This window comes from Dipteris shenzhenensis, chromosome 7 (assembly GCF_047967505.1).
Source record: "Dipteris shenzhenensis isolate YYH24624 ecotype China chromosome 7, Dip_SZ_1.0, whole genome shotgun sequence".
Taxonomy (NCBI): Eukaryota; Viridiplantae; Streptophyta; class Polypodiopsida; order Gleicheniales; family Dipteridaceae; genus Dipteris; species Dipteris shenzhenensis.
This window is the reverse complement of record NC_141602.1, coordinates 59,332,653-59,404,741: the sequence shown is the minus strand read 5'-3', so window position 1 is coordinate 59,404,741 and position 72,089 is coordinate 59,332,653. Positions and strand designations below refer to the sequence as shown.

The 72,089-nt window shown below is 40.9% G+C and overlaps 1 protein-coding gene across 2 annotated transcripts; it reads right to left on the bottom strand.

The window, feature by feature from the left end:
• Positions 1 to 14,202: 14,202 nt before the first annotated feature.
• On the bottom strand, positions 14,203 to 33,724 carry LOC147900587 (beta-glucosidase 6-like). Of its 2 annotated transcripts, XM_087376758.1 has the most exons (15): positions 33,415 to 33,724; positions 33,162 to 33,228; positions 32,994 to 33,052; positions 32,833 to 32,908; positions 32,674 to 32,745; positions 32,505 to 32,592; positions 32,147 to 32,393; positions 31,957 to 32,072; positions 31,523 to 31,743; positions 31,337 to 31,368; positions 30,964 to 31,066; positions 17,323 to 17,422; positions 17,007 to 17,084; positions 14,577 to 14,635; positions 14,203 to 14,369 (listed from the first exon to the last, which is right to left on the bottom strand). In XM_087376758.1, the coding sequence occupies exons 1-15, from the start codon at positions 33,505 to 33,507 to the stop codon at positions 14,218 to 14,220; spliced, it is 1,563 nt and encodes a 520-aa protein (XP_087232884.1). In that variant the 5' UTR covers positions 33,508 to 33,724; the 3' UTR covers positions 14,203 to 14,217. The 2 variants fall into 2 exon arrangements, with proteins under 2 accessions (XP_087232884.1, XP_087232885.1); XM_087376759.1 differs by lacking the exons at positions 14,203 to 14,369; positions 14,577 to 14,635 and having other exon boundaries at positions 16,842 to 17,084; positions 33,415 to 33,713.
• Positions 33,725 to 72,089: the final 38,365 nt, after the last annotated feature.

Below are 72,089 nucleotides of genomic sequence, written 5' to 3'. Positions count from 1 at the left end.
AAAGCAGCAATATTCATGCAGTCATACCCCACAGCAAAATGGAATTGCAGAAAGGAAAAACAGGCATATTGGAGAGGTATCTCGGGCCATGCTAAATGAAAAAGATCTACCAGATTATTATTGGGCTGAAGCAGTTGCTACAGCAGTTTATATAATGAACAGGACTCCCACTGTAGCAATACATGGCATGACGCCAAAGGAGATGTATACTGGTAGGAAACAAGACATTTCTCATTTGAAAATTTTTGGTTGCATTGCCTATGTTCATGTGCCAGATGAGTTGAGGTCCAAGTTGGATCCAAAAGCTGAGAAGTGCGTCTTTATTGGTTATTCTCTACAGCAGAAAGGGTATAGATGCTATAACCCTTCTACACGTAAGTTCACAGTGAGCAGAGATGTTGTTTTTGATGAGATGAGCAGCTAGTATAAACCAATAAATGTAATGATTGATGTAGATGCACAAAATGGTAATGCTGCACAGAATTCACAGCAACAATCACAAAATATTAGTGGACCTGGAGTGTCCTCTAGCAGTGGTTCACATACTTCGCCATGGACAAGCAGATTGACATTAGGAGAATCTCCTCAAAGCAATGTAGAGAGTGGTATGTAGGTATCACGAAAAGGAAAAGAGAAGGTAGATCAGCCCATGTTTGATGTGAATGCAGGTCACTCTTATATGGATGGTGAATCCAGTGGCTCAGAACAAAGCATTGATGATGAGTTGGGTATTCCTTCTGTTGTTACACCTTGAGTAAGGAAGACCAGGGATGTTTTCAGAGCACCTGGAAGTGAGCCTATTTTGCACAGGTCTACCAGGGTTAGGTATCCTATGGATAGGTTGAAATATGATGGATTTACAGCCATTCACTATGCCTATATGGTCAAAGTGATACAGGAACTAGAACCCACTTCTTTTGAGCAAGCCATGGGAAATGAAAAATGGGAGAAAGCCATGGATGAAGAAATGGATGCCTTGGAAGCAAATGCTACATGGGAATTGGTGCCTTTGCCTAAAGACAAGAATGCAATTAGCTGTAAGTGGGTTTATAAGATCAAGCACAATGCAGATGGTTCTGTGAATAGATACAAGGCAAGATTAGTTGTCAAGGGGTATGGACAGACATATGGCATTGATTATGAAGAAACTTTCAGTCTAGTTGCAAGGATGGCAACCGTAAGAGCAACCATTGCTATGGCTGCATCAAAGGGATGGTCTTTACATTAGATGGATGTAAAGAATGCCTTTTTGCACGGTGATTTGAAAGAAGAGGTTTTTATGGAGCAGCCAGCAGGTTATGTTCATGCTATTCATCCTGAGTTTGTTTGCAGGTTGAAGAAAGCCTTGTATGGCTTGAAGCAAGCACCTAGAGCATGGTCTGACAAGATAGGATAGTATCTTGTCACTATTGGCTTTTAGATTTCCAAGGCAGATTTCTCACTCTATGAGAGAAAAATAGAGAAAGGGATTATGCTGCTTGTCATTTATGTTGATGATTTGATCATCACAGGTGATAGTGATGAAGATATCCTTCATGTGAAAATGCTATTGAGGCAGAAGTTTGAGATGAGGGATTTGGGAGAGCTGCATTATTTCTTAGGCATTGAGGTGATTAGATCACCAAGTGGGATATAGCTCTTGCAGAGGCAGTATGGATTGGACATGCTGTCCAAATATGGGATGACAAGCTGTAAGCCTACTTCAGTTCCTTTGGAGCAGAATGTGAAGCTGAGCACAGATGTAGGTGAGCTTTTGGAAGACCCTACTATGTACAGACACATAGTAGGAAGTTTGATTTATATGACTATTACCAAGCCAGATCTAAGCTATGCTATTGGATTGGTAAGTCAGTTTATAAAGGCTCCAAGGAAACCGCATTTGGATGCGGCTAGACGCATACTAAGGTATGTGAAGTCCACATTGTAGTATGGACTATTTTATGAGGCTGGGGTTCAGATACAGTTGCATGGATACATTGATGCTGATTGGACTGGTAGTATTTCTGATAGACGATCTACCAGTGGATATGTGTTCTCTTTTGGGAGTGCTGCAGTCACTTGGAGCAGCAAGAAACAGCCTACAGTTGCCTTGTCAAGCACAGAGGCTGAGTATAGGGGTGCAACAATGGTTGCATGTGAGGTAGCTTGGTTGCATAAGCTACTCTATGATATGCATCAGTCTGTAGATGGGCCAGTTGTCTAGTATTTATGTTATAAATCTTAAAACAAAGGATTGGACTAGTGAAAAAATAAGGAGGAGGCACATGAACTGCATGAGATTGGCACAAGTGCCATTCTGTACAAACTCACATGGAGAATTATCTACAATCTAACTTCACTAGGCACTGATCTGATTCTCTTTATGACTAACACAAATGAGATTGGCACTAGTGCCATTCTGATAGAGAGTGACATTCTAATCTATGAGAGTTTGTGGATAGTGGCACTATGCCAATCTTCCCCAATAGCATGGCACTATTGCCAATCTCCTTAACACCGACATAGACATAGAATGAGAGTGGCACCAGTGCCACTTTGGTAGAGAATGACACCAATGCCATTCTGATAAAGAGTGCCATCCTGATAGAGAGTGCTAATTCTCATAGAGAGTGCCGATGTCTCAAAAATTTTATGCATATATGTTCCACATCTGTTTCCATCTTCCTTGTTAGCGTGGCATTGATCTACTTATCTACTTGACCTGACATAGACATAGAATGAGAGTGGCACTAGTGCCATTCTAATAGAGAAGATTGGAAGGCAAGATCCAGAGTCTATGCAATGATGGTAATGGACTATTCTTATTGGTTGCATGTTTGAAGTAACACCACACTAGCCCAATCACTAGTGGAATAAAGAAACTTGCATAATCATTTTGGGAGGCCGAGATGTGTGTTTCCCCCCAATCACTGCATGTTGGAAGTAACACTGCATTAGCCTAATCACTGATGAAACAAAGGATCTTGAAGAATTACACCGGTCACAGCCATCTCCATATCATGTTGGTCGTGGCCAAAATGGTATCCCACTGACCGCCATCATCTCCATAGTCCACCGACCATTACCATCGGCATATCACACCAACCGTCGCCATCTGAAGATCCCGCCAGCTGTGGGGATACAAAATCTATATAAACAAGCCCTATCCCACCGGGTCGTCACTGTAGCAGTTTCCCCCAGACTCTTGCAAAATTTTCTCAGGATTCTCACAGCCCACTGCCCTCTTCCATAACCATCCAGCACATTCTGTTTATGTCCTCCCACTCTTCCTCTTCCACCGATTCCCTCGTCAGTCAATTACCCTCACTCTTCCCTATGGGTCTCGAAAATGAATTCTTCAAATTCAAAACAAAACTAGGACCTCGTCGCCCCTGCCGTATTCCACATACCACTGGCCCCTTTGATTATCAAAGCATGCCTTTGGCAACAATTTGCATGCCCTCTGAATTCCCCATCAAAGATTTGCAAGGGGAGGAGGAACTATCCAAGAGACAGACCGCTTAGGAGGGTGCAACAATGGCAGACATGCCCCCCTCAAGATCAAGAAAGCACACCCCAACCCCCACAGAAGGTGAATACAAGATCATGTGCTCCCAATCATACTCACCACTCAGGGAAGCCTGGCTCCAAGAATTAGATGCATGTGCCATTCACTCGCGCTTCGCCTCGACTACACCCTCCATTACCATACCATGGCAGCCTATGCGGCCTTAAGGAGCCAGAGGTGCAAGATGCACTAAGAGTTGCAGGCTTGAGCAGAGTGGCAAAACACCCTCCGTGCTACCTGGACATGAAACTCTTAGGAGAGTTTCTCCAGGCGTACAACAGTAACACCAATGTGGGCATTCTGCGAGATGCAACAGGCACTCCCCACACCTACCACCTCAATGAGGACATGGTACGTGCCACCTTTGTTCTGCTGGTCATCGGTAAAAAGTATGCAACAAAGAAGAAGCTGGAGGCCCTCAGCAAGGTCTGCCACTATGACCAATAGAAGAGCAAAGCCCAAATCCACTTCACCACAATCCTTAGGCCAGAGGTGGAAAGACCAGCAAGAGCCCTGCAATGGCTAATGCAAGTAAGGCACATGGACCACCATTAGTCCATCGTGCGCAACATCTTTTTTCACTAGGTGGATCCCTAGGTTACAAATTGGATAGAATATTTCTACAGCCAGATGAGGGATGACCTCAAAATGCAAGGGGAAGATATCAACAACCCAATGCTCTATATGCCGAGTCTATACTACCTACTATAGTAGCATCCACTTGTCGGTTACGGGTTGTTGGCTGAAAAGTTCACCACCGGATTGGCTTAGATAGAGCCAAAGGAAGTAGAGGTCAGCCCAAGCGAGCAAGGTCAAAGCCCAGCACACTCTAGTCGGCCGTCTTGTGCATTCAGACCTAAGCCAGTTGTAATAGGAGGACTGCCAGGTACAAGAATTCTTGAGCCGACAACTACAATTCCAGAAAGAGGATCCTTAGCACAAGGGCAAAAGGGTTTAGTAGGAGCCCATATTAATCGAGGACCTCCTAGGTGACGAAATGGTCACCATTGGCCTCCACCCAGTGGTCAAAGCCACGTCAGCACCTCCCGCTACACCCTATGTCTCAACCTCAGCAACGGCCCAAGAGACCACATCCTTCATCATTGAAACCTCCTCCTCCCATGGGCAAGCCTAGTACAGGCTTTAAAATTTTGTAGCATGCCCCAGTATCGAGCACCAGGTGGCTTTACAGACACATGTTAGTCAAGCAGCTCTCATGTGCAAACCTAATGGAACAAAACCTATTCGACACCATGGCGTAGCTTCCATAGTTGGCACAAACAATTTTGCAGAGGAGGCAAGAAGAAGCCTCACAACTCTCAGCAAATCTCCTTCAAGCACAGCTCTCTGCACATGACATCCACACAATCATGGTTGTCACCCAAGCTATAGGGCAAGCGGCCATAAGTAGAGCAGAGGAGTACCGTGCAAAGGTTGAAGATCTCGAGTTGGCAATGACAAAGCTCAAGGATGAGCTCACCACTAGTGAATCCCTAGTGCAAACTCTCATGTACCAGGCTGACAAAGCGGAGTCTAGCCTCCGAACAGCATTGGATTAAAAGACACAAGTAGAGGCACATCACGCCAAGACACAGGAGAACTAGGAGCACGAGATCCAAACACTACAGGATCTCTTGGCACAAGGATGGGCAATGACAGTGTACCTTCAAGAAGAGAACGAACGACAGCTTGGCCTCGGTCAATCAGAAGACTCAGGCTTGGAAGACTGAGAGCAACAAGAATTTAGGATGTATAGGGAGGTCTGTGCATAGCTCGCCACTTACACACTCACACCACACACCATCCCCCAAACACTACAAATGCACTTCGAAGTAGTATATGCACAAAACCTCATCTTCCACGTAGACCTCATAGCTCCATTCCCTCTTGATGCCCTCCAAACAATCCTCTACTGTAACCCTGATGATTGTCACCCCATCCTAACCATGTCATATTTTTCTTTAGATCCCCAACCCACTAGTATCTCTCTCCTCTTTCCCTTAGACCTCTAGACTCTAGCTGCCCATCCCATCCTACTGAATTGTCAAGCCTAGTGCTGCATCATCATGGAGTCCACTAATTGTCCAATGGATGATGATGTGATGCAAATCACAAAGCCAGAGGAACTCATCGCGTGGGTCTGCACCGTCGAAAGTTTGCAAGCAGACATTGACTAGATGCATACTATGGCCAAGCCTCTACAATTCAATCTCAAGGGCATCTTGTGGTATTCCAATCCACTACTTACAACCCCCTTGGCATAATAATCCTCTTTAACTGGGTGCTACAAGCTCTCCAAGATTCACTCAAGTCCTTAGTGAGCAATTTTGAAACAATACATGTAGCATACCACGAGGAATTCACCAAGGAAGAAGGTCAAGAAGCCATCACCATATTTAATTCTACCGTCCCACCTATCGAAATTCCAACCCCACCTCCTCTGGATCCTGCCCAACCCACCCAATAAGCTAACCAACCTCCCCTCCCTCAGAAAACACTGCCTGAGTATACTTCCAATGCCTCCAACACCACCACTGCATAGAACATGACCTCCCCATCCATCTCCTCTATAACTCTGATCGACCTCCCTGATGAAGCTTTCAACACGCTGCTCAAAGCAGCCAATTTTGTTCAAGCGGTCAAAGAGATAATGCCAATAGGCATAGTAGAGCCGGAACCCATGCCCATTGTAGATGATCAGGTGGCGATACCACCATAGTGCCCACATCGATCGCCAGATCCACCCCTTTTATATGCCAATGGAATGATGATGGACTTGGGCAGAATTTAGAGATCTCCAGCAAAAAGACCCTAATATGTTGTACAATTTTCCAAAGTACAACTTCCCCAAGGAGATGACTCAAGAGGGATTTTTCTTTGTCTCTAGTCATTCAATGACACGTACGGCTTGGTAAGAGATCCTACTGTCGTGGTAGCGGTCCACTTCAATCGTCTCCTCCTCTTACTCCTTCACAACCTCCCCACCCACAGTTGCCCCATCGATGACCGCCTCCACAATCTGATCCAATAGATTGTCTTCAATCCCAACATCGGCCCAATGCAATTTTAGGATCTCTGCCTCTACCTTCGCATTTGCAATCTCCATGGACACCACATCCACACGTATGAGGATATGCATGCCACCCTTTTCTGGAAGTATTGCTCATACCTCACTCGGCTCACTCCACAACAACTAGACCGCTATGAGGTCCTATAGACACTCCTCACCACACACCTCCTCTAGTGTGGCTGACCTGAGGGTGGATGAGCAATAGGAAGGGGGGCATGTTAACATCCATAGAGTATAGTTGCCGAATGCAGGGCAATCAATGATTAGAAGTGATTAGGCTTCATGATTTACTTCAATGGTTACAGACATGGAAGGAGTACAATACAAGCTAGAGGAGTTTGAGCCCCAAACACCCCAAGGCCAAAGATTGCAGGTGATGTGCATAGATTATACATTCCAATTGCCAAGTTATAGGTTCCAAACTACTGCCAAGTTGTATGCTCCAGCTGCAAGTTGTGGGGTTAAGTGTCTCACGAGAGTTAAGCCTCGCCACTCCAGGTTTTGAGCCTCATACATGGGGTTTGACCACAAATGGCTTAAGGCTTGGAGGCACTCAGGGAGTTTGATCCCCAAATAGCCTAAGCCTTGGAGGTGCAAGGCTAACACAAGCGCTATTTGAGAGCTGGTTAGGAACACCTCCTAATTGCAGGTTTGTCCCAAGCACTCTAATATAATTGGTTAACACAAGTGCAATTCTGCTAGTAGGGAGAGATGGAAAGAATAGCAATATGCCTTGGCACCCTGTGGGCCCAAGAGCCTTTTGAAGAAGAGTGGTAAAAGGAAAAGGGTTGGCCCTCCCTCAAAAGGTGACTTGTATAAAAGGCCAAATGGTTGACTTTGGTCTTCATTGTTATTTGCACAAGTTTGAATACAAGATCCCTCTTCTCTTCCAAGAGTGTTTTGGGTGTTCCCTTATTTGTAAAGAGAGGGAGAGTGCTAAAAGGAAAAGGGTTTGGACTCCCTTCAAAAGGTGACTTTCATAAAAGTCCAAATGGTTGACTTTGGTCTTCATTGTTGTTTGCATAGGTTTGAATATAAGCTCCCTCTTCTCTTCCAAGAGTGTTTTGGGTGTTCCCTTGTTTCCATTGTAGTGCCCTTGTGTTTGCCACTCCATCCCCCTTCACTCTCCTCTTCCCTTCTCCTTCTCCCTCCCCTCTCTTCTCCCCTTTCTCCCTCCCCTCTTCTCTCCTGGAAACACATTGCAATAATCAGGAGTCTGCTTGAGTGACACTTGCGGTGGACTCGTGACTTGCATTGCTCTCACAAGCAATAGCTTGGAGTGGAGGCTCCATCAGCATCTCTTCAATATCCCCACGACATGTGAGTCACCATTGAGACCAGAAGGAGTAAGGTTGTAACTTTTGAGATCAGCCATAAAACTATTGAACCTATAATCCACACAAGGTGCGAGGAGGAGGAGATCTGAAGGAGACAGAGAATGTATCTAAGTAAAGGTGCTCTAAAAGTTAATAAAATTTGAATTACTATCTTATCATGTCTATTTGCTTGTTGGGTATCTCTGATGATCTTTCCCTAAGTCTTTTAGTCCAAAATGAGAGAGAGAGAGAGAGAGAGAGAGAGAGAGAGAGAGAGAGAGAGAGAGTTTCTTCTTGAATATGGGTAAAGCATATTTTAGAGTAAGGTGGGAGATCCACATGGAAACCCATTCAATCGAAACAAATATGTAGAGTACTCAACGCTGTTGACACCCCACCAATAGCAACAACTCCCTTGCACCAACTCCCTAGGCATGTAACAACACTACTATTTCCTCCTCATGGAAGGTTTCACTGCATCTAAGGCAATCATGAACTAGACAAGTCTAGAGGAAAAAGGGCCATGAATGGGCTTCACTGGCCAAGCCGGTTGCTCTCGTAGCCCCTTATCAGCACCTCAACAAGATGAATTGCCAAGGTCTCACACAAAAGAAAGGAAAAGAGCCTATCATGTAGAACCCCAATGTCAACACAAATTCTAGTGGATTCCAAAGACATTACTACAAGCTTAGGGATACTATGAGGGCAATTGACACCTATGGCTACCAAATCCCCACACTTGCACCCCCGTTTTGTGAATGTCACTTCTATAAGGGTAGACTCTGTGGAGACTCTCTATTGACCCATTTATGGCAACGAATATGGTAGCCCAAGAAAAAATGGCCAACTATTACTTGGGTACCAAAGGCATCTATAGTAGTACCACAAGTCCTTGCCTCTAAAAAAGGGCTAGTGCCACAAGAACCTACTCCAAGGAAGCCTATGCCTCTACATTGATACCCCTTCGGTGCTTTAATTTTATCAATATTCATCAATAGATTCCAAGGAGAGAACACATCAACAACCTCTCATTTTGTGAATGTCACTTCTATAAGGGCAGACTCTATGAAGACTCTCTACTGACCCATTTATAGCAACTACTATGGCAGCCCAAGAAAAAATGGCCGACTATTACTTGGGTACCAAAGGCACCTATAGTAGTTGGCACAAGTCCTTGCCTCTAAAAAAGGGCTAGTGACACAAGAACCTACTCCAAGGAAGCCTATGCCTCTACATTGATACCCCTTCAGCACTTTAATTGTATCAATCTTCATCAATAGATTCCAAGGAGAGAACAAATTAACAAGCTCTCACATCCTTCTAACCCACCAGCTCCACAAGGACCTCTCCCTAATAAAGAGATAGCATCACAAGAACATATTGGTGTCTTTGACATGCCATGTTTGAACATCTAGAGTTGTGCATCACATTTTGTCTTACTTCTCTGCATTGTAGTTCTTCCAAAATCCATTTTATGGATTATATTTCATTGAAAGCTTTTCTTGGAAGTTTCATTGAGCCAAATAAAGTTGTGGCATGATTTGTAGCTCTATTTTTTTGAGCCGTCAAATCCTAAGAAGTCTAATAATACACCATAGAAACTCCTAAAATGAGGACTATGGTTGAAGAAGTTTATAGAATCTTGGAATCTAGGAAAGTCCTCTAAGTTAAAATGGATATTATACTGGGAAGCCAATACTAGTGTTATGTAGCAAATAGGAAAAAGAAAAGAGTAAGACAAGAACAAAAATAAAAGAGGATGGAGATTTGGAGTTAATTAATGAATAGTTAGTAAATGAAAGTTAAAAAAGCTTTGAGGATCACAAGAAACTCATCTAGATCCCATTAGATCTCAAAAAATTCACCCTGCAATCAAACTCATCCCTTGGAGTATGACTAGTTATTGTTCCATATGCGGAGGAGTGCTTTGGGACATCGGGGGTTGATGTATCTTTGACTAGCCCTAGACCTTGATGAAATTATTAGGGTTCTGTACCCTTTCTTGGTGAAGATTTCATTTCACTATAGCAACATTTTGTTAAGATCTCTAGTATCTTTGCTGCAATAGGTCCTTGTGTATCTACTCCATTTTTAGGAGTAGGTGGGTGGATTGCTCTGGAGTTGGACTGAATGCTGCACTGAAGGAGTAGTTTTGTATTTCCTTATGGGAAAACTCACCGAGGCCTTGAACTATCACTGCCTTGCCCTCTGTGGACCTTGTAGTAGGTTCTTGTGTTACTACTTGCTTTTTAAGAGCAGCTTCTTGTGTAGCTACTGCCAGTGTATTCTTTGATGTTGGTGTTGTAGACTCAAACCATTAGGGTCTCTCCTTTGACTATTGTGATTACAGAGGGATGAAGTTGTCATTGAGGAAAGCAATAAACGATGGACCGTTGTGTTTATGATACTCACGAATCCACATGTGAGTGCTGCCATTGTAATGTCTTCTTGATCCCAACATTTGTTGGAGTAGTAAGAAGGATTCAACAAGTAAAGCAAAAGAGAGAAAGATTATTCATGAGAGATATGACCAATATATAGGCACCGGTTACATCCCATAGTGACATCATATGTGAGCTCAGTAGAGCATCTAGATCCACAAATCTCTCAATCAGGTCCATGATTCTCTCAATCACACACCACACAACTAGATTCACTCAATCACACCTACTGACGCCTAATCAGGCACACCATGTGTTCAAAACCTTAGACTTTAGGAGCCTAGGTATGATCCCATTACAACAATTTGTCATTCATTCCCCCCCACAAATTGATGACCTCAACCCTAGTAGTAGTCCATGGGAAACTTCATGGATTGCCCACCTCTAGTGGCAACACACATGATCCACAACCTGGTACTCACTCTAGTTGCATCAGTAGTAGTCTCATTTGAGCATCCTCATCCCAACATGATCTCACTCTGACTTCTCGGTCTTTTGGTTTACAATTGGGAGATAGACAATGACTATGCATGGGAATACCCTTAGATCCAATGAACATAAGACTAACAATCATTTGAGGGGGACATCCCAAGGTAGAGAATCCTTATTGACCACACACACAAAAATCTATTTTGAAGATGTGGGGAAATACCCCCCTTTGATGGCATATCTTGTCCTTTTCCTCCTTTTCTTCCAAGCTACCATAGTGTGAGGTACATTCTCATTGGAGAGTTTCTTGGTGTAGCTCTTTTTGTAACTCTTTTTCTCTTTATCCTTCTCCACACTCTTAAATGTATCTTGTCCATAGTTTGCAATACAAGATCCTTGTAGTCCTTTACCTTCTTTGAGTGTCCAAGCCTTAAAAACATTTTGTGAATCATATGGACTGAAGAGGGTCTTACCACTGCAAGGGAAGTGTCTACTCTTGTACAAGAGGTGGCCATGATTGTATGGCAAAGTATAGTCAATCAAATACAAGTTCATTTCATACATCATGAAAGATGTTGAAACCATAACTATGGCATCTTCAAAGTACAATAACTCCAATCCTCAATATAAAGGATAAAAAATGCATTCGACCTTCCAATGAGTGATCTTGGAGGCCAAAATTGAGATGATGGAGAGCAGCTCTTTGAGGTCATTTGGTGCACAATAAAAGGTCTACTGATAGAGAAGACCTAGAACCAAGCTTGGGCAAAGAAATGCTCAGGTCGCCATAGCCAAGAGCTTCAATTCTGATTATTCTTTTCGTCATTAGTACGACTCAATTAGTGGAAAATTGTCCTTCAAAATTCATCAGCAGTTGCCTAATAAGGTCACCCAATGGCAGCTCAAAGAAATTGATGAATGGTGGCTCCAGCAGGTGGCATTACGCGAAATGGCACTGATTGTGGATAGAGTTGGTACATGCTGTGGAAGCTTCTATCTTCTAATTCCTCCTACCCAGGGGTTTGCCTCATCATGAAGATGCTTGAGCTCAAAGGGCATGGGGAATGATTCAAAGATGGAGGAGAATAAGCTCAAGGAAATTTTGTGGGAAGAAAGGGGAGAAAAGCTTCAAAATCCTTAATTGAAGAAGATGATGACATGGAACTCAAGGAGGTCTCAAGGAGGGTGAACCAAGCTCTAATACCACATGTTGGAGTAGCAATAAGGATTCATCAAGTGAAGCAAAAGGGAGAGAGATTATTCATGAGAGATATGCCCAATATATAGGCACCAATTACATCTAGTAGTGACATCATATGTGAGCTCAGTAGAGCATCTAGATCCACAAATATCTCAATCACGTCCATGATTCTCTCAATCACACACCACACCTAGATTCACTCAATCACACCTACTGACACCTAACCAGGCACACCATATGTTCATAACCTTAGACCTTAGGACCCTAGGTATGATCCCATTACATCAATTTGTCCTTCAACATTCTTTTGCCTTGGTTGGTTACAGCCTCTTGCATGTTCAAACTTCATTGTACAACCATAATAAAGTGATATATGTTCTATGCAACAAATGTGAGTAGGACATCAATGTCTCAGAGATCTTTTTTGGTGATCCCAAGCTACTTTTGAGAAAGGTGTCAGTGAGGCTAATTTCTCACTCACATTGAAAGATTCTTGTGTGACTTCCACTGTGTTTGGCATGGTAGGTGTGATAGATTCTTGTGTAGCCTACCATGAAGCTTGATGCCATATTTCTCACTAAGGAAGGTTCTTGTGTAGCTCCCAAGGTAGATTCTTTTCTTGTCTTGGTAGGTTCTCTTGTTACTATCACTTTTTTGGACCATTTTCCTTGAAGATGTTGCAATAAGTTCAATGTCATTTTGATAGATTGGTGGTGGTCAAGTAGCTTCTTGTGTTACTGTCTCTCTTTTTGAGATAGGTTCATGTGTAACTACTCGATAGGAGGTAGAGGATGTTCTTTGTGTGTGTGATCCTATTGTATTGGTGCCTTTGCCTTATTCTTGTGAGAAAGTTCTTGTGTTTCTACCTTTTTCAAGGTAGGTTCTTGTGGTTTTGCTTTGCAATCTTTGCCTTGATTCTTCATAATTGGTAGGCTTGAATTTGATGGTTGCCTATTCTACAATTTAATTATTGTAGAGCATGTCAAAAGATGTAGTTGAGTTGGAAGGAGCCTGTGGGGTTAAAGGCCACTCTGCCTTAGCCCCGGTTATGTACAATACTCAAACACATATTTATATGGATGACATAGTTCTAACATTAGGGTATTTTGCACCCACCAAAACTTATGTGGCTCTCTTCTCTCAGTCTCAGTCTCTCTCTATCTCACACACACACACACACACACACACACACACACACACACACACACACACACACACACACACACACACACACACACACACACACACACATGCACGCACGCACGCATGCACGCACGCACGCACGCATGCACACATGCACGCACACATGCACACACACACACACACACACTTCCATTCCACTTTCGTTGAGATCACTCTTAACTGGTATTAGAGTCACATGCATAGTTATTTTCAAGATGCACACAACCTGTCTTTCCACTGTCATAAGTGGAGAACCATTCCCTATGGGAAGTAACATCGAATGAAGCACCAAAATACAAATCCAATCCTGAGAATATGCATCATCTGAAGTGGTAAGAAACTCTATAGGTAGACTAAACAGGAAGAGAATGTCATTGTCACTATCATCAGTGTGACCACATTGATCTCCTCGATCTTCACTTTTCCTTTGTCCTCTCTTGGACTCTCTTACTTCCTATTTTCACCCCAATTTGCATTATGTTTCTTATCATTTTTCTCTCTTTTCAGCTTGTAGCAATCCTTTTTCATGTGGCCCTTCTTGCCACAATGGTTACACTCAATGTTTTGTGCCTTGGATTTGCTACGAGACTTCCCTCTTTCTTGGGACTTCCCCCTGAGCTCTGATTTGCCTCTTTGAACATTTAACACTGCATCCTAGTTTTTGCCATCTAGAGACTTTTGTCTAATCTCCTCAACCAAAAAGGTACCCACAAAATCATCAAACTTTAGTACTCCACCAGGTGCAAAGTTATGGACAACTGTATGGAAGGTATCCCATGAGGATGGCAATGAAACCAAGAGAAATATTGCCTTAGTATCCACATTAAAATTCAGCTTTTAAGCCTGAAGCTATTTGAAAATAATATTGAATTCATTTAAGTGAGAGGAAATAGAGACCCCTTCCTTCATCTACAGCTCAAACAATCTCTTCATGAGGTAGACTTTATTAGAGGCATTTTTTTTCTCATAAGTGGCACATGATTTCTTCCATAGATCTTCCATAGTATGCTCATTTACTCTATGAAATACATTTACTTTGCAAGATGAAGTCTAATAGTAGACTTTGCTAATGCATCCAACTCATTCCAATCATTCTCAGACATAGCTGTAGGCTTAGTTACAATCCCTTCCAAGGGTTTAATCTTCTTCTTTTGAATAAGCACATCGCTTATCTCTCGCTTATCTGTTCTTTCCACAGAGAAAGTTTGTCCCATCAACTTTTTAATGTTGAAAAACTTCATGATGCCATGGTGCAAATAAGAAAAATCCAAAATGCTAGTGCCTACAAGAAAGAATCACACCAAATACCAAGTGCACCCAAATATGTCTACCACAATGGAAGGTAATATCACTAAAAACTCAAAGCTCAAAGCATCAAAATGCATCTGACCTTGTGTGGATATACTATGCATCCATATGAGCAAATCTAGCCCAAAATAAAATGCCAACGTACAATGACAAAACAATGGCAAACCCAATGAGCCGAATGCCTCAAGCATAAACACCATCCATGGGCATAAGCATTAATAATTCATCCAAGAGAGCATAGCACTATCAGTGCATCAACTGCAATAGCTGCTAAGATTCCACCGGCCTTGCAGTTAATTAGTAGCCATCACAGTGACCTATAATTACTCACCTACCAATTACCACCACCCTCGGGGGGTGCATCACTAAGAAATCATAGGTATCATGTGCGTTCAAGGGGTATTTAAAAGACCCCTCCACTAAAATTTTTTCCCCAATAACACGACCTCTCTTTACTTATAAACTAATGGATTTTTTTCTAAAGTTGAATTAAAAACCCCCTCCTATTATTGTAAACTTGTTAAATTTTTTCTAAAAGTAGAATTAAAATACCCCTCCTTTTAAATGCACGTGGTACACTAAAATTTTGGGAGGTATACCCCCCGAGCCACCACCAGGCTTGCATGCATGATTTCTATGAGTGCAGTAAATTACCAATCATTGGGCTTACATGCTCAGTTGGCCAAGGGTGCCAAGTGTGGGACTCTATATCCCTTACATGTATCAGGGGTGTCTGATCATGCTATTGCAATAACCGAGTAGAAAGTACTTTTTTGTGGTATTGCTAATTGGGCCATATGAGCCAAAATGGAATGAAACTCTTATTCCATTTGGGTTAAGTACAACATTTGGGTTTTTTTGACTTTGAATTTTGTGAGCATTTGTCTCTATGGGAAGTAGACTAAATCAACCCATAAAAGAAGGGGAACGAAGCTCGTTTGAAAGTAATGAAACTCTTATGCCATTTGGGTTATTTTTCTAACTTTGAACTTTGTGAGCATTGCCTCTATGTGAAAAGTTAGAGAGCATCATCTCTTGGGCATGCATCTCTTATGGTGTTGGTAGGATTGTCACTCTATGAATTTTAGAGTGAAAGCTAAAGGTTGTGAAGAATCAAGAATGGTATTCACTTGAATGGTTGCCTTGAACTCTCCCACCAATTGTGAGACCATAGCTTGTGTTCTTCACTTTGAGAACAATGATCAAATGTGTGCATTGGAAATTGCTTCCTACTGGTGCTCTACAAGGAGTCTTCTTTCTTCTTCTTGTTTCTCGCTCCACAAACATTGCAAAAGTAGCTTTTGTTGCCATTTTGATACTGTGCCATTTCTTTCCTTGTCTTGCAATTTGTTTCTTGTGCCTTGACCAAGTTTTTTAGCTTTCATATCTCGTAGCCTTTGTTTGCTTCTTTTGCAAGCCTTAAAGAGCTACATCTTACCATTGATGCCATGATGACGATCAATGAACCACCATAATAGACCAATCAAAACAAGCCAGCTAGCTTGAAGGTGAGCAAAAAATAGATGACAACTTACCTGAATAAAGAAGATAATTCTAAACCAAAAGAATGAGGTCACATCAAGCTAACTCTACATAGTGTAGGTTGCGAGGTGGTAGGAGGAGGATGCACTTTAACATTCAAATATTTGTAGGGCGAGAGGTGTAAACATTTGAAAATGCATGGGGGTAGCAAAATTTTTAGCCGCTGTGATTTCCCAACCACATCTTATGTTCTCAATTAGGTGTGTCATGTAGTGTACTCTTGAAAGATTACTTGGTTGCAAGTATATGCAAAACAAAAATGTTGACATTTTGAATAAATTATTTTCTCTTATACTCTTCAACTTTGCCAAATTCCATTGAGCAATGCATACTTTATGGGTTAGGCAAGATACCTATATATAAAAAATGCCCCCAACCTCACAAAAAATGGTTACACTCAAGCAAGCATTGACCAGTGCACGTGCACACGTGTGTGTGTGTATGTCTATTTGTGTGCATTCCTACATGCATGCATGCATGCATGTGTGTGTGTGTGTGTGTGTGTGTGTGTGTGCATGCTAGACCAAAAAGTTTTAAGGAAGAAGCATTTGTATGGTTTGAAATGGCAGAAATTTCCATCAACCATGATTCATTGTTCAAGTATGATTTTAAATGGCATTGTTTTAAACTAGTAGAAACTTGAGGTGTGAAAACCTATCCTAGCATGTTGTCTTGAATATATATCCCACCTTTGTGTCTAATTGTAAAGCTATTAAAATCCAACAATAAGACTCCTAGGAAATGTTTCTTCCATTTCTTATCTGCCATTCCACTCATTGGAGAAGCTAATATAGATAATAATCTCTACAATAATATCAATTTATAAATGAAAATAACATATCAATAAGATGACATATCACTTTTTCATTCAAGGTCCTAATTCCTTTGTAAGAAATCCTTGAACCATTTGGCAGAATCCTTAGGATATCTCTTAAGGTTATCCTTGTGATCCACAAAGTAAAGACCATACCTATTTGAGTAACCAAAGTTCCATTCCCAACTATCAAGAAAAGACCAAACAAAGTAGCCTTTGATGTTGGAACCATCTCTGCAATTAATTTTACAAAAATATCAATGATCATGTCTTCAGTAAAGCAACAAATTCTTTAAAATAATACTAATTTTTTGTAGCCATAGGAATTGAAGAATATAAAAGAAAATTAAGAAATATAAATATTGTCCCTTTTGTTTTTAATGGATATATCTTGTCAAGCATATATCTCTTAGTAAAAAGAAAAATCTTTAAGGAAAATGTAGATGAAAAAGGCAATAGGATAGAAACACACTTGATTGCATCCAGCAAGTTTGAAAGGTAGTCTTGATGATAGCTTATGCGTTTTTCATCTTCAAGTTTCTTTTGGAAGAGGTTGTTTCCATCAGCATAACCTACATTATATGAGCACTATGCATAAGTAAAAGATTACAACCATAAAACAATAGACTTTGAGAGAGGCGGCCTTACAAAGAAGTAATTACATACTATACAAACTATATCTGTACATGAGATTATTCCATTACTTCTTCCTTCTATTATTAAGATCTTAGTAGTAATGAGAGAGGAAGATGAAAATATTTTATGCTTCTTGTTTGCAATTTTTGTCTTTGGAGTCCTCTACGAACTCTTGTCTCTTATGTGATTTTCTAATACATGAAAGATTTTATGATGACATGTCTTATGTAACAATGATATCTACTTTCTCTCTTACAAGATACCCACTTAATTTCTTACATTTTCTAAGGAAATTATGAAAGATAAGATATTGCAAAAAATATTTCTATACTTGGACCTCGCACCTGGCACTCCATGACTATATGACTATGAACAATGATATTAGTGAAAGGGATACTAGTTTGAAATCATGGGAAAAGATCATACTAAGTTAACCTTTAAAAAGGTTGGGAGAAATGTCTTTAGAGACTAGAGCCACCTTATAGTGTCGAAATAAATCATACAAAACAATAGAAAATGTTATAGTATGCTACATGTACATGGATATACCATGAAGTTTGGTATGCCATGGGTTTGTTTCCTTGATTGACATTTGATAAACTGTATTAGCTATGCCCAAATGTGAATCCAACACTAAGACAAAAATGGATTTTGCAAGTGTGATATCAACTTTATGTGTGCTAATTCAATGCAAAATACATGCCCCAATTACCAACTTCCAGGAAAATTTAGGATGAAAGGATAGTGAGGATGGGATGCCCCCATTCTACCTTAGTTGATCTAAGAATCTACTATAGAAAGTTTACCTAGATACAACACAAGGGAAGAGGGATGGATATCAATGATCCCTTCTCCATGTATATTTTATTACTAATAAAATAGTATTTATCCCTCCATCTTATGCAAGGGGAAAATGGAGGACATGAGTAACCCTAGAGAAAAATCCTCGAAAAATCTAGAGTAGCAAGTACAAATCCACTAGAGGCATCTTCTTGAGCAATCTCACAAGGTTCATTATGTTAAAAAAGGCCAATTCAATTGGGTTTGTAGAGAACAAAACAAAATTTAGATTATTAGCATAGTGGTACTAGCTTTGGATGCTAGGATATGCAAGAAACCTAGTAGTTTTGATTAGACTCGATGCTAAAGAACTTTCCTTCATAGCATTCTCATGGAATTTTAAAGGGGTGCCATTAAATAAAAAATGAGCCCTTGGGAGTATTGCATGACTCAAAATATTAAAGAGATACTAGGGGAATGAGTAGTTGACAGATAGATAACCATACAACCAATCATAATATAAGTCTTTTCATGGACTTGCACCGTCTGCAAGTTGATTGATGAAGTTACTATATTGGAAATTGGAGTAGATTAGTAAAGACTTGAAAACGTTTCCTCTTGAAATTAATCTCCTTTATTATAAATGGGCTTGGTGGCATCTATGATAGATCTACAATTAAAGGCTATGCACAAGGGAAGAGAAAAATTAGGGAGGGATCCCTCTTTTGATGAATCCTTGTGATTTTGATATATTGTTGCCAAGGGGTGGCTAGAGGGTGGGGGAAGGAAAAGGAGAGGGGGAGGGGCCCAAGGGGGCAGAGTGGGGAGGGTGGAAGAGGCAGTGTAGTAACGCTCCATGTCTTTAGGGGTCCCACAATAAGTAAACATAGGTGTGAGTAAATGAGGAGTAAATAAGGAACATAGTAAGAGATTCTACTCATGCCATGCTTCAATCATGGCGTAAGTGAAGGGACCTTATCAAACTAATGTCTATGATTGTCCATAAATCCCAAAGGTAGATAAAATCTATTTCAAAGAACTTGCAAACAACTAATGTGGTATAAAAAAGGCTAGAGAGCTAGCTAATCTCCACCAGTCCATTCAAGCCATCTATAGACTCGCATCTACACTAAGCAAAACCACATGCTCCCTGTACCATTGGCCCTTAGTTGTGAGGCTACCATGGTAGAGTAACATAATTTTGAGGACAACATAGATACATTGAAGTTTAATATCACCATGGCTATAAAATATGGATGATATGGATGGCAAAATCCAAATTGAGCTAAAGGCATGCTTGAGGAAGAGTCTAGAAGAAGAGATCTAATGGGACTACTTTAGAATGTAAGTTCCAAAAATGATTTTATATGTGTGTTATAGAAGCTCAAAAGGAAATAAGATGGGGATAATATGGTCTAAGAAAAAGTCTTGATGGGCTACTCACTAGCACATAATATTGTTGTCATCTTTACTATTGGAATGCATTTGGTGTTGAGATATCGAGATCCACTCATGATATGCTAGGGTGACCATTGTGCATTTATGTCACCGACTTGTTAGCTGTAGATGTGGCTGGCACACTGCCCATGAATAATCACTTGATGACAGCTATCTTTATGTACTCTACTTAGTGGCTCAGTTAGAATGCCACCTTAGTTAGCTGAGTTTGGTTTGAGACCCACATATAGGGTTCACCTATTCTTTTGTACTTAGAGTTCTGTTGGCTTTTACAACTAAGAAGAGGAAAACTGTTTTCAGCCTCCACCTTTGTGTGTATTCCCCCATTGTGTATGTGAGAAAGCCGCAAGTGAGACTCCTTCCTTCTCTCCCACTCTCTTCACGTGGTATCAGAGCCCAGTTCGTGATAAGGAGCTCAAGAAAGCAAACCAAGTTCGCGGTGTCTTGGTAAGAGGATCAGTGTTGCTTTCCTTTTTCAAGTTTGGGAGCAAATCTCTGCAGGTAGCATAGCCGAAAAGTGGCAGAGTGCATTGCTGTCTCAGATTGGGATGCCCTTCATGGTGTGGTGAGAGGGCAATATATGCTGTGGGACAGGGTGAAGCCCTAGGTGACATTATTTTTTTTAATTTGAGGCCACTTCAGGGCCCGTTTTGGTGGTAGAAGTTTTCCATAGGCACTCAGAAAAGTGCCGCGTTTTTGCTATGCGACCACTGTTCTATAGGTCAGTGAAAAGTTGCCACAAAAATTGCATCGTATGCCTGTGTGCAGAGATATTGGGAGTGACAGAATCATTCTTATTGCCTATTGATGCAAAATCATCACTAGGAAGTGATTGTGTGGTCAAATACCACTTTCGTCAGTTTTGCAGATTTGCCCTTGTGAGGCAGAAGTTGTGTTTTTTATAGTGACAGAATATTTTTGTAGTGTTTTGTAATGGCATCTGATGCTCTTTCACAGATAGTCACTGAAAAGCTTGACAAGACCAACTTCCAAGCATGGAAGTTTAGAATGATGAATTTCCTTAAGGGAGTTCATTACTGGAGCTGAACAAGAACCAGTTATTCCTAATGTTCCTAATCAACAAGAGTTGCAGGCATTTAAAGGCTGGCATGAGAGAGCCAGAGAAGATATGTACTGGCTATCTATTAGTATTTCAGATTCTATGATTGTGCATATTCAGGATGCAAGCATGCCGAAGGAGGCATGGGATACTTTGACAAAAATGTATAGCACAAATACGCAAGCCAGGAAAATGCAGCTCAGGCAAGAGTTCCATAAATTGCAGAGAGAAAATATGAGCATCAATGACTACCACATGAAGGTGAAGAAGATTGCAGATGCACTTGCTTCCATTGGGTCAGTGGAAGATGATGATTTAGTTTTTGTGACCTTGAAAGGATTATGCACAAGTCTGAACATCCATTGCCATCCATGAGAATTTTCTTGATTTTGGGGAGTTGATTGCTCTTCTAATTTCTGAAGAGCAGAGAAATGGTGGTGCATCTTTTTTAGGAGGAACTTCAAAAGAAACTGTCTTCTACTCAAATGTTGGAAGAGGTAGAGGCAAAGGTAGAGCAGGCCGATCTGGAGGCCATGGTAGAAATCAGAATATGTAGCAAATTTAGGAAAACCAGTCCTATGGAGGAGGACGTGGTAACCTTAGAGGAAGGGGGAGCCAAAGAGGTCGTGGTGGATAGCAGAGAGGCCGAAATGCAAATAGCAATGTTGAATGCTACTACTATGGTAAAATGGGTCATATGGTTAAAGACTACTATAAAAAGCAGAATGACATCATGACTGGAAAATTGCAGCAAGGCAATTATGCATCCTCTAGTAGACAGGGTGATGACAAAAATGAGATCTGTTTGTGGTGCAGCACATGACCAATTCTATGACAAGTGCAGAAGAAGGCAATGATGTGTGGTATGTTGACTCACGTGCATCAACGCACATGATAGGTCATGTAGAATGGATGCAGGATGCAAGGAAAATGGAAAAAACAGGATTTGTGGAGACTGGTGATGATACTGCACATCCTATTATGCAGATTGGTAAAATTCCTTTGTCTATGCAAGATGGGAAAAAGAAATACATGTTTGATGTATTTCATGTCTCGAATATCACCAAGAACATGGTTTCTATTAGTCAAATGGTTGAGCAGGGCTTGCAAGTTAGATTCAATCCTCATGGGTGCTTTGTTGAGATATGAAAAATTAAAGTCACTTAATAGCAAAAGGGAAGAAGAAGGGTAGGATGTTTACATTGGATGTGGACATAGCTAAATTGAGTGCAGCAATGTTTGCACATGGGACCGATGTAGTTGCAAATATTGATATCTAACATAAATGCATTGGTCATGTTAATGTACGATGACTTAAATTAATATAGGGCCAAAATATTGTTGTAGGATTGCCTAAGTTCAAGGTTGTAGAAATGCATAAGGTATGTGAAGCCTCCCAATTTGGAAAACAGGCAAGGAAACCATTTCCTAGACAATGTTCAAGAGAGTAAGAGGCCATTGGAATGAATCCACTCTGATGTGTGGACTACTAAAGCTGCATCTATTAGAGGCTATCATTATTTTGTCACTTTTATTGATGACTACAGCAAAAACGTTTGGGTGTATTTTATGAAAAAGAAAGTGAAGTGTTTGGGCATTTCAAAGCTTTTAAAGCTATGGTTGAAAAAGAAATAGGCCTGCAAATAAAATGCCTAAGGTCAAATGGATGGGGAGAGTACCTCTCAAATGATTTCGCAAGGTTCCTGTAGGAGCAGAGCATAAAGCAGCAATATTCATGCAGTCATACCCCACAGCAAAATGGACTTGCAGAAAGGAAAAATAGGTATATTGGAGAGGTATCTTGTGCCATGCTCAATGAAAAAGACCTGCCAGATTATTATTGGGCTGAAGCAGTTGTTACAGCAGTCTACATAATGAACAGGACTCCCACTACAGCAATACATGGCATGACGTCAGAGGAGAGGTATACTGGTAGGAAACCGGATATTTCTCATTTGAAACTTTTTGGTTGCATCGCCTATGTTCATGTGCCAGATGAATTGAGTCCTCTATCAGTGGTTCACATACTTCGCCATGGATAGGCAAATTGGATCGGGAGGATCTCCTCAAAGCAATGCAGATAGTGGTATGCAAGTATCATGAAAAGGAAAAGAGGAAGTATATCAGCCCATGGCTGATGTGAATGCAGGTCACTCTTATGTTGATGGTGAATTCAGTGGCTTAGAACAGAGCGTTGATGACGAGTTGGGTATTCCTTCAGTTGTTACACCTAGAGTAAGGAAGGCAAGGGATGTTTTGAGAGCACCTTGTAGTGAACCTATTTTGTGCAGGTCTACTAGAGGAAGGTATCTTGTGGATAGGTTGAAATATGATGGATTTACAGCCATTCACTATGCCTATATGGTCAAAGTGATACATGAACCAGAACCCACTTCTTTTGAGCAAGCCATCGGAAAAGAAAAATGGGAGAAAGCCATGGATGAAGAAATGGATGCCTTGGAAGCAAATGCTACATGGGAATTGGTGCCTTTACCTAAAGACAAGAATGCAATTGGCTGCAAGTGGATTTATAAGGTGAAGCACAATGCAGATGGTTTTGTGGACATATGTCTATGCATACAAGGGGTATGCACAGACATATGGCATTGATTACGAAGAAACATTCAGTCCGGTTGCGAGGATGGCAACCGTAAGAGTAGTCATTGCTATGGCTGCATCAAAGGGATGGTCTTTACATCAGATGGATGTAAAGAATGCTTTCTTGCATGGTGATTTGCAAGAAGAGGTCTATATGGAGTAGCCACAAGGTTATGTTCATGCTATTCATCCTGAGTTTATTTGCAGGGTGAAGAAAGCCTTGTATGGCTTGAAGAAATCACCCAGAGCATGGTATGATAAGATAGGACAGTATCTTATCACTATTGGCTTTCAGATTTCCAAGGCAGATTTGTCACTTTATGTGAGAAAAACACAGAAAGGCATTATGCTGCTTGTCATTTATGTTAATGATTTGATCATCACAGGTGATAGTGATGAAGATATCCTTCATGTGAAAATGCTATTGAAGCAAAAGTTTGAGATGAAGGACACATATTAAAAATGCTATTTGGATGGGGCTAGACGCATACTGAGGTATGTGAAGTCCACATTGCAATATGGACTATTTTATGAGACTAGGGTTCGAATACAGTTGCATGGATACACTGATGCTGATTGGGCTAGTAGTATTTATAATATACAATCTACCAGTGGATGTGTGTTCTCTTTTGGGAGTGCTACAGTCACTTGGAGTAGCAAGAAACAGCCTATAGTTGCCTTATCAAGCATAGAGGCTGAGAACAAGGGTGCAGCAATGGTTGCATGTGAGACAGCTTGGTTGCATAAGCTACTTTATGATATGCATCAGTCTATAGATGGGCTAGTTGTCATTTATTGTGATAGCATGAGCAGTATACACTTGGAAAATAACCCAGTCTATCATGCTAGAACAAAGCACATTGAGGTGCATTATCACTATGTGTGGGGAGAGGTTCTAGTAGGTTTTATTGATCTAGTTTAGGTTAGCACAGAGGATGAGGTAGCTGACATATTCACGAAGGCATTGGGTACAGAGAAGCTGTGGAAGTTCAGAGACCTACTTGGTGTGCAGGAATTGGGATTGAGCTCAAGGGGGAGTGTTGAAATATCAAGCTCCACTCGTGATATGCCAGAGTGCTGTTTGCTCGAGATGCATGATTTGGAAATCCAAGGCATCGTGATAGCCTTGAATATCCACCTCTACACCATAGTGCTTGGTCGAGAATGGCTGTATAGTCTTGGGCATAGCTTACAAAGAAGTTATCTTAATAACTCCATTATGTTTGAAAAAGAGGGTAGAGTCTTGAGATTCAAGGAGAACATGATGTGACTAACTCTCCTCTTATTTGTTCGATGGAATTGGAACGACTACTACACCAAGAAGAATGCAAGGTATATTTTTGTGAACTTACTTTTATTGGTGATTTTATGTCTTCTACATCGGAAAGAAGTAATGTTGTTTTGATAATGTTAAAAAGTATAAATCTTCTTTCAATGATTTAATGTTTGAATTTAAAAATGTTTTTCCGTCTGATTTACCTAATGGTTTACCTCCTGAGAGAGATGTAGATCATAAAATAGATTTAATTCTTAGCCATATGACCCATTTTACCACAATAGTAGCATTCAACATTGTTGTTTGCATTTTGGCCTCTCTGCCATCCACCATGGCCTCTTTGGCTCCCCTTGCCTCTAGAGTTACCACGTCCTCCTCCATAGGACTGGTTTTCTTGAATTTGCTGCATATTCTGATTTCTACCATGGCCTACAGATCGGCCTCCTCTGCCTCTACCTCTTCCAGCATTTGAGTAGAAGACAGTTTCTTTTGAAGTTTCTTCTAAAGAAGATGCACCCCCATTTCTCTGCTCTTCCAAAATTAGAAGAGCAAACAACTCTTCAAAATCAGGAAATTTTTCACGGACGGCAATGGATGTCCGGAACTGTGCATAATCCTTTCCTAAACCATTCAAGGTCACAGAAACTAGATCATCATCTTCCACTGGCGACCCAATGGAAGCAAGTGCAACTACAATTTTCTTCACCTTCATGTGGTAGTCATTTATGCTCAAATTTTCTCTCTGCACATTGTGCAACTCCTATTTGAGCTGCATTTTCTTGGCTTGCATATTTGTGCTGTACATTTTTGCCAAAGTATCCCATGCCTCCTTTGGCGTACTTGCATCCTGAATATGCACAATCATAGAATTCGAAATACTGATAGACAGCCAGTAAATAACTTTTCTGGCTCTCTCATGCCATCCTTTAAATGCTTGCATTTCCTGTTGATTGGGAACATTAGGAAGAACTGGTTCTTCTTCATTTCTTGTAATGAACTCCCAATAGCCTTTTCCCATAAGGAAATTCGTCATTCTAAACTTCCATGCCTAGAAGTTGTTCTTGTCAAGCTTTTCTGTGACAATCTGTGAAAGAGAATCAGATGCCATTACAGAACACTGCAAAATATTCTGTCACTACAAAAAACACAGCTTTTGCCTCACACGGGCAGATCTGCAAAACTGACGAAAGTAGTATTTGACCACACAGTCACTTCTTAGTGACGATTTTGCATCAACAGGCAACAAGCATGATTCTGCAACTCCCAATATCTCTGCACATAGGCATACGATGCAATTTTTGTGGCAATTTTTCACCGACCAGCCGAGCAGTGGTCACACAAAAAATAGGGCCTTTTTCTGAGTGCCTGCGAAGAACTTCTGCCTTCAAAACGGGCCCCAAAATGGCCTCGAATTAGAAAAACAAAGTCACCAAGGGCTTCCCCCTCTCCCGCAACATATACTCCCCTCTCGCCACACTGCGAAGGGCGTCTTTATCTGAGACAGTGCACTCTTGCACTTCTGGCTGTGTTACCTGCAGAGATTTGCTCCCAAACTCGAAATAGGAAAGCAACACTGGTCCTCTTACCAGGACACCACAAACTTGGTTTGCTTTCTTGAGCTCCTTACCACAAACAAGGCTCTGATACCATGTGAAGATAGTGAGAGAGAGGGAAGGAGTCTCACTTGTGGCTTTCTCACATGCACACTGGGGGAATACACACACAGGTGGAGGCTGAAAACAGTTTTCCTCTTCTTAGTTGTGAAAGCCAAAAGAACTCTAGTACAAAGAAATAGAAGAACCCTATATGTGGGTCTCAAACCAAACTCAACTAACTAAGGTGGCATACTAACTGAGCCACAAACTAGAGTAGATAAGGATAGCTATCATCCAGCTATTATTTGTGGGTGGTGTACCAACCGCATCTGCAGCTAACAAGTCGGTGACATAAATGCACAACGGTCACCCTGGCATATCACGAGTGGAGCTCGATATCTCAACAAAGACTACTACAAAAAGCAAAATGACATTATGAATGGAAAATTGTAGCAAGGCAATTATGCATCCTCTAGTAGACAGGGTGATGACAGAAATGAGCATTTGTTTATGATGCAGCACATGACCAATTCTGTGACAAGTGCAGAAGAAAGCAATGATGTGTGGTATGTTGACTCAGGTACGTCAAACACATGACAAGTCATGCAGAATGGATGCAGGATGCAAGGAAAATGAAAAAACCAGGATTTGTGGAGACTAGTGATGATACTACATATCCTATTATGCAGATTGGTAAAATTCCTTTGTCTATGTAGGATGGGAAAAAGAAATATCTGTCTGATGTATTTCATGTCCTGAACATCACCAAGAACATGGTTCCTATTGGTCAAATGGTTGAGCAGGGCTTGCATGTCAGATTTAATCCTCATGGATGCTTTGTTGAGGATATGAAAAATAAAGGTTGCTTGATAGCAAAAGGGAAGAAGAAGGATAGGATGTTTACGTTGGATGCGGACATGCCTGAATTGAGTGGAGCAATGTTTGCACATGGGACCGGTGTAGTTGTAGATATTGATATCTAGCATAAACACATTGGTCATGTTAATGTGCAGCGACTTAATTAATGTAGGCCCAAAGTATTGTTGCAGGATTGCCCAAGTTCAAGGTTGCAGAAATGCATAAGATATGTAAAGCCTGTCAATTTGGAAAATAGACAAGGAAACCATTTCGTAGACATGTTCAAGAGAGTAAGAGGCCATTGGAATTAATCCACTCTGATATGTGGACTACCAAAGCTGCATCTATTGGAGGATGTCATTATTTTATCACTTTTATTAATGACTACACCATAAAAGTTTGGGTGTATTTTATGACAAAGAAAAGTGAAGTGTTTGGGCATTTCAAATCTTTTAAAGCTATGGTTGAAAAAGAAACAAGCTTGCAAATAAAATGCCTAAGGTCAGATGGAGGGGGAGAGTACCTCTCAAATGAGTTTGCAAGGTTCTTGGAGGAGCATGGCATAAAGCAGCAATATTCATGCAGTCATACCCCACATCAAAATGGACTCGCACAAAGGAAAAACAGGCATATTAGAGAGGTAGCTCGTGCCATGCTCAACAAAAAGACCTGCCAAATTTTTATTGGGTTGAAACAGTTGCTACAGTAGTCTACATAATGGACAGGACTCCCATTGTAGAAATACATGGCATGACACCAGAGGAGAGGTATACTGGCAGAAAACCACATATTTCTCATTTAAAAGTTTTTGGTTGCATTGCCTATGTTCATGTGCCAGGTGAGTTGAGAACCAAGTTGGACCCAAAAGCTAAGAAGTGCATCTTTATTGGATATTCTTTATAACAGAAAGGGTATATATGCTATAACCCTTCTACTCATAAGTTTACAGTGAGCAGAGATGTTGTTTTTGATGAGATGATCAGCTGGTATATACTAGTAAATGTGATTGATGATGTAGATGCACAAAATGGTAATGCTGCATAGAATTCACCGCAGCAATCACAAAATATTAGTGGACCTACAGTGTCCTCTAGCAGTGGTTCACATACTTTGCCATGGATAGGCAAATTGAGATCAGGAGAATCTCCTCAAAGCAATGCAAATAGTGGTATACAAGTATCATGAAAAGGAAAAGAGGAAGTAGATCAGCCCATCATTGATGTGAATGCATGTCATTCTTATGTGGATGGTGAATCCAGTGGCTCAGAACAGAGCCTTGATGATGAGTTGGGTATTCCTTCTGTTGTTATACTTGGAGTAAGGAAGACAAGGGATGTTTTGAGAGCACCTGGTAGTGAGCCTATTTTGTGCAGGTCTACCAAAGTCAAGTATCCTGTGGATAGGCTAAAATATGATGGATTTATAGCCATTCACTATGCCTATATGGTCAAAGTGATACAATAATCAGAACCCACTTCTTTTGAGCAAGCCATGGGAAAAGAAAAATGGGAGAAAGCCATGGATGAAGAAATGGATGCCTTGGAAGCAAATGCTACATGGGAATTGGTGCCTTCACCTAAAGACAAGAATGCAATTGGCTGCAAGTGGGTTTATAAGGTAAAGCACAATGCAGATGGTTCTGTGAGCAGATACAAGGCAAGATTAGTTGTCAAGGGGTATGCACAGATATATGGCATTGAAAATGAAGAAACATTCAGTCCGGTTACAAGGATGGCAACTGTAAGAGCAGTCATTGCTATGGGTGCATCGAAGGGATAGTCTTTACATCCGATGGATGTAAAGAATTCCTTCTTGCATGGTGATTTGCAAGAAGAGGTCTATATGGAGCAGCCACTAGGTTATGTGCATGCTGTTCATCCTGAGTTTGTATGCAAGTTGAAGAAAGCCTTGTATGGCTTGAAGCAAGCACCCAGAGCATGGTCTGACAAGATAGGACAATATCTTGTCACTATTGGTTTTCAGATTTCCACGGTAGATTTCTCACTTTATGTGAGAAAAACAGAAAAAGGTATTATGCTGCTTGTCATTTATGTTGATGGTTTGATCATCACAGGTGATAGTGATGAAGATATCCTTCATGTGAAAATGCTATTGAAGCAGAAGTTTGAGATGAAGGATTTGGGAGAGTTGCGTTACTTCTTGGGCATTGAGGTGATTAGATCCACAAGTGGGATATGGCTTTTGCAAAGGCAGTATGGATTGGACATGCTGTCCAAATATGGGATGATAGGCTGTAAGCCTATTTCAAATCCTTTGGAGGAGAATGTAAAGTTGAGTTCAGATGCAGGTGAGCTTTTGGAAGACCCTACTATGTACAGATGCATAGTAGGAAGTTTGATTTATATGACTATTACCAGGCCACATTTGAGTTATGCTATTGGGTTGGTAAGTCAGTTTATGCAGGCTCCAAGGAAACTGCATTTGGATGCAGCTAGACACATTTTGAGGTATGTGAAGTCCACATTGTACTATGGACTATTTTGTGAGACTGGGGTTCAGATACAATTGCATGGATACACTAATGCTGATTGGGTTGGTGGTATTTCTAATAGACGATCTACTAGTGGATATGTGTTTTCTTTTGGGAGTGCTGCAGTCACATGGAGCAGTAAGAAACAACCTACAGTTGCCTTGTCGAGCACAGAGGCTGAATATAGGGATGCAGTAATGGCTGGCTGTGAGGACGCTTGGTTGCATAAGCTGCTTTATGATATGCATCAGTCTATAGATGGGCCAGTTGTCATGTATTATGACAACATGAGCAGTATACACTTGGCAAATAACCCAGTCTATCATGCTAGAACAAAGCACATTGAGGTGCATTACCACTATGTGCAGGAGAAGATTCTAGTAGGTTTTATTGATCTAGTTTATGTCAGCACAGAGGATCAGGTAGCTGACATATTCACGAAAGCATTGGGCGTAGAGAAGCTGTGCAAGTTCAGAGACCTTCTTGGTGCGCAGGAATTGGGATTGAGATCGAGGGGGAGTGTTGAGATATCGAGCTCCACTCGTGATATGCTAGGGTGACCGTTGTGCATTTATGTCACCTCGGGACTTGTTAGCTGCAGATGCGGTTGGTACACTGCCCATGAATAGTAGCTAGATGATAGCTATCTTTATGTACTCTAGTTAGTGGTTCAGTTAGTATGCCACCTAGGTTAGTTGAGTTTGGTTTGAGACCCACATATAGGGTTCATCTATTCCTTTTATACTAGGAGAGAGAGTTCTTTGGCTTTTATAACTAAGAAGAGGAAAACGGTTTTCAGCCTCCACCTTTGTGTGTATTTCCCCATTGTGTATGTGAGAAAGCTGCAAGTGAGACTCCTTACACCTTTCCCACTCTCTTCACATTTTATATGCTCTTTGGCATGCCCTCTGGGTAGCCTTAGCAACGCTTCAAATTTGGGAAAGTAGAAATTAGGTATTTTTAGAATTTTTGGAAGTGCATTTTTCCTATTAGAGAATGTGTTGACTCTTCTTCATTGGACTTGAATGTAGACTTTAAAGTGCTTGACTCTCTCTCTCTCTCTCTCTCTCTCTCGCCCCTTCCTTATCTCCTCAAGTCTTCTTACACACCATCTCCACCTTTTCTCCCTCCCTCCCCCCTTCTCTCTCTCTCTCTCTCTCTCTCTCTCTCTCTCTCTTTATCTCCTAGAGTCTTGCTCACACCATTTCCATTTTGTTTGCTTTTTTGATCTTGGGCAAGCCTTATGAATGACTAAATATCATTCACCTTGTTTTAAAGGCCCTCACGAGTCACCCCCTTTTCAAGAAGCGTTCTTTCGAAAAAAAAGTCCTAAAAGTTCTAAGGATAAGACAAGAACGCACCATTCTCAGTAATGATAATGGCTGGATTGTTGTAATTAAGGCGAATGTACTTCATGAGCTTCCTTAAACCCCATGGCACGACGTATTGCCACACTGCACCTGCCTGTAAATTTTTACATGTGAGTGTCACGTGATTAAAGGCTCTCCACTTTGGCATGCAAAACTGCAAATTCCTAAAAAATTAATTGGGGTGACGTACGGCAATACTAAGGGTAACGGTTCACAAACATACAAATACGATTGAAGCCAGACGAAAATGGGGAAACAGTTGCCTTATGGCTACAAGATGACCTGGAAACCATAGGGAAGACAAAATACAATTCTGTGGAGGGAAGACAGAAGGTAAGGGAGGGAGAAAGCGTGCTGTCGTTACCTTGTCGCCCAGCGCCTTTCCTTCACGAGCAACTGCAGTCACATAGCAGCCAGATAAAATCCAGGGCCAGCGAAAGCAAAGCAACAATGCATGCGGAAAATTTTGGTCATGGAAGCAAAACACATTGCCTACATGCAAGTTAATTTTTTGGGAGCGCACTAGATACACGGAGAACTGTAATCTTACATGGAGTGATCACCTCCGCATCTGGGTCGTTTTCCAGGAGCTCCTCCAGCAAAGCGAATTTGGAGGAACGAGCGTAGTAACTGGTGTAATGGTTGATGCCCACAAAATCTACAGAGTCTTTGAGCGATTCAGATTGTTGCGAGGTGAAAGAAGGCAATCGATCACCCACGTTCTGGCGCATGGAGTCGGGGTAATCTCCAAAGATGAGCGGGTGTAGGAACCTGGAAAGGTGACACAATTCAGAGCAGCATAGGTCATGGAAACCTTACAAAGAGGACAGCAATTCATTTCAGAGAAGCACACATTAAAACACCTACAAAGTTAACCCAATTCAGACAATCTTAGAGCTTATAGACAAGCATGGAAAGCTGAATCAATTCAGAGCAGCATAGACGATGGAGGCATTGATCATCGAAGTTCTTTCTGCCACTCACCAACCCAATTCGAAATCCAGAGCTCTTTGCACCGCTGCTCTGTCTTCGTCGGTATCTGAATATGGCTCGTACCATTTGCTATCCAATGCTATGCCCACGGAGCCTCCTTGACTGGGCTGTAATAGCATTTTGTAAGAGCTCGACCAGCAAAAAGTAGCAGCAAAGCAATTCGAGTTTGGGGGATTGCAACCTGATATGTTTTCCTGTAGATGGCAACAGCCGCAGCGTGTGCCATCAGCAGGTTGTTCCCCACGATATATGGCTCAATTCTTGAACTTTTAGATGCCGAGAGAACAGCACGTTTGCCAGGAGCCAGCAAGCCTAAGCCTGCATAGCCCTCGGCTACTAAAGAATGAGGCTCATTGAGCGTCATCCAGTGCTTCACTCGGTCCCCAAACTCCCTGAAGCACGTCTCTGCATATGCAGCATAGTCATTTCTGCCATAGCGAAAAAGAATCAAATGGTCGAGTATCAAAACGAGCGCGGAGCTTACGTTGAGAGCGACAATTCTGTCAAGGTATCTAAAATCTTATGAAGAGAAAGCTTACACGATTTGAGCGTCTAACCATCCTTCGTAAGCGTCTTCCAGTGCTTGAGGTAAGTCCCAGTGGTATATAGTCACGTATGGCTGAATCCCTGGGTAAAATCGTGGACCTTAGCTGAATATCAAGTAAGCTATAAATTTAGGATCGGCCGGGATGTGGATGCTCCACATACCTTTGGCAAGGAGAGCATTAATAAGGGAATTATAGTGATCTATGCCCATCTGATTTGCAGCTCCCTTTCCCTCTGCGCAAACAAGAAAGCGCATCTCTCTGATCAATCGTTATACCATCTGAAGTCCATCGACAGAGTTCTAGACAAGATAACAGATACCAGGGTATATCCGCGGCCATGATATCGAAAATCGATAAGCATCTAGTCCCATGTCTGCCATAAGTTGAACGTCCTCCTGCGTTTGCCACCCTTATGTTTAGTTTCAAATGGATCTAAGCCACACGGGCTATATATAAGTTTCATATGGATCGAAGCCATGCCTCGAATCGATTGTACTGGTCAACGGCAGTATCAGCGTTACTAAAGTCCTGGATACGTCCTGCCAAGGATAGTTACACGCTAGATTTAGGACGTTCAGTCTGTGACCACAAACACTGTTCAGCGGAGAGATCAGAGTATCAAGAGGATGTAAAATGGAAGCACGTCACCGAATTCATGGGAGAAGGTATCCCAGATGCTAGGTCCACGTCCATCTTGTTTCACTGCACCTTCAACCTATGCAATGCAATAAACTCATTATGCTCTGTTCTCTCTGGATGACTCGTCGAATACAAGTAGAAATAGAAGAGTTCTACTAGCGCATGCTCGCTTTTATTTGTCGCTCACAGCTTGTTCACAGTTTCTCTATCGAATTCAAACCCTGAATTATTCCCCAACGAGCAGCAAATAATCTTTACGAACCTGCTGGGAGGACGAGCCCGCGCCAAAAACAAAACCTGAAGGGAAGTTTTGCCGGTTAATAAGAGGATCGATGGTCGTACTGGTGGTTGCCATGATGGTGTACTTGCCGAGAGAGGAGAGCAATGGATAGAAGAAGCTCTGAATAGGCGGGATGCTTTAAAAGGAGAAGGACCAGCAGCAGGAAGCTGGGGCGGATGAGCAAATCATATCGGTGGCCACGCCAAACAACGTGCAAGAATTCGTGTAGCCGCTTTGTCGGCGTACTCCTGCGAAAGGTGCCTAACACGCACCTTCGATGACTTTCACTTCGACAAGGCTCAATCGATGTGATTTCCCTACCACAACAATCCCACAGAACTAGTAAACAAATCTTACGACGGATTATCGTCCATTTTCGATAGTCAGAACGTGTCGCATCACTCACTCGGCTTTCGTGCAAGCTTCGGATAGAACAGCTCACAAAAGACCAAAATGTAATGGATACCTTGAAACCGTCAACAAGGGTTTGATTTTTCGTCCATGCCCCGCCACAACATTGATTAATGAACAACATGCTTAGATGACAACTCAAATCTTAGCTTAATGGGATAGAATTTCTATGAGTGAGTTACAACTCAGCTCGTCACAAAACCTTTGTGGATTACGGTGTGTGTTTCGGAATACACAACTCTTACGAGAATAGAGTTCTAGACAACTCTTGGGAAAATAGAACTCCAAACGATAATTGTTCTTTAATTTAAGCACTAGACTTGGACACATACATGGAATTCAGCATCTAAGTTGGGTCCTCTAACTTCAAAATCTCAACTCATCACCATTGGATTCATTGGAATCTCAAAAAACACACAAAGTCATACAGCAAAGATAAACGTTGCAAATAGTTTACATGTCATTTATCATGGAGAGTTATAACATAAGAAAAAGTCTTATCATACCAAAATCAAGACAAGGGCTTCGAATATAACTAAGCACTCCATGTGAAAACAAGTGAATGATGTAACAAGCAAGACGAATCAAAAAATAGTTTATGGTAGAAATGGTTGAAAGGCACCATAAAAATCATTTGAAGGGAAAAAATCAACCTCTATGTCCCTCTATTCAATCGTGGTCTATTGTGTGTTATGCATCATGTGGGGCCAATCATAATCATAAAATTTATAATATTCATTGATGAAAAACATCCATAAATTCAATACATGGCTTTTAATTGCAAATGGACTAGGTCTACATACAAACACTTGTTTTTAATAAAAGATTTGCATGTGCATTGAAGAACCAAACCACATTTTAAAATATACATGCATATATGTACAATGCATGTAGGAGCTCCTTTATATATGTCATCCTTGCGATGCAAACTTACATATCCTAGTTATTAGAAGATAGATGCTCCTTACATCGGCATATTATGAGAAATTTAAAGCACTAGGTGTTGAATGCTTCTATTCTTGCTCCTACGCCTAATCTTGCTCTTGGTCTTGTTCTTGCTTTATTCCTATTGTTGACCTACTATTGCATTGTGCCTTTGATGATCCTAATCATCCTCCCCCTTCCCCTCTTGCACTATACCTTTATTAGTTCTATTTTGGACTACACCGTGCTACTAGATGGCACCACTACTATGGCTCTACTACACTAACCTTAAAGTAGCTTTGTTATATTTATAATCTACAAACCATGCTATGCTCTCATAACACAAAGCATGGTTATGAGAGCATAGCATGGTTTGTAGGAGAGCATAGCATGGTTTGTAGATTATAAATATAACAAAGCTACTTTAAGGTTTGTAGGAGAGAAAAATCAACATTGATTGACAAGAGCTATGATATCACATCCAATATCATCTACTTATGCTAGGAGGGGGCAAGATTGTAGTTGGATGGTTCCTTTATCTCTAGGTCCAATTGACCTTCAGGAGAAATGTATTCTAGGGTATCCAAAATTTGCCTCTAAGAACTTAGAATTAAATCAAAGATTAGAAAGGCACTAGCTTCTTGAATATAGGATAGCAAATGCATATCATGTATCAATGGATGAAGCTATTGTCAATCAAGTAGTTGTGCCTTTGTATTATTCTATTTTTAAAATTCCTATTCTCTCTAGGGTCAAAATTACGGACCCATTCATGCTTGGAAGTAATAACCATTGGGCTATTTTTTGGTACTTTAATATACGCATTTGTAGTTCCATGGGTGAACTTATTTAAAAAAGTTTCTCTAAGTATCAAGCTTGGGTTAATTTATCTTTTCACAAAGGAAGTTTAGAATTAGTATTGAAAGAATGCAAATATACAAGAAAGTAGCATTTTTGGATTGCTGAGCTACTAAGAAAGACATCCAAAATTTGAGGATTCTTGTCATTATTCTCACTATAAATATGAAGTATGCATGCTTGCACATGCACACACTCCCACAAATACAAATGTTTGTTTCCTCTAATTTTAGCTTATGTGTTTCTACATGCAATATCTTAAAATTCATCAATAGAAAGTCTTGTTAGTAGATCAAGTCCAACCTAGCTATTTACTACAAGAAGGATGAAATGGGCCTTATTCACTCAACTTTCATATCATGAAGGTGTAGCACGTAATCCCTTTGAATGAAGAATTAGGCTAGATGTACTTGGCATCCTAGAGCTGATTGTCACATTAATATGGGATGTGAAGCTTGCCTATTTTTTACTCTTTCAAACAAAGAAATCAAAATGCTCTTTAATCCTAGTAGATGTTATTATTGGCCACGTGTATGGCCCCCCAAACTGCACCGAGTAGAGGGGCATTTCACTCCCCTTCCCTCCTAGCCACACTACCTCTCTCACTCCCCAAAAGGGCTAGCGGGATATTGAGAGAGGCTCCACAACCTTCTTTATCTACCATGAACATTGAAAGCACCCCGTGTGTTAACGCTACAGTAACAAGGGCTAGAAGTGTAGTCCAGAGCAACAAAGATGAGATCGTTGTGTGTGTAGAGTAGCGACAAAGCTCCGGTTGTAATTTCTTAAGCCTAAAAGATGGTATGATGAATCTAAAAGAATGAGGGTAGAAAAAATCCTCTCTAAAAAAGATCCAATCATACTTGCAAAATCAGGATATAGAGAGAAAAAGACTAAAACTAAACAGAGAAAGACTGGACTCCAAAAAGTGTAGGGAGTCAAGAGGTTCCCCCCAGTTTGTGGAGGGTTCAAAAGGTTCCCCCAATTTGTGTAGAGACCAAAGAGAATCCCCTAAAAAGAAGAGGAACTCTTGTCGAAGAGGTCCCCTACAAAAGAGGTCCATCCTAGAGGTACATACAAATTGTGTAGAGACCAACATGTATAAATCTCTCTCAATGGAATGAATCTTGGCACTCTTTGGGTTTTAGGGTTCAAGCTTACTATTGTGTTCTATGCCATGATCTCTATTACGTCCATGCTCCCTTACACTTCCATGTTCTATCATGCCCTTACCCTTGCACTCCCTACACCCTAGTACTCCTGACTCCCATCTCCTCCCCCTCCACCTTCCTCCTCCTCCCTTCTTCCTCCTCCCTGCTCCTCCTCCTCCTCCTCCAGGCCTCCCCCTTCCTCCTCCTCCCTTCCTTGACCCTTCTCCTCAAACCTTTACACCTTGAAGTTGCGAAGGCGGCTAGCTCTCCACTCCTCAAGCTTGAACTCTTCCTAAATCCTGCAACTCTCACTACGAGGTATTTGTCGGTTTTCGATGGAAATACCAATGGAAAATACACTTTTTTCTTTGCGGGCACAAAGTATCCGTAAATGTGTTAGTATTAGTATCGATAAACATTCATCGGTATCAATGTTGGTATATATCAACACTGGTAAAAACGCCGTATTAGATAAAATGGGACAAAAGTTGCACTTTGGAAATTTTGAAATTGGGTGGATTTCATTAACTTTGGGAAAGGTTTCACTAAATTTGGGAAAAGTTTCATTGATTGTGGGAATTTTGCCAATACTGAAATATACTATTAGTTGGAAATTCCAATGATTATGAAAAACTTCATTGGTTGCGAAACGTTTCATTGGGTATAACAACTGGAAGAAAGCATTTGTGGTAGAGTTTGAAAATCATGTATTTGGTGGTGTTAAGAAACACCGTTTGGAGACAACATGTATATTTTACTTGAGGTGTTATTAAACACCAATTGGTGGTGTTAACAAACACCATGGAAAGTGAACCACTAGAAACAAAGTAGTTGTTGGTGAAAGACAGCTTTTAAAATATTGTCATATTAATAATATGCAAATATGCATAAATAGGATAACAACGATTGAGAAATATCACATGAGAACAAATCTTTAAATGGAAGTTTGGGAGATCAAGAAGGAGAAAATGATCACCATTTTTCTATGCTTTGACACCAAGCAAGATCTCCTATGCTTTGATATATACATTCTGTGGAATCTTAATCTTCTTGGGTCTATTTATGGATTTTGATGTCCACGACCAGACCACCGGATCAATACACTCCCACACCTATGGATCCAACCTATTCTCTGCCCAATACTTGTTCCAGCAGTCAACATAGGCATGTGCATTACTGAGCCCCTTTCTCTTAAGTAATGGTGCCCAATACTGAATTAATAATTTCTTGAAGTTAGGAGATGCATCATCCATCTTGGCACTTGATATGGCAACCCCAAGCCATATGGGGTATATCGGGTCTAATGGCCTCACCAAGATGAAGTCACCTTCCTTAACATCCAACATTGGTCTAAACTCTTCCCTTGGCTTACCTTTTCGAGGCTTGCAATAGTGATCATTCCATTCCTCATAGCCTTGGAAGTCATTAATGCAAGCATCTATATCCTCCTCATCATCAGGCTGTGTTCTTGGCCAAAAATCTCTATGTACTCCTATCTCTGAGATGTTTTCCTGTTCAAGCTCACCGATCGTGGTTTTCCAGTAGTTTATCACTGGCCTAATGTAGGACTCATACGATGCATTCTTTCCACTTGCACATCTCTCCCAAAACTTAATGTAATCCTTTATCCCCGATATTCCTTGCAAGTGATCTCTCACAAATGCAGCCATTGGCAGTATCTCCGGGCAACCTATAGGCAACAATGGTCAACCCTCACTATCTTTCTTCCACATCTCAATTCCCCCTTTAATGGGCATCCAGTTTGGTGATTTTGGATGCACCTTGTACCGCATCATAGGTCTCTCACCTTGCATGAAAAATTGAAATTGTAATGGCTTTGCATGACCAACCAACATTTCTTGCCCATCACATATGTAGCCATCCACATAATACTTGAAGTTAGGAACCCATGTAAGAAGAAATGGTGCTGGAGAAGCTAATGTACATTTTCTGAATGTATCCATCAGATGAGCGAAAGTGAATGTTTGTTCTACTCACAAACTCTCAGAGAACCTACTAAACATTGCATCAATGTCCTCATGTCTGTGCCCTACCATCAAGAAGCCCAATTGAACTGTCTTGACAATGCCCCTTGCTACAAGAAGAGAAAGGTATGCAAACAAGTATCTATTTTTATTCTCAAACCCACAATTATCTAGTTGGAGTAGCAAGTTTTCTGGCAACTTTTGGTATGTTGGATCAACAGCAACACATCCATTTGAAGAGGGTGGATTTTCACGAGTAGCTAATGGCAATAAATTCCTACATGTGTCTGCATCCCTTGTAATGGAAGTTGTCATAGCATCTGTGGAAGACTTCGAGTCACTCTCTGGTATAATCTTTAGATTTGCATTTGTGATTGTGGCATCTACAATTTCAAACAAGCCAGGTCCCCTTGTGGAAATATGTGCACCTTTAGAACTGTGATGGGAGTCCAAAGCATTTCTTGAGCATAGAGCGTTCGGAAGGAGAGCACGGCTTCTTAGAATCCCATCAGTAGTAAGGTCTCCGAGGTCATGCATATCCATTCTCTCTAGGTTGCGCAAACAAATTGAGAGCGATCCAATTGTCAAGTTGGGATCAGATGGCCACAAACCATTGAGGGTGAAGTGTCCATAATGACCTTGTTGATGCCCATGGGTAATCATTCCAATGAGTGAAACCTGTAATTGCCATGCAGAATCGATGTCCTTGGACCTCACCCGAAGTCTTGGAATGGCCGTTTTTTTTTTTTGCAAGAACTTGTACTATGCATGGCGTAGGTACTCCGAGATAAATCCAAAAAAGTATGTATGCATCTTTCTCTCCTCCATCAATGAATTGTGCTCATCTTGGCTTTTTGTGGTTGCCAATTGAGCCTTGATCTGACTGCACAAGCTACATTTAGAGAATTCAATTGTCTTAGCAAGGGCTACATTTTTAAAGTCTGATTTCCAAATCCTGCCAGATGTGGATGTGGATTGGCTTTGATAACCACGTTGATTAAGCGAAGTGTTGACCTCACGCATGATGTCTATCTTCTTATACACTTTAGGTATCACTTGCTATGTCTCTCTAGAACCATCCTACATGGTTCTACTCTTGTGAGGCATATGCTCTGTGCTATTATCCACAAGGTGTTGAATGAGAGCCCTCCCCATACCTGTGTGCACCTTGCTCCTCCTCACAATCCCAAAATTCCATGCACATATCGTTGCACACCACTCTCAAATTGCTCAAAATGATGCCCTTGGAATTCCATGCATCTCGTACCATGCTCTACAACACACACCATTTACCCTGAAGTTGTAGCATATCCTCCCAACATAGTCATGATGCCAAGCCGCCAACAACACATCGTATACAAAGTTTGTACGAGACTCCAAGGAGCTACCCCAAACTACTCTCTCTCTCTCTCTCTCTCTCTCTCACACACACACACACACACACACACACGCGCGCGCGCGCACGCGCGCGTGCACGTGTGCTCATATATATTTAAATTTAAAAAGTTTTTTTACATGGAGAATACTACGTTCTTGCTTATTTATAGATAAACAACTCACTTCCTATGTAGAAAATTGCAATGATCACATAGGAAAACATAAATTCTTGCTAATTTCCTAGATAAAAGACCTCATTTCCTATTAAGTAAACCTATAATCCAATTCACATTTGGTAGATAGATAGGAGTAGATTGGCAGCAGTGCCATTCTAAACTGAAAGAATGGCACTAGTGAGATTGGATATAATATATATCAAAATTGAGATTGGCAGTGGTAATTGATATAATTTTCAATGTACCTCATTGTTATTTTGTCACTAGTCCAGTCCTTTGTTATAACATAACTACCAGACCTTGAGCTTCGGTAATGGGATGCATAGGAATTATTTTACCTTGATCTTTGGTAATTAGAATTAGCACTGTCTATGTTTATGTCAATGTCAAGTAGATTGGCAGCAGTGCCATGCTGATAGGGAAGATGGAACATTTATGCATAACATTTTTGAGACATTGGCACTCTCTATTAGGAGGCACTCTCTATTAGATAGGCACTGGTGGCATTCTCTATCAGAATGGCATAGGTGCCACTCTCATTCTATGTCTATGTCTATGTCAGTGTCAAGTAGATTGGCAGTAGTGCCATGCTAATAGAAAATTTATGCATAACATTTTTTAGACATTGGCACTCTCTATCAAGAGGCACTCTCTATCAAATAGGCACTGGTGGCATTCTCTATGAGAATGGCATAGGTGCCTATGTTTATGTCAGTGTTAAGTAGATTGGTAGCAGTGCCATGCTGATAGGGAAGATGGAAACAGATGTGGGACATTTATGCATACCAGTTCTGAGACATTGGCAGTATTCATCAGAATGAGCACTCTCTATCAGGATGGAACTCTCTATCAGAATGGCACTGGTGCCATTCTCTATTAGAGTGGCACTCGTGCCACTCTCATTCTATGTCTATGTCAATGTTAAGTAGATTAGCAGCAGTGCCATGCTGTTGGAGAAGACATTGGCACAGTGCCACTACCCATAAACTCTCATGGATTAGAATGGTACTCTCTATCAGAATGGCATAGGTGCCAATCTCATTTGTGTCAATTACCATAAGAATCAAATTAGTGCCCACTGAAATTAGATTGTAGAGAATTCTCCATGTGAGTTTCTACAGAATGGCACTTGTGCCAATCTCATGCAATTCATGTGGAGAATGGCACTAGTCCCAATCTCCACAATCTCAATTACTTTTCCACTCACATTCTATGTCTATTCCATGCTGATAGGGAAGATGGAAATAGATGTGGGACATTTCATTTTTGAAACATTGGAATTCTCTATTAGAATTAGCACTCTCTATCAGGATGACACTCTCTATAAGAATGGCACTCATGCCATTCTCTATCAGAGTGGCACTGGTGCCACTCTCATTCTATGTCTATGTCAGTGTCAAGTAGATTGGCAATAGTGCCATGCTGTTGGGGAAGACACCCTAATAGATGAGAGTTTGTGGAGAATGGCACTGGTGCCAATCTCCGCAATCTCAATTAGTTTGCCGCTCTCATTCTATGTCTATGTTAGTGTCAAGTAGATTGGCAGTAGTGCCATGCTAACAGGGAAGATGGAAACAGATGTGGGAACATTTAGGCATTAAATTTTTGAGACATTGGCACTCTCTACTAGGATGGCACTCTCTATCAAAATGGCACTAGTGCCATTCTCTATTAGAATGACATTGAGCTTTGGTAATGGGATGCATAGGAATTATTCTACCTTGGACCGTGGGAGCCATCCTAATCCATGAGAGTTTGTGGAGAATGGCACTGGTGCCAATCTCCACAATCTCAATTAGTTTGCCACTCTCATTCTATGTCTATCTCAGTGTCAAGTAGATTTGCAGCAGTGCCATGCTGATTAGGGAAGATGGAAACAGATGTAGGACATTTATGCATAACATTTTTGAGACATTGGCACTCTCTATCAAAATTAGCACTCTCTATTAGGATGGCACTCTCTATCAGAATGGAACTAGTGCCATTCTCTATGAAAGTGGTGTTGAGATATTGAGCTCCACTCGTGATATGCCAGGGTGACCATTGTGCATTTATGTCATCGACTTGTTAGCTGCAAATGTGGTTGGTACACCGCCCATGAATAATAGCTGGATGATAGCTATCTTTATGTACTCTAGTTAGTGGCTCAGTTAGTATGCCACCTAGGTTAGCTGTGTTTGGTTTGAGACCCACATATAGGGTTCATCTATTCCTTTTGTACTAAGAGAGAGAGTTTTTTTGGCTTTCACAACCAAGAAGAGAAAACTGTTTTCAGCCTCCACCTTTGTGTGTATTCCCCCATTGTATATGTGAGAAAGTTGCAAGTGAGACTCCTTACCTCTCTCCCACTCTCTTCACATGGTATCAGAGCTCGGTTCGTGTAAGGAGCTCAAGGAAGCAAACCAAGTTCACAGTGTCTTGGTAAGAGGATCAGTGTTGCTTTCCTTTTTCCAGTTTGGGAGCAAATCTCTACAGGTAGCACAACCAGAAAGTGCAAGAGTGCACTGTCTCAGATTGGGATGCCCTTCATGGTGTGGCGAGAGGGTAGTATATGCTGCAGGCAAAGACGAAGCCCTTGGTAACATTATTCTATTAATTCGAGTCCATTTTGGGGCCCGTTTTGGTGGCGGAAGTTTTCCGCAGGCACTCAAAAAGGTGCCCTATTTTTGCTGTGCGACCACCGTTCGTGGCCCGTTTTGGTGGCAGAAGTTTCCGCAGGCACTCAGAAAAGTGCCTTGTTTTGGCTGTGTGACCATTGTTCTGCAGATCGGTGAAAAGTTGCTACAGAAATTGCTCGTATGCCTATGTGTAGAGATATTGGGAGTGACAGAATCATTCTTATTGCCTGTTGATGCAAAATCGTCACTAGGAAGTGACTATGTGGTTAAATACCACTTTTGTCAATTTTGCAGATTTGCCCTTGTGAGACAGAAGTTGTGTTTTTTGCAGTGACAGAATATTTTTGCAATGTTCTGTAATGGCATTTGATGCTCTTTCACAGATAGTCACTAAAAAGCTTGACAAGAACAACTTCCAAGCATGGAAGTTTAGAATGACGAATTTCCTTAAGGGAAAAGGCTATTGGGAGTTCATTACTAGAGTTGAACAAGAACCAGTTATTCCTAATGTTCCCAATCAATAGGAGTTGCAGGCATTTAAAGGATGGCATGAGAGAGCCAGAAAAGTTATGTACTAGCTGTCTATCAGTATTTCAGATTCTATCATTGTGCATATTCAGGATGCAAGCACGCCAAAGGAGGTGTGGGATACTTTGACAAAAAGTACAGCACAAATACGCAAGCCAGGAAAATGCAGCTCAAGCAGGAGTTGCATAATGTGCAGAGAGACAATATGAGCATCAATGACTACCACATGAAGGTGAAGAAGATTGCAGATGCACTTGCTTCCATTGGGTCGCTAGTGGAAGATGTTGATTTAGTTTGTGTGACCTTGAAGAAAGGATTATGCACAGTTTCGGACATCCATTGCCATCCGTGAAAAATTTCCTGATTTTGAGGAGTTGATTGCTCTTCTAATTTCTGAAGAGTAGAGAAATGGTGGTGCATCTTCTTCAAGAGGAACTTCAAAAGAAACTGTCTTCTACTCAAATGATGGAAGAGGTAGAGGCAGAGGTAGAGCAGGCCGATCTGCAGGCTATGGCAGAAATCAAAATATGCAGCAAATTCAAGAAAACCAGTCCTATGAAGGAGGACATGGTAACCTTAGAGGCAGGGGGAGCCAAAGAGGTTGTGGTGGATGGCAGAGAGGTCAAAATGCAAATAGCAATGTTGAATGCTACTACTATGGTAAAATGGGTCATATGGCTAAAGATTGCTATAAAAAGCAGAATGACATTTTGAATGGAAAATTGCAGTAAGGCAATTATGCATCCTCTAGTAGACAGGGTGATGATAGAAATGAGCATTTGTTTATGGTGCACCACATGACCAATTCTGTGACAAGTGGAGAAGAAAGCAATGATGTGTGGTATGTTGACTCAGGTGTGTCAGACCACATGACAGGTCATGCAGAATGGATGCAGGATGCAAGGAAAATGGAAAAACCAGGATTTGTCGAGACTGGTGATGATACTGCACATCCTATTATGCAGAGTGTTAAAATTCCTTTTTTTATGCAGGATGGGAAAAAGAAATACCTGTCTGATGTATTTCATGTCTCGAACATCACCAAGAACATGGTTTTTGTTGGTCATATGGTTGAGTAGGTCTTGCAGGTCAGATTTAATCCTCATGGATTCTTTGTTGAGGATATGAAAAATAAAGGTCGCTTGATAGCAAAAGGGAAGAAGAAGGGCAGGATGTTTATGTTGGATGCGGACATGCCTGAATTGAGTGCAGCAATGTTTGCACATGGGATCGGTGTAGTTGCAGATATTGATACCTGGCATAAATGCATTGGTCATGTTAATGTACATCAACTTAAATTAATGCAGGCCCAAAATATTGTTGCAGGATTGCCTAAGTTCAAGGTTGCAGAAATGCATAAGGTATGTGAAGCCTGTCAATTTGGAAAACAAGCAAGGAAACCATTTCTTAGACATGTTTAATAGAGTAAGAGGCCATTGGAATTAATCCACTCTGATGTGTGGACTACTAAAGCTGCATCTATTAAAGGATGTCATGGTTTTGTCACTTTTATTGATGACTACAGTAGAAAAGTTTGGGTGTATTTTATGAAAAAGAAAAGTCAAGTGCTTGGGCATTTCAAAGATTTTAAAGCTATGGTTGGAAAAGAAATAGGCTTGCAAATAAAATGCCTAGGGTTAGATGGAGGGGGAGAGTACCTCTCAAATGAGTTTGCAAGGTTCCTACAGGAGCATGGCATAAAACAACAATATTCATGCAATCATACCCCACAGCAAAATGGACTTGCAGAAAGGAAAAACAGGCATATTGGAGAGGTATCTCATGCCATGCTCAATGAAAAAGACCTGCTAGATTTTGATTGGGCTAAAACAGTTGCTACAGCAGTCTACTTAATGAACAAGACTCCCACTGCAGCAATACATGGCATGACGCCAGAGGAGAGGTATACTGGTAGGAAACTAGATATTTCTCATTTGAAAGTTTTTGGTTGCATTGCCTATGTTCATGTGCCAGATGAGTTGAGATCCAAGTTAAAACATGAGATTACAAGTAGGAGTAGACTTATACCGTGCGAGCAGCCACCTCAGCCCACGACTGTCACTCCCATAGGCACAAACACAAAAAGAAAAAACAAAAAACAAACATAAGCATAGGAAAAGAGGAAGAAGAGGGAAAGGAAAAGAGATTATAAGAGGGGAAAGAGAGAAGAGGAGGGAAAGGAAAGAGGGGAAGAAGAGGGTAAGAAGAGGGAAAGAGAGAAAAAGAGACATATGCTTATGCTTATGCATGAGCATAAGAACATGAGCATGAAAGAGGGAAAAGAGGGTGGAAAAGAGGAGAAGAGAGAAGAAGAGGGAACAGAAAGAGAGATTGGAAAGGGGGAAAGAGGGAAAGAAAGAGAGAAGAAGAGAGAAAGTAAAGAGGGAAAAAGAGACATATGCTCATGCATGAGCATATGTCTCCTTCTCTTATGCTCATGCATAATCATAAGCATGAGCATATGTCTCCTTCTCTTATGCTTATGCATAAGCATAAACATAAGCATAAGAGAAGGAGACATATGCTCATGCTTGTGCATATGCATGAGCATAAGAGAATGAGCATGAAAGAGGGAAAAGAGGGGGGAAAAGAGAGGAAGAGAGAAGAAGAGGGACAGTAAAGAGGGAAAAAGAGACATATGCTCATGCTTATGCATGAGCATATGTCTTCTTCTCTTATGCTCATGCATAAGCATAAGCATTAGCATATGTCTCCTTCTCTTCTGCTTATGCTTATGCTTATGCATAAGGGGAGAGAAGAAGAGGGAATGGAAAGAGAGATTGGAAAGGGGGAAAGATGGAAAGAAAGAGAGAAGAAGAGGGAAAGTAAAGAGGGATGCATGAGCATATGTCTACTTCTCTCATGCTCATGCATAAGCATAAGCATGAGCATATGTTTCCTTCTCTTATGCTTATGCTTATGCATATGCATAAGACTCCTCTTATGCATAAGCATAAGCATAAGCATAAGAGAATGAGACATATGCTCATGCTTATGCTTATGCTTATGCATGAGCATAAGAACATGAGCATGAAAGAGGGAAAAGAGGGTGGAAAAGAGGAGAAGAGAGAAGAAGAGGGAACGGAAAGAGAGATTGGAAAGGGGGAAAGAGGGAAAGAAAGAGAGAAGAAGAGGGAAAGTAAAGAGGGAAAAAGAGACATATGCTCATGCATGAGCATATGTCTCCTTCTCTTATGCTCATGCATAAGCATAAGCATGAGCATATGTCTCCTTCTCTTATGCTTATGCTTATGCATAAGCAAAAGCATAAGCATTATGCTCATGCTTATGCGTATGCATGAGCATAAGAGAATGAGCATGAAAGAGGGAAAAGAGGGGGAAAAAGAGAGGAAGAGAGAAGAAGAGGGAAAGTAAAGAGGGAAAAAGAGACATATGTCTCCTTCTCTTATGCTCATGCATAAGCATAAGCATGAGCATATGTCTCCTTCTCTTATGCTTTTGCTTATGCTTATGCATAAGAGGAGTCTTATGCATAAGCATAAGCATATGCTCATGCTTATGCTTATGCATGAGCATAAGAGCAACAGCATGAAAGAGGGAAAAGAGGGGGGGAAAGAGGAGAAGAGAGAAGAAGAGGGAAAGGAAAGAGAGATTGGAAAAGGGGAAAGAGGGAAAGAAAGAGAGAAGAAGAGGGAAAGGAAAGAGGGAAAAACAGACATATGCTCATGCTTATGCATGAGCATATGTCTCCTTCTCTTATGCTCATGCATAAGCATAAGCATGAGCATATGTCTCCTTCTCTTATGCTTATGCTTATGCTTGTGCATAAGAGGAAGCTTATGCATAAGCATAAGCATATGGTCATGCTTATGCATGAGCATAAGAGCATGAGCATGAAAGAGGGAAAAGAGGAGGGGAAAGAGGAGAAGAGAGAAGAAGAGGGAAAGGAAAGAGAGATTAGAAAAGGGGAAAGAGGGAAAGAAAGAGAGAAGAAGAGAAAAAGGAAACTTTAAGAGGGAAAAAGAGACACTTCTTTTATGCTCATGCTTATGCTTATACTTATGCATGAGCATAAGAGCATGAGCATGAAAGAGGGAAAAGAGGGTGGGGAAGAGGAGAAGAAGAGGGAAACGAAAGAGGAAAAAAGAGGGGAAAGAGATTGAAAGATTGAAGGAGAAGGAGAAGGAGAGGAGGGAAAGAAGAGAGAAGAGGGAAAGAAGAGGGAAAACGAAAGAGGAAAAAAGAGGGGAAAGAGATTGAAAGATTGAAGGAGAAGGAGAAGGAGAGGAGGGAAAGAAGAGAGAAGAGGAAAAGAAGAGGGAAGAGAGGGGAAGAGAGGGTTCCTACACCCATCACTGCAGCTAGCGCTAGCTGCAGGCCAATGCAAATTAAGAAAATAACAAATGGAAAAAAGAGGAAGCACTTACCAGGAATAGTACGTCCCGCTTGGTGTTTTGTGGACTGGCCCTACAAAAGAGAGGAGTCTTCTTTCTTTCTTGAAATCTTGTTTTTTGTCTCAATCCTTTGAAATCAAGCATGAAAACTAGTAATCAAGCATGAAAACTAGTAAGCAGCTTTAGCAATACAAGGAGAAGCACTCACAAAACGAAATCTCACAAAAAACCTACCTACATTGTACAAAGAGACTCACCTCTTCAAAAACTTCCTTTCAAGAAACCAAAGAGGGAGAAGGGTGGGGGGGGAGCACAAGAGCTAGGAGAGGGGTGAGTAGTGGTGAGGAGTGGAGAATAGAGTGGGAGGTCATCGAAAATAGGTGGGAGGAGAGATTGCTTTGCTTACAATGCAGATTAGAGAGTGCTAAAGAAAGCGCCGTGCATTGTGACAGGTTTCGGTTTTAACCCACAGCGTCGCTATATGGCGACGCTTTTCTGTCGCTATATAGCGACACTAAACAGTCGCTATATAGCGACCTTTAATACTAAACCCTAAACCCTAAACCTAAACCCTAAAAGTTGCTATATAGCGATACTTAACCCTAAAAGTTGCTATATAGCGACCTTTAACCCTAAGTGTCGCTATATAGCGACACTTATACCTTAAAAGTGTCAATTCAAGGCACTTGATCTAAGAAGAGAGGGAAGGAGCTCATGGGTGGCTATTTTTTGGATCTTAATGGATTTCCTTGCATTTTGTGTCGTGACTTTAGAGGTGTACAGATGGAAGGGACGAGTGAAAGCTTGTCAAATGATGCGCCAATGCTCGGGAGTGCAGAGTGGCTTACGGAGAGGTTGTATTGTCATTGCACTCATTACAAGCGAGAAGTATGACATCAATGCCATATTGTCATGCACCACTTGAGGATGTATGGGGAGGAGTCCAAACCAATACCCACCGTTGGTGGTGCACATGGTGATGGATCATCGAAAAGTCATTGCTATTTGAGTTCATGATTAATATTGCATGCGTACATGACACGAAATCTTGAGACAGGATGAGGAGGGTGGTGTGCATATACCTTCACACTACCAATGTGGATATGAAGATAGAGATCATGTGGATATGGAGATGCCACTACCAATGCCGGATCCAATTGATCCAGATGGATTTAGAGAAGAAGATGAAGATCACAATATGAGCCAAGAGGAAGATGTGCATAATGACATCATATGGGAGGAAGATGGAGATCACGATATTGAGGAAGAAGGTGAGGATCATCAAGAATCACGCCACATCATTGAAGAAGATAATCAAGTCTATGGTGAACGTACGATGATGATATAGGAGATCAACTCAGTATAGAGTTGGAGATAGTCTTGTTTGGCACACTAGACTTGGCTCAGGATGAAGCGAAGTCTCAAACATAGACATGAATATATGAGCTTCAAACTTGATGTACATGCTCTTGTACTTTTATTCTTTCAAAGGATCAAACATGTACATGCTCTCGTATTTTTATTCTCTATGAGATCAAACATGTATGAAAATTTAAAAAAATTTGTCATTGGAAAAAACTAACTTTTAAGGCCTATATGAGTAAAAACCATCTCTGGAAAACATCGCTATAAAATAGTACCTCAGTGTCGCTATATAGCAACACTTAAAAGTCGCTATATAGTGACTTTTAAAATCGTTGCTATATAGTAACGCTTGCTTAACGTCGCTATATAGCGACGCTTTACTGGATGTGCTTTTCATACCGATGATTAGCACCCCGTGTGTGCTAAACATCAGTATCTAAACGTCGCAATAGGATCCGTGTGTAGTAGTCAAATTAGATTAGCCCATGGTTGATGTGAATGCAGGTCATTCTTATGTGGATGGTGAATCCAGTGGCTCAGAACAGAGCCTTGATGATGAGTTGGGTATTCCTTCTGTTGTTACACCTAGAGTAAGGAAGACAAGGGATGTTTTGAGAGCACCTAGTAGTGAGCCTATTTTGCGCAGGTCTACCAGAGTTAAGTATCCTATGGATAGGCTTAAATATGATGGATTTACAGCCATTCAGTATGCCTATATGGTCAAAGTGATACAAGAACCAGAACCTACTTCTTTTGAGCAAGCCATGGGAAAAGAAAAATGGGAGAAAGCCATGGATGAAGAAATGGATGCCTTGGAAGCAAATGCTACATGGGAATTGGTGCCTTTGCCTAAAGACAAGAATGCAATTGGCTGCAAGTGGGTTTATTAGGTGAAGCACAATGCAGATGGTTCTGTGAGCAGATACAAGGCAAGATTAGTTGTCAAGGGGTATGCATAGACGTATGGCATTGATTATGAAGAAACATTCAGTCCAGTTGCAAGGATGGCAACTATAAGAGCAGTCATTGCTATGGCTGCATCGAAGGGATGGTCTTAACATCAAATGGATGTAAAGAATGCCTTCTTGCATGGTGATTTGCAAGAAGAGGTTTATATGGAGCAGCCACTAGGTTATGTGCATGCTGCTCATCTTGAGTTTGTTTGTAGGTTGAAGAAAGCCTTTTATGGCTTGAAGCAAGCACCCAGAGCATGGTCTGACAAGATAGGACAGTATCTTGTCACTGTTGGTTTTTAGATATCCATGGCAGATTTCTCACTTTATGTGAGAAAAACAGAGAAAGGCATTATCTCGGCATTATGCTGCTTGTCATTTATGTTGATGATTTGATCATCACAGGTGATAGTGATGAAGATATCCTTCATATGAAAATGCTATTGAAGCAAAAGTTTGAGATGAAGGATTTGGGAGAGCTGGGTTACTTCTTGGGCATTGAGGTGATTAGATCCACAAGTGGGATATGGCTTTTGCAGAGGCAGTATGGATTGGACATGTTGTCCAAATATGGGATGATAGGCTGTAAGTCAATTTGAGTTCCTTTGGAGCAGAATGTGAAGTTGAGTTCAGATGCAGGTGAGCTTCTGGAAGACCCTACTATGTACAACCGCATAGTAGGAAGTTTGATTTATATGACTATTACCAGGCCAGATTTGAGCTATGCTGTTGGGTTGGTAAGTCAGTTTATGCAAGCTCCAAGCAAATTGCATTTGGATGCAAGCCCTGCTCTTATGGTTGCCATCCTTGCAACTGGACTGAATGTTTCTTCATAATCAATGCATATGTCTGTCCATACCCCTTGATAACTAATCTTGCCTTATATCTGTTCACAGAACCATCTGCATTGTGCTTCACCTTATAAACCCACTTGGAGCCAATCACGTTCTTGTCTTTAGGCAAAGGCACCAATTCCCATGTAGCATTTGTTTCCAAGGCATTCATTTCTTCATCCATGGCTTTCTCCCATTTTTCTTTTCCCATGGCTTGCTCAAAAGAAGTGGGTTCTAGTTCATGTATCACTTTGACCATATAGGCATAGTGAATGGCTATAAATCCATCATATTTCAGCCTATCCACAGGATACCTAGCTCTGGTACACCTGTGCAAAATAGGCTCACTACCAAGTGCTCTCAAAACATCCCTTGTCTTCCTTACTCTAGGTGTAACAACAAAAGGAATACCTAACTCATCATCAAGGCTCTGTTTTGGGCCACTAGATTCACCATCCACATATGAATGACTTGCATTCACATCAACCATGGGCTGATCTACTTTCTCTCACTACTACACGGATGCTATTATGACATTTACGTATCGACGTTTAGCGCACGTGGGGTGCTAATCATTGGTATGAAAAGCGCATCCCATAAAGCGTCGCTATATAGCGACATTAGGCAAACGTCGCTATATAGCGACTATTATAAAAGTTGCTATATAGTGACTTTTAAGTGTCACTATATAGCAACACTAATATACTATTTTATAGCGATGTTTTCCAGAGAGGTTTTTTACTCATATAGGCCTTAAAAGTTAGTTTTTTCCAATGACAAATTTTTTTAAATTTTCATACATGTTTGATCTCATAGAGAATAAAAATATGAGAGCATGTACATCAAGCCTTTGAAGCTCATATATTCATGTCCAAGTTTGAGATGAAAAAAAAAAATTAAGAGCATTTACATCAACTATTTCATCTTGAGCCAAGTCTAAGGTGCCAAACAAGTCTATCTCCAAATCTATACCGAGTTGAGCTCCTATATCATCATCGTACTCTAGCATCGTACGTTCACCTAAAAGTACTCAATCATCTTCTTCAATAAAGTGTGGTGATTCTTGATGATAGTTGTCTTCTTCCTCAATATCGTGATATTCATCTTCCTCATGTGTGATGTCATTATGCGCATCTTCCTCTTGGCTCATATTGTGATCTTCATCTTCTTCGCTAGATTCATCGGGATCAATTGAATCCAGCATTGGTAGTGGCATCTCCATATCCACATCTCTATCTTCGAAAATTTGCTTACTTTGTGGTGCAACTTGGATCACGTACCACCATCTTGGATCAGAACGTCCGGATGAAAAACCACCTATATTGAAGATGGGTGCCAAATGTCGTCAATTATATATATGAAATTATGCTCAAGTACATGTATCAATGGATCTTTAAAAATGAAAGCTTCCATTAATTAAATCATTAGTATGCACCTGCTCACAATGCTCAGGAAGAACAAAAGTATCACTTTCATCGGTCCAATGTTTGGTGGAGTCTATTGTAAAGAAACTACTACTATCTTTTCTCACTACCGCATGGGGACCGTTGTAAATAGTTCTAAACCATTTTACATCAAGAATGAAAATACTAAATCGTCTGAAATCAACTTCATAGATTTCGCGTATGGTTCCACAATAATCCAACTATGAGGAGAGAAGATTGGTATCCGAAGCACTTGCTCGGCTATCTTGTGTGAAGTTAGCCATGACTCCACAATCATATGTGACTCTCTTTGAATCGATGCGTTCCACATGAAAATGTCGTCCATATGACCATAATGCACTGTACTTTTTGTATTGTAAAAGAGCATCATTAAAACAATGAAGATGCATCTATTTTATAGCGTATATTGCCACAAATAATTACTTAATTACGTCAAGACGTAAGAAACTTATATGCACCATATATCCAGATATATCCAGATGATAACTCTCACTCGTGCTCATTTATTGTCTCTCCATTGCGTTTGACTTTCCATAGAGCCAGTTGTTGCCAATCAAGTGACATGTGAGTGGGGAGAAGAGCCAGATCCCATGGATATGGTTGCGATCGCCTGTACATTACTCTGAATCTCGTCCTTGCATTTATTCTTTCTGCTTTGGCCACTTCATATCTCTCAATCCACTTCTGCATCTCAGGGTTATTGAGGATACAAAACTTATTGAATTTCTCCATTTGCTCTTCGCTCATCTTTATTTCAATCCCTTTTCCTTGGGGAACCTCGCCAACGATGCGATCATCATCCTTGTTATGCCAAGCTTGCGACATATCAGGATCCGTGGATGCAAGAAACTCTATGATATATACTAATGACTCTTGCACAAGCCATCCCTCTGCCATGCTTGCTTCTGGTCTTGCTCTTTGTCTTACAAATCCCTTCAAAGTTTGCATAAACCGCTGGAGAAAAAACATCCATCGACTACGAATGGTACATGCAATAGCCACCTCATCAACTATGTGCACAAGCAAGTGGAATTGAGTTGTCATAATGCTCAAGGGAAAGTGCTTCTCAAGCAAGCATACGGCTTCAATGAATTCCACCCTAGCCTTCTCGATGCTCGATATGGAGATCTCTTTTTGAGATATCCACCTATTTCACATGTCCATGTAAGATATTTTCATAATCAGTCTACAGATTAATCAGCTTAAATTGAAGAAAATGCAATCAATGCGATTTGATAGCAAGCATACCTCATAATACCACAGATCTTGAATATAGCATTTCTAACATCTTCTTGTAAGCACCCTTTTATTGTAATTGGGAGGATGAACTATCAAAGCAACAAAGAAGTCATGTCAACAATATAACATAATCATAATTATGCTAACGCATCATGATTATCGGTACACTAATTCTACTTAGAATACCTTTAAGACCTTGTGCCAATCATGGGACTTGAGTCCACTAAGCTTATTGTCCTTTGAAAACGCTCCTTTCAAGCAACGCATGTACCCTGTCGGTGTTTGAAAAGAGGTAATGTCCACCTTGACTGCTGCCTCCTCCCTCATAGAGAGGATCCACATTGCTTTCAGGAGGACAACTTTTCCCGAAGCATGCACTTGGGGCCACAAACAAGACATCCTATTCATAGCATGCAAGTCTTCTCACACTCCTCTCGAGTCTTTGGAACCAACCAAGTGTGCCCAAATAGTAGCCCCCACATTCTTGAAAATATGCATGCATGGGATCCAAGAGATGATTGATTTGTAACTGACCCCAATAAGGAAGCTTGTGAAAGCCCCTCTCCTAGCTCTTGTGCTCCCTCTCTACCCTTCTCTCTCTTTGGTTTCTTGAAAGGAAGTTTTTCAAGAGGTGAGTCTCTTTCAACAATGTAGGCAGGTTTTTTGTTAGATTTCATTTTGTGAGTGCTTCTCCTTGTATTGCTAAGCTTGTAAACTAGTTTTCATGCTTGATTTCAAAGGATTGAAACAAAAAACGAGATTTCAAGAAAGAAAGAAGACTCACCTCTTCTAGTCTTTTTTGTATTTCTCTTCCTTCTCTTTCTCCTTGTCTTATCAATCTCCTCCTTTGAAGAAGTTCCTTTAATAATCTCCTCCTTCCTCTAACATCTTATTTGAAAAATGGTATGTTTCCTCTCTTTTGTAGGGCCAGTCCACAACATCGAGCAGGACATACTATTCCAGGTAAGTGCTTCCTCTTTTTTCCATTTGTTATTTTTGTTATTTGCATTGGCCTACAGCTAGCGCCTTAAGTGCTAGCTATAGTGATGGGCGTAGGAACCCTCTCTTCCCCTCTCTTTCCTCTTCTTTCCCTCTTCTCTCCTCTTCTTTCCCTCCTTTCCTTCTTCTCTCCTTCAATCTTTCAATCTCTTTCCCCCTCTTTTTCCCTCTTTCCTTTCCCTCTTCTTCTCTCTTTCCCTCTTTTTCCCTCTTTCGTTTCCCTCTTCTTCTCTCTTTCCCCCTTCTCTTATGCTCATGCATAAGCATAAGCATGAGCATATGTCTCCTTCTCTTATGCTTATGCTTATGCATAAGACTCCGGAGTAGTCTTATGCATAAGACTCCGGAGTCTTATGCATAAGCATAAGCATAAGAGAACCGGAGTCTTATGCATAAGACTCCGTGCATAAGACTCCGGAGTAGTCTTATGCATAAGACTCCGGAGTCTTATGCATAAGCATAAGCATAAGAGAACCGGAGTCTTATGCATAAGACTCCGTGCATAAGACTCCGGAGTCTTATGCATAAGCATAAGCATAAGAGAAGGAGACATATGCTCATGCTTATGCTTATGCATGAGCATAAGAGAAGTAGACATATGCTCATGCATAAGAGAAGTAGACATATGCTCATGCATAAGCATGAGCATATGTCTCTTTTTCCCTCTTTACTTTTCCTCTTCTTCTCTCTTTCTTTCCCTCTTTCCCCTTTTCCAATCTCTCTTTCCTTTCCCTCTTCTTCTTTCTTCTCCTCTTTTCCCCCCTCTTTTCCCTCTTTCATGCTCATGTACTTATGCTCATGCATAAGCATAAGCATGAGCATATGTCTCCTTCTCTTATGTTGATGCTTATGCTTATGCATAAAACTCCTCTTATGCATAAGCATAAGCATGAGCATAAGAGAAGGAGACATATGCTCATGCTTATGCTTAAGCATGAGAATAAGAGAAGTAGACATAATAAGCATGAGCATATGTCTCTTTTTCCCTCTTTACTTTCCCTCTTCTTATCACTTTCTTTCCCTCTTTCCCCTTTTCCAATCTCTCTTTCCTTTCCCTCTTCTTCTCTCTTTTCCCCTTCTCTTATGCTCATGCATATGCATAAGCATGAGCATATGTCTCCTTCTCTTATGCTTATGCTTATGCATAAGACTCCTCTTATGCATAAGCATAAGCATGAGCATAAGAGAAGAAGACATATGCTCATGCTTATGCATAAGCATAAGAGAAGGTGACATATGCTCATGCTTATGCTTATGCATGAGCATAAGAGAAGTAGACATATGCTCATGCATAAGCATGAGCATGTCTCCTTCTCTTTACTTTCCCTCTTCTTCTCTCTTTCTTTCCCTCTTTTTCCCTTTTTCCAATCTCTCTTTCCTTTCCCTCTTCTTCTCTCTTCTCCTCTTTTCCCCCCTCTTTTTCCTCTTTCATGCTCATGTTCTTATGCTCATGCATAAGCATAAGCATGAGCATATGTCTCCGTCTCTTATGCTTATGCTTATGCATAAGACTCCGAAGTCTTATGCATAAGGATAAGCATAAGAGCCGGAGTCTTATGCATAAGCATAAGCATAAGAGACGGAGACATATGCTCATGCTTATGCTTATGCATGAGCATAAGAGAAGTAGACATATGCTCATGCTTAAGCATGAGCATATGTCTCTTTTTCCCTCTTTACTTTCCCTCTTCTTCTCTCTTTCTTTCCCTCTTTCCCCTTTTCCAATCTCTCTTTCCTTTCCCTCTTCTTCTCTCTTCTCCTCTTTTCCCCTCTTTTTGCTCTTTCATGCTCATGTTCTTTTGCTCATGCATAAACATAAGCATGAGCATATGTCTCTGTCTCTTATGCATAAGCATAAGCATGAGCATAAGAGAAGAAGACATATGCTCATGCTTATGCTTATGCATGAGCATAAGAGAAGTAGACATATGCTCATGCATAAGCATGAGCATATGTCTCTTTTTCCCTCTTCTTCTCTCTTTCTTTCCCTCTTTCCCCTTTTCCAATCTCTCTTTCCTTTCCCTCTTCTTCTCTCTTCTCCTCTTTTCCCCTCTTTTCCCTCTTTCATGCTCATGTTCTTATGCTTATGTCTCCGTCTCTTATGCTTATGCATAAGACTCCTCTTATGCATAAGCATAAGCATGAGCATAAGAGAAGAAGACATATGCTCATGCTTATGCTTATGCATGAGCATAAGAGAAGTAGACATATACTCATGCATAAGCATGAGCATATGTCTCTTTTTCCCTATTTTCCCTTTTCCTCCCTCTTCCCCATCTTCTTCTCTCTTTCCCCTCTTCTTTCCCTCCTTTCCTTCTCCTTCTCCTTCTCCTTCCCGCTTTCAATCTCTTTCCCCCTCCTCTTCTCTCTTTCCCTCCTCTTCTCTCTTTCTTTCCCTCTTTCCCCTTTTCCAATCTCTCTTTTCTTTCCCTCTTCTTCTCTCTTCTCCTCTTTTCCCTCCTCTTTTCCTCTTCTTCCTCTTTTCTTCTTCCTCTTCTTTCCCTCTTCTTCCTCTTCTTTCCCTCTTTCCTTTCCCTCTTCTTCCTCTTCTCCTCCACTTTCTCTTTTCCCTCTTCTCTCCTCTTCTTTCCCTCTTCTTTCCCTCTTCTTCTCTCTTCTTTCCTTCTTTCCTTTCCCTCTTCTTCTCTCTTTCCCCTCTTCCAATCTCTTTTCCTTTCCCTCTTTTTCCTCTTTTCCTTTGCCTATGCCTATGCCTATGCCTATGCTTATGTTTGTTTTTTATTTTTTGTTTTCGTGTTTGTGTCTATGTTAGACATGGGATCATGTCGCACATCCGACGAGTACGGAAAGCCTCACAGGAGGAGACATCACGATCTATATGCTCCAGAGGACTTTGATTCCTCTCATGCAACACCTGAGGGGACTACCTTTGGTCCGACTCCTCTCAGACCTAGCACTACGACTACCCCTGGTCTGACTCCTCTCAGACGTAGCACTGCGACTACCCCTCGAGGAACTCCTTTGCTAGCCATGCATGTCTTTGTCAAGAGTCCCAACGAGTTTGAAGTGCAGATGAGCGATGAGGAGGTAGCGAGATTCTTCTCTCTGCTATCTCAGAGGACCTCAGCAATTCCCTCCCCTACACCGACGGCTGGACGTACTGCCCAGCCATCCCCTCGTACCCCTTCGCCCGAGGGGTCATCACTTGTGCATGCCTCTCATAAGGGAAGAAAGAGTAGGAGGGGCAACTTATGTTGTACTGACTCGAGAGATGTAGACGAGTCAGCACACTCACATCCCTACAAGTCTCCACTTGGTCCGTAGACATAGTATCAGTCAGGTCCCTTGCCCTCTCCTACATTCACTGCTACTCCTCGCTCTGGAAGCACTCGCACAGCTTCCACTCCTTCTGACTCTACTACCATCAGTCCTCCTAACCCACCAAATTGGGAGTTTAATGAGAATTATATGCGAGAGCGCATGGGTTTGGTCTTGAAGCATCGTAGATCAACCTTGCGTACTTCCATCACAAAGGGGTTGGCTAAACCCAGCTGGGTAGGCAAAGCTGATTGAAAGTTCTTCAATCTGAAGCAGAATAGGGACCATCTTGAAATGTTTGAGGGTCAAAGGAGGGCTGCGAAGAGACGGCTAGACATCGTAGGTACTTCGCACTTTGGTGCAGGCGGACGGTTGGCATTCGAGGCAACCGTGGTAAGTCTACTTCTTCTCATTTAATGTATTGTTCTATTTGTTTTACTACATATTACATGCACTTTAGCTAACTCTAACTCTCATAAATTGGATCCATAGCAAGTTGCGATGGGTCATCTTCCTACAGATGCAGACGCGCGACATGCATTTCGCATAGGAACAAAGCCATGGTTTATTGAGCAAGAGGCAATGGGAGCAAGAGGCTGAGGTGGCTGCTCGCATAGTATAAGTCTACTCCTACTTGTAATCTCACTTTTCAAATTGTTTTGTTCTTTAAGTTTCTATCTAATTTTCAATTTATATGGTTTACTCTTAGGGTGAAAGCTCAAGCATCCCATCACTAGAGGCGAGCGATCACCAAGGCCAGGGATCAGACGTACGCGTGACGAGGATCAGGGAGAAGGTGCAGCTCACAAGGACCAAGGATCAGGCCAACAAGACGAGGACGAGGACAAGGACAACGAGGACGATTCGAATGAGTAGTAGTAGTATTAGTTTCATTTTCTTTACCATGTATGTCATTTTTGTATATCTGCTCGTTTGAGCAATTTTGTATCACCCTTTCGAAAGGGTAATTTTGTAACAAACAATGTTGTATATTTTCGACATGTATATGCTTTTGTTGCTCAATCATTTCATTTGAGCGATTTAGTATCACCCTTTTTGCAGGGAAAATTTTGTTATAAAAAACTCTTTTTGTAATTACCAAAAAAAAGAAGCATTAGTGGGGAAAAATAGGACTTGCTATGGCCCTGTTTAGCCCCACTAATGAATTTTTTTAAGTTATGTTAATCGTCGCTATATAGCGATGTTTACCAGTGTCGCTATATAGCGACGATTATCAGTGTCGCTATATAGTGACGTTTAACAGTGTCGCTATATAGCGATGATTCTTTTCTGACGCTTTTAATGACTTTAATAACGACATTTACACCCCATAAAAAAGAAAATTTAATGTAAAAAGCATCGGTATTTTCATCGGAAAAGGGCCTATGTCTTGTAGTGTCTTTTCCTTTTTGTGATACTTGCATAGCACTATCTGCATTGCTTTGAGGAGATCCTTTTGATCTCAATCTGCCTATCCATGGCAAAGTATGTGAACCACTGCTAGAGGATACTACAGGTCCACTAATATTTTGTGACTGCTGCTATGAATTTTGTGCAGCATTATCATTTTGTGCATCTACATCATTAATCACATTTACTGGTTTATACCAGCTGCTCATCTCATCAGAAACAACATCTCTGCTCACTGTAAACTTACGAGTAGAAGGGTTATAGCATCTATACCTTTTCTATGATAGAGAATAACCAATAAAGATGCACTTCTCAGATTTTGGATCCAACTTGGATCTCAACTCATCTGGCACATGAACATAGGCAATGCAACCAAAAACTTTCAAATGAGAAATATCTAGTTTCCTACTAGTATACCTCTCCTGTGGCGTCATGCCATATATTGCTACAGTGGGAGTAGTCCTGTTCATTATGTAGATTGCTGTAGCAACTTCTTTAGCCCAATAATAATCTGGTAGGTCTTTTTCGTTGAGCATGGCACGAGATACCTCTCCAATATGCCTATTTTTCCTTTTTGCTAGTCCATTTTGATGTGGGGTATGACTGCATGAATATTGCTACTTTATGCCATGCTCCTACAGGGAAGTTGCAAACTCATTTAAGAGGTACTCTCCCCCTCCATCTCACCTTAGGCATTTTATTTACAGGCCTGTTTCTTTTTCAACCATAGCTTTAAAAGCTTTGAAATGCCCAAACACTTCACTTTTCTTTTTCATAAAATACACCCAAACTTTTCTGCTATAGTCATCAATAAAAGTGACAAAATAATGACAGCCTCCAATAGATGCATCTTTAGTAGTCCACACATCAGAGTGGATTAATTCCAATGGCCTCTTACTCTCTTGAACATGTCTAGGAAATGGTTTCCTTGCCTATTTTCCAAATTGACACGCTTCACATACCTTATGCATTTCTACAACCTTGAACTTCGGCAATCCTGCAAAAATATTTTGGGCCTACATTAATTTAAGTTGCTGTACATTAACATGACCAATGCGTTTATGCCAGATATCAATATCTGCAACTACACCAGTCCCATGTGCAAACATTGCTGCACTCAATTCAGGCATGTCCGTATCCAACGTAAACATCCTGCCCTTCTTCTTCCGTTTTGCTATCAAGCGACCTTTATTTTTCGTATCCTCAACAAAGCATCCATGAGGATTAAATCTGACCTACAAGCCTTGCTCAACCATTTGACCGAAACCAGGTTCTTGGTGATATTCAGGACATGAAATACATTAGATAGGTATTTCTTTTTTACATCCTGCATAGACAATGGAATTTTACCAATCTACATAATAGGATGTGCAGTATCATCACCAATCTCCACAAATCTTAGTCTTTCCATTTTCCTCACATCCTGCATCCATTCTGCATGACCTATCATGTGGTTTGATGCACCTGAGTCAACATACAACACATCATTGCTTTCTTCTACACTTGTCACAGAATTGGTCATGTGCTGCACCATAAACAGATGCTCATTTCTATCATCACCTTGTCTACTAGAGGATGCATAATTGCCATGCTGTAATTTTTCAGTCATGATGTCAGTCTGCTTTTTATAGCAGTCTTTAACTATATGACCCATTTTATGAGACTAGTAGCATTCAACATTGTTGTTTGCATTTTGGCCTCTAAAGCTACCACGTCCTCCTCCATAGGACCGGTTTTCTTGAATTTGCTGCATATTCTAATTTCTACCATGGCCTCCAGATTGGCCTGCTCTACCTCTACCTCTACCTCTTCCAGCATTTGAGTAGAAGAAAGTTTCTTTTGAAGTTCCTCCTGAAGAAGATGCACCACCATTTCTCTGCTCTTCAGAAATTAGAAGAGCAATCAACTCCCCAAAATCAGGAAAATTCTCATGGATGGCAATGGATGTCCGAAACTATGCATAATCATTTCCTAGATCATTCAAGGTCATAGAGACTAAATCATCATCTTCCACTGCCGACCCAATAGAGGCAAGTGCATCTGCAATCTTCTTCACCTTCATGTGGTAGTCATTGATGCTCATATTTTCTCTCTGCACATTATGCAACTCCTGCTTGAGCCACATTTTCTTGGCTTGCATATTTGTGCTATACATTTTTGTCAAAGTATCCCTTGCCTCCTTCGGCGTGCTTGCATCCTGAATATGCACAATCATAGAATCTGAAATACTGATAGACAGCCAGTACATAATTTTTTTGGCTTTCTCATGCTAGCCTTTAAATGCCTGCAACTCCTGTTGATTGGGAACATTAGGAATAACTAGATCTTGTTCAGCTCTAGTAATGAACTCCCAATAGCCTTTTCCCTTAAGGAAATTCGTCATTCTAAACTTCCATGCTTAGAAGTTGTTCTTGTCAAGCTTTTCAGTGACTATCTGTGAAAGAGCATCAGACGCCACTACAGGACACTGCAAAAAAAACAACTTCTTCCTCACAAGGGCAAATCTGCAAAACTGATGAAAGTGGTATTTGACCACACAATCACTTCCTAGTGATGATTATGCATCAACAAGCAATAAGAATGATTCTCACTCCCAATATCTCTGTGCACAGGCATACGATGCAATTTCTATGGCAACTTTCACTGACCTACAGAACAGTGGTCGCATAGCAAAAATAGGGCACTTTTCTAAGTGCCTGTGGAAAATTTTTGCCACCAAAACGGGCCACGAAATGCCCTCAAATTAAAAAAAATAATGTCACCAAGGGCTTTGCCCTTGCCGGAAACATATACTGCCCTCTTGTCACATTATGAAAGGCGACCCAATCTCACATAGTGCACTCTTGCACTTTTCGGTTGTGCTACCCGCAGAGATTTGCTCCCAAACTCAAAAAAGTAAAGCAACAATGATCCTCTTACCAAGACACCGCGAACTTGGTTTACTTTCTTGAGCTCCTTACCATGAACTGGGCTTTGATACCATGTGAAGAGAGTGGGAGAGAAGGAAGGAGTCTCACTTGTGGCTTTCTCACATACACAATGGGGGAATACACACAAAGGTGGAGGCTGAAAACAGTTTTCCTTTTCTTAGTTGTGAAAGCCAAAAGAACTCTCTAAGTACAAAAGGAATAGGTGTACCCTATATGTGGGTCTCAAACCAAACTCAACTAACGAAGGTGGCATACTAACTGAGCCACTAATTAGAGTACATAAGGATAGCTATCATCTAGCTATTATTCATGGGCAGTGTACCAACCGCATCTGCAGCTAACAAGTCGGTGACATAAATGCACAATGGTCACCCTAGCGTATCACGAGTGGAGCTCGATATCTCAACATTTTGTCACTAGTCCAGTCCTTTGTTTAGGTCTTATAACATATCTACTAGACCTTGCGCTTTGGTAATTAGATGCATAGGAATTATTTTACCTTAGACCCTAGGAGCCATCCTAATCCATGAGGGTTTGTGGAAAATGGCACTGGTGCCAATCTCCACAATATCAATTAGTTTGCCACTTTTATTCTATGTCTATGTCAATGTCAAGTAGATTGGCAATAGTGTCATGCTAAAAGGGAACGTGGAAAATAGAGAGAATGGCACTGGTGCCACTCTCATTTATGTCAGTCACACAAAGAATCGTATTAGTGCCCAATGAAGTTAGATTGTAGATAATTCTCCATCTGAGTTTGTATAGAATGGCACTTGTGCCAATCTCATGCAGTTCATGTACCTCCATCGTTTTAGAATTTATAATATAACTACTAGATCTTGAGATTTGGTAATGTGATGCATAGGAATTATTTTACCTTAGACCACCCTAATCCATGAGTGTTTGTGGAGAATGTCACTAGTGCCAGTCTCCACAATCTCAATTAGTTTGCCACTCTCATTCTATGTCTAGGACAGTGTCCAGTAGATTGGCAGCAGTGCCATGCTCACAGGGAAGATGGAAAATAGAGAGAATGGCATTGGTGCCAATCTCATTTGTGTTATTTTACCTTAGACCACCCTAATCCATGAGTGTTTGTGGAGAATGTCACTAGTGCCAATCTCCACAGTCTCAATTAGTTTGCCACTCTCATTCTATGTCTAGGACAGTGTCAAGTAGATTGGCAGCAGTGCCATGCTCACAGGGAAGATGGAAAATAGAGAGAATGGCATTGGTGCCAATCTCATTTGTGTTAGTCGCATAGAGTGCCCAGTGAAGTTAGATTGTAGATAATTCTCCATGTGAGTTTGTACAGAATGGCACTTGTGCCAATCTCATGCAATTCATGTACGTCCTTATTTTGCCATTTGTTTTAGGATTTATAACATAACTACTAGACCTTGAGCTTTGGTAATGTGATGCATAGGAATTATTTTACCTAGGACCCTAGGAGCCACCCTAATCCATGAGAGTTTATGGAGAATGGCACTAGTGCCAATCTCCACAATCTCAATTAGTTTTCCACTCTCATTCTATGTCTAGGTCAGTGTCAAGTAGATTAGTAGCAGTGCCATGCTAACAGGGAAGATGGAAAATAGAGAGAATGGCACTGGTGCCAATCTCATTTTTGTCACACATAGAGAATCAGATTAGTGCCCACTGAAGTTAGATTGTAGAGAATTCTCCATGTGAGTTTGTACAGATTGGCACTTGTGCCAATCTCATGCAATTCATGTACCTCCTTCTTATTTTGTCATGAGTCCAGTCCTTTGTTTTAGGATTTATAACATAACTACTAGATCTTGAGATTTGGTAATGTGATGCATAGGAATTATTTTACCTTGGACCCTAGGAGCCACCCTAATCCATGAGAGTTTGTGGAGAATGGTATTGGTGCCAATTTCCAAATCTCAATTAGTTTGCCACTCTCATTCTATGTCTATGTCAGTGTTAAGTAGATTGGCAACAGTGACATGCTAACAAGGAAGTTGGAAACAGATTTGGGAACATTTATGCATTAAATTTTTGAGACATTGGCACGTTCTACCAAGATAGAACTCTCTATCAGGATGGCTCTCTCTATCAAAATGGCACTGGTGCAATTCTCTATCAGAATGATCTTGAGCTTTGGTAATGGGATGCATAGGAATTATTTTAGCTTGGACCCTGAGACCCATCCTAATCCATGAGAGTTTGTGGAGAATGGAGCTGGTCCCAATCTCAACAATCGCGATTAGTTTGCCACTCTCATTCTATGTCTATGTTCGTGTTAGGTATATTGCTAGCAGTGCCATGCTGATAGGGAAGATGGAAACAGATGTGGGACATTTATGCATAGCATTTTTGAGACATTGGCACTCTCTATCAAGATGGCACTCTCTATCAGAATGGCACTGGTGGCATTCTCTATCAGGGTTGCACTGGTGCCACTCTCATTCTATGTCTATGTCTATGTCTATGTCTATGTCTATGTCTATGTCTATGTTAAGTAGATTGGCAGCAGTGCCATGCTGTTGGGGAAGACATTGCCACTATCCAAAAGCTCTCATGGATTAGAATGGCACTTTTTATCAAAATGGCACTGGTGCCAATCTCATTTGTGTCAGTCACAAAGAGAATCAAATTAGCACACAGTGAAGTTAGATTGTAGAGAATTCTCCATGTGAGTTTTTACAAAATGGCACTGTTCCCAATCTCATGCAATGCATGTGCCTCCTTATTTTATCACTAGTCTAGTTCTTTATTTTAGGATTTATAGCATATCTACTAGACCTTGAGCTTTGGTAATGGGATGCATAGGAATTATTTTACCTTCGACCCTGGGAACCATCCTAATCCATGAGAGTTTGTGGAGAATGACACTTGTAGTGAAGTTTTCAAAGAGCAAGTACAAGGCTTGTAAACATTGTGGGGGGAAAACAATCATCTTGAGAAGGATTATTTTAGAATCAACCCTTGCTCATATTGTGGAAAGAATAATCATTCTAAAAAGTTTTGCAATGAGAAAAAGAGGACTATGACAAATCTAGTTGAAGAGAGAACTCCATCAGCAAAAGAAGCATCCAACTTTGTGGTAGAAGACAAGGACTTTGCCTTTTGAGCAACTTGTCTTTGAATTTTGTTTATCATCACTTGGTCAAATTTTGAGGTTCTCTGCTTAGAGTAGTACTCCAAAAAGAATGTCTTTTGTAAATCACCTCTGGTCACCATATGATGTAGGCCATGTGATATGTGTTTGGTCTATCCCATTTTTCGTAAACCTTGACCCTTGGGCACCTTTGCTAGCATGAGATCCTAGACATAGATTTATCCTTGACCACCATGAGATAAATTTTTCGTGGAAAGTGCACCACAAGGAGAAGTGTTTGCTGCAAGGAAGAGCTTCTACACAAGGAGGAAGTCACGCATTGTTGTCAATGCTCTGGTCAGCAAGATATCATAAATGGCTAACATGGAGGCTCAAACAATTCTAAAGAACCAGCCATACATTAACATCTTCTAGCATTTAAGGTCCCAATGGACTACGTTTGGACGATCAAACTAATTGAGATTTTGGAGATTGGCACCAGTGCCATTCTCCACAAACTCTCATGGATTAGGGTGGCTCTTAGGGTCTAAGGTAAAATAATTCCTATGCATCACATTACCAAAGCTCAAGGTCTAGTAGTTATGTTATAAATCCTAAAACAAACGATTGGACTAGTGGCAAAATAAGAAGGAGGTACATAAATTGCATGAGATTTAAACAAGTGGCATTCTGTACAAACTTAGATGGAGAATTATTTACAATCTAACTTCAGCGGGCCACTGATTTGATTCTCTGTGTGACTGACAAAAATGAGATTGGCACCAGTGCCATTCTCTCTATTTTCCATGTTCCCTTTTAGCATGGCACTGCTGCCAATCTACTCGACATTGACATAGACATAGAATGAGAGTGGCAAACTAATTGGGAGTTAGAGAATTCTCCATGTAGAGTTTTTACAGAATGGCACTTGTGCCAATCTCATGCAATTCATGTATCTTCTTATTTTGTCACTAGTCCACTCCTTTGTTTTAGGTTTTATAACATATCTTCTAGACCTTGAACTTTGGTAATGGGATGCATAGGAATTATTTTACCTTGGACACTAGGAGCCATCCTAATCCATGAGGGTTTGAGGAGAATGGAACTGGTGCCAATCTCCACAATATCAATTAGTTTTCTAGTCTCATTCTATGTCTATGTCAATGTCAAGCAGATTTGCAGCAGTGCCATGCTAAAAGGGAACATGGAAAATAGAGAGAATGGCACTGGTGCCAATCTCATTTTTGTCAGTCACATAGAGAATCAAATCAATGCCCATTGAAGTTAGATTGTAGATAATTCTCCATTTGATTTTGTACAGAATGGCACTTGTGCCAATCTCATGCAATTCATGTACCTCCTTCTTATTTTGCCACTAGTCTAGTCCTTTGTTTTAGGATTTATAACATAAGTACTAGACTTGAGCTTTGGTAATGTGATGCATAGGAATTATTTTACCTTGGATCCTAAGAGCCACCCTAATCCATGAGAGTTTGTGGAGAATGGCACTAGTGCCAATCTCCACAATCTCTTTTTTTTTTGTGAAAGAAATTTTTTATTTATAATTTGATCATCTGTACAATGTTGTAAAAAAAAAGACAAAAAAGTTCACCTCTAATGAGGGCTGCCAGCATACCAAAAATCCTCTTTTTGTACATAAGAGGAGACAATACCAGTATCTTAATTTTACCGAGTTGAAAAGTCTTACATTATATATCCCAGTCCAAGGAGGCGAGAGATAACCATGGTAATGTGCCATCGTTCAACACTGGATTCTTCAGTAGTAGCCTGAGTACATGGGATGAACAAGTGGAGAGCAAGATCCAGCTGCTAAAGTCTAATTAGCTGGTTCTTCTTTGACAAGGCATAGTGGAGGGAGGAGCTATGACTGCATGTCAAGCTTAGCACTTGAACATTTGCTTGCCTCTTGTGTGTGGTCAGCCAATTCAGCTTGCAATTGAGTGATCTGATCATTGTAATTATGGAACTCCTTGTCCAAAATAAACTTTGCCTGAGGCACAATAGAGGATGTTCAGTTAGTGAGAGTAGAAAACAATCATACCAATTGCTAAAGAGGTGATCAGCATGTATGAGTTTGTCATTGAATTGAAAGGCATTCCTAGAGATTCAAATAAACCATAAGGCATGGGCTCTGATAAGTGACCATTTGGCTTTCTGGTTTATAGGCTCCCCAATTATGATTTGCACATGTTTCCATACCTTTCTTGCTCTAGGGCAGGCAATGAAGAGGTGAAAAATATCTTCTCTGTTTAACACACAGCATTTGCATGTGCCATCCCCCTTTCCAATGCTGAGACTTCTACTACTGGTCTAGATTGCCTTATGCAAGGTTAGCCATAGCAGGGTAGACATTTTCTCTGGAATCTCTCTATTCCATATCAACTCAACTCTAAGGGCCCACTTTTTGGCATTATCAGAACAATGCCACCTTTTGTTTAACTTAGAAACAACCTCCTCTATGCCTTCAGAGGGTGTGGGTATTGGTAAAAGAGATGAGCTACCAACCCACCCAAACTCTTTGGAGAAGTCAAGTACCCTACCTCCCTTCCAAGAAATTTCCCCCTCCCACACGTGCAATCTTCTCATGACCAGTTCTTGATCTACATTTTGTAGTCTGAACTCTCTTCTTATCTCAAGCCAAATTTTCCATCTAAAGTTGTTCCTATCCAAAATATCACCCTAGCTAGAAACTCCCTTCTTTTCCAAGTGCCAAGCTCTTACAAAATCATTATCACTGCCTTGGAAAAAAAGTAGAAACCCATATGGAATCCAGAGTCATGTAACTTCCTTTCCCCATGAGTGTGATGAAACATTTAATCTGTTCAAGGGCTCCCCAAAGGGACTTCCACAATTAGCTTCCTTTGGTAGAGCAAGGCTCTGGATTTCCAACAGCTACCAAAATAGGGTAGTCCTTCCATCTTGGGGCTCTAAGAGGTCTGACATGTTTAAAGTTCCTGAGCAAAAGGTTAGCCTAGTCTCATTAGGATTGGTAATTTCTTTTATTACCCACATGGTAGCTCATTTGTAGGCAACCAATTGGATATTTATTACCCCCAACCCTCCTTTTCTTGGCTTGGTATAAAAAATCCATTTAACTTTAGCAATCCTTCTTCTGGTGTCACTCCCACCCCATAGGAAGGATCTGCATATCCTTATGATTTTTTCTAGTCCTTCTTTGGATGGGCACTAGCAGGAGAGATAGAAAATAGACATTGGATAGATACATTGACTTAGGACAACTCTCCTCCCTGCTAGGTTTACCTATAGCCCCCCTGATATTGTTTAGCTTCTTTTTGAATTTATCCAGGAACCAATCCCATCTGTCTTTCATTTTAACATTGAAACCCATGGGGATACCAAGCGATCTGAATATCTGACCATGAGGTATCTTTTTGCATCCCAGCTAGTCTAATAAATTTAAAATTTCCCCTGTTAATACAACATACCCTATTTTTGTGTGATTAATTCTTAACCCATATGCTCTATAGAAAATGTCCATGCACTCCATTGCCCTTTGGATGTCCACATTTGTGTTTCTGATTGTGAGGGTGGTGTCATTTGCAAATTGTTGATTGACCAGTTGGTTTCCTGAGGGGAGTTCTATTCCTTTGATTTCACTTGCCACTACTTGATCTTTAATCAAGAACCCCAAGGCGTCAACAACAATTGCAAATAAGAGAGGGGCAAGAGGGCACCCTTGTCTAATGGATCTTTTTAGCATAAAACTCATAGACATCTCCCCATTAACACAAACCTTTGCAGAGGCATTGGAAAGTAGCAAGGCTACATAGGAGATGAAATTCTTCCCCAAACCCAAGCTATTGAGGGAATGCAAAAGAAAGTCCCAGTTGAGTCTATCATATGCCTTATCAAAATCGATTTTAATAAGACAAATCTCCTGCTTTGTTTCCTCAGCATGTGTACAACCTTCCCAGAGATTGATAATTGCCTCCAACAAGTGTCTGTTCTTTATGAATCCTTTTTGTTCTTCTAGAATCCACTTGTCCATTTTGTGTCTGAGTCTCAAGGCCATTGCTTTAGCAAACAATTAAGCATAGTTAGGGGTCTCTAGATTTTTTAACACTGTTCTATCCCCTTCCTTTGGAAAAAGTTTGATGACACCCCCATTTAAATGCTCTGGGAGCAGCCCCAATTGGATACTCTCATTCCAGAAATCCAGTAGGGAAGGACCAACAGTATCCCAAAAAATTTTGTAAAATTCAATAGGAAGTCCATCCTCTCCAGGGATTTTTCCATCAGACATTGCAAGAACAGCCTCTTTGAGCTCTTTAAGGGAAAACACAGCTTTCAATTGATTTATGTCTAAATTAGAAACAGAGGATTGCCTGGCTGTATGACACTTAAGTCTTGCCTCTATAACATTATGGCCTATTAGATCCACTATGCTAAGAAGGTTTCTGAAATGGTTGACTATTATCTCCATATTTTATGTTTCTGAAAGGGCCAGCTCTCCATATTTCTTTTGCAGCAAAGGTATTTCCTCCTGTTTCCTTTTTCCTTAAATCCTCCTGAAGTTTTCTTTGGTTGGCCTGTCTATCTTGCCTGTTCACCACTCTCTAAAGTAGATGTTGGCATTATGTAGTTTAATCTGCTCTTGATTTCTGATTTCTTTCCTTTTGAGCAATAACTATTGTTGGGCATCGGTGTCATTGCATCTAGCATTTTCTTCTAGCTCCTCAATGTCTTTTTTTAGTTAATCGATCCTTTTGGTTCTAATAGTTGCTTTTTTCTTTCTGGCTTCCTTGAGTATTGATTGTACCTTTTCAATAGCATCTTTCCATCCTTGTGCCTTAAAGTCAGCTTTGCAAAAGAGGAGGACCAACTCTCCATTATTTGTTTTTGAACAGTCTATAGTTTGAAGAGGGAACGGTTAGCCTTAAACCAGGGAGTTAGCTTTCTTTCCAATACCCATGTCTAGAGAAGCCAACATTGGTTTGCGGTTAGAAAGAGTGAGAGAGGAATAAGTGACTTGCTTGATATCTAGAGCTTGATCAATCATTGATTGAGCCAAGTAAACTCTATCTAGCTTGGCTTCTCTTCTTAAGTCCCCTACCTATCTATTGCTCCAAGTAAAAATACTAGGAGTCCCAATGTCTACTACTTGGAGAGATTCTTTGACATCTTCCCACAACTGAAATTCAAAACCCTTGAGATTTGAACCCTTCTGCATCCATCTATCTTTAGTAGACTCAACCATATTAAGTCCCCCAAGATGATGCAATCACTCCCTAAGTTCATCAATGAATCCCATGTAATTCTCCTTTCTAGAGACCTTGTGGGAGCATACATTGAGACCACTAAGAACACCAATTGCATTGCCACATCTGCCTTCATCATGATTTGTGTAGAACCAAACTCTTCTACTGTCAACTCTTTTTAACCTTTTTTCCAACATGTCATGTATCACTTTAACTTCTTGTAATGCAAGAAAAGTTGGAGACAGTGGACTGTCTCTCAGCCATTTGGCTAACTCCTGACTCCTCCAAGGGTTAGTTAATCCACAGACATTAAAGGTAAGAAAAGAGGAAGGTTTATTTACCATTCTTACTCTTCCCCTTTTTAGCCTTGTGGGTTGGGCTTTTGGGTGGGGCACTCTGGCTTTTTACTTAGGAGATTCTTCTTTTGTTAATAGTGGTAGCTTGAGGTTTAACTGAAGGCCTAGGAGGGTTATTCTGTTTTTGAGCTAGGGGGAGCTCTTCCTCAAAGTCTCCTAGCTCTGACTCACTCATGCTGGCATCAACCTGGTTTACATCTTCTTCAAACTCTCTAGACCATCCAGGTTTATCCATTTGAGCATCTTGAATCCATTCTTCAGTTTCTTTGTCTATGAGAGCTTCAAAGGTGTTATTTGTAGCCAAAGGAAAGGCTACCCTCTCCTTTTCTAGAGGTAAAGCAGGTATCTTCTACACCTCTGTCTGTTTGACTAATTTGCTTCGTGTATCCACTTCAACTGACTTCACGAAGTCTTGATTTTTTGTCTTACCTTTGATAGTCCACTTTGGCTTTGGGGGGGGAATGGGTTGCTATTGCATTGGTTCCTGTATTAGTTTGGGGCCATTTCTCTTTAGTGGGTAGCTTTTGACTGTGTGGCTTGAAAGTCCACACAGAAAGCAGGAATTGGGGAGGTCCTTGTAGACAAGGGGATGGCTCCATGAAAACACTTCCATTCCTGTTTACTATAACCAGGGTTTCAGGAAGTTCCTCAGCAGCATCTAGTCTAACGCCAGATCTGAGGGTGACCTTTGGGATTGATAAGTTGCTCCTTTTCAACATCTATATTTTGGCCTAGGCTTCTACACAAGTTAGGAGCTTGGTTAACTAGGGAGAAAGGTAGATCAAGGAGCTCTACCCATATAGGAACAAAAGTGGATCTTGGTTTGTCAGGATTAAAATCTTGAGACCAAAACTCAAGATATAAAGGTTGATGCCTAATAGTCCATAAAGCTTGGTGGAGGGCCTTCCAAGCTATGTCTTCTGTTTCAAAAAGAAAGAAGAAGAATCCTTTTCTTAAAAATCTAACACTGGTAACTACCAAACCTTTTCTAATCCAATTATTTCTGAGCCAACCTTCTAGGAAAGTAGCAGGGGGCCTAGGGCCAGGCAAGTAACCAATTAGGGCATGAGATTCTAGCCAATCAATTGATTATTCAAGCCTATCTTCATCTAAGAAAGCTACAACCTTACCTTTAAAAGGTGGGCCCTTCTTAGTTTC

Bases quoted from the DNA above. Each gene is read 5' to 3' on its own strand.
- LOC147900587 (XM_087376758.1), bottom strand. From the start codon at position 33,507: ATGGCAACCACCAGTACGACCATCGATCCTCTTATTAACCGGCAAAAC. The intron at 32,073-32,146 runs GTTGCAATCCCC...ATGCTATTACAG, and splicing joins TCTACAGGAAAACATATCAG to CCCAGTCAAGGAGGCTCCGT. The intron at 17,423-30,963 runs GTGCGTTCTTGT...CATATAATGTAG, and splicing joins CATTATCATTACTGAGAATG to GTTATGCTGATGGAAACAAC.